Genomic DNA, 72,089 nt, shown 5'->3' with positions numbered 1-72,089 from the left:
AGTAGACTGGTAGGCATATGACAGAAGAAAGTTCATGCAAAGTTGTGAAGTGATACATATTGGTAGGAAGATTAAAGAGAGTGGATAAACACTAAATGCTGCTACCTAAGGAGGTGTAGGAACAGAGAGACCTATAGTTGGATGTATACAAATCTTTGAAAGTGAAAGGACCAGTTAAGGAGGCTATTTAAAACGCATAGGGGATCTTTGGCTTTATTAATCGGGGCAGAGAGTACAACAGCAAGGACGTTATGCAAAATCTTTATAAAGCACGAGGTCGGCCTCAGCAGGATTTTGTGTTCAGTTTTGGGCACTACACTTTAAGAAATAAGCAAGGCCTTGGAGAGGGTATAGATGTGATTTACTGGAATGTTAACATGGATGAAACACTTCAATTATATGGAGCAACTGGAGAACTGGAGCAACAACATCCAAAAGGTACAATATCCTTGCTACCTGTGATGACATGGTTTAAAACTGTCGGAAGGACAGGCAGAATAGTGGCCGTGTCAACTTGGAGCTGCAAGCTGTCCAAAGGCGGGAGGAGTAGGAGAAGGGGGGGGATAGTTTTTTTTTAGTTGGAGGGGATTCAATAATTAAGGGGACAGATAGCATCCTTTGCAAGCAGAACAGAGAGTCCCGCATGTTATGTCTCCGACCTGATGTCAGGGTGAAAGAAATCTCGAACCAGCTTGAAAGGATATTGGACAAGAAGGAGGATCTACCAGTTATTATGATCCATGTTGTGACCAAAAACAAAGGGAAGAGAAAGGAAGAGGTCATGTTTGGAGAATATGAGGAGCCAGGAGCTAAACTAAAGAGTTGAACCTCAAGGGTTATAGTCTCTGGATTATTACCAAGACAGGTGCAAATTGCATAGGGTTTAGCAGATTAGGGAGGGGAACACGTGGCTGAAGAAGTAGCGTGGGAGGAGGGATTCAATTCCATGGGACACTGGCACCAGTACTGGGACAGGAAGGTAATGTACAATTTGGATAGGCTCCATCTGAACAGATTTGGACCAGGAACCTAGTGGAAAGGATAAATAGGGCGGTCACAAATGCATCAAAATTATAAATGGGGGAAGGTCCAGGTTGAAAAGGCAGCATAAATAATAGTTTAAAAATAAAGTAACGGAAGAGAGTGAAGTAACAGTCACAAGTTGCGCTTTAGGCACAGAATCTTTGGGCCTCCTTATCTCCAGAGACAATGGAAACGTGCTGGGAGATGGTCAGTGGTTTGTGAAGCAGCACCTGGAGTGGCTATAAAGGCCAATTCTAGAGTGACAGGCTCTTCCACAGGTGCTGCAGAGAAATTTGTTTGTCGGGGCTGTTGCACAGTTGGCTCTCCCCTTGCGCCTCTGTCTTTTTTCCTGCCAACTACCAAGTCTCTTCGACTCGCCAAATTTTAGCCCCGTCTTTATGGCTGCCCGCCAGCTCTGGCGAACGCTGGCAACTGACTCCCACGACTTGTGATCAATGTCACAGGATTTCATGTCGCGTTTGCAGACGTCTTTAAAGCGGAGACATGGACGGCCGATGGGTCTGATAACAATGGTGAGCTCGCTGTACAATGTGTCTTTGGGGATCCTGCCATCTTCCATGCGGCTCACATGGCCAAGCCATCTCAAGCGCCGCTGACTCAGTAGTGTGTACAAGCTGGGGATGTTGGCCACCTCGAGGACTTCTGTGTTGGAGATACGGTCCTGCCACCTGATGCCAAGTATTCTCCAGAGGCAGCGAAGATGGAATGAATTGAGACGTCGCTCTTGGCTGACATACGTTGTTCAGGCCTCGCTGCCATAGAGCAAGGTACTGAGGACACAGGCTTGATACCCTTGGACTTTTGTGTTCCGTGTCAGTGCGCCATTTTCCCACACTCTCTTGGCCAGTCTGGACATAGTCAGGATGAATGCGTGGCTTGAGAGATGGTGCAGGAAGGAGGGGTTCAGATTTTTGGGACATTGGGACCGGTTCTGGGGGAGGTGGGACTATTACAAATTGGACGGTCTACACCTGGGCCGGACTGGAACCAATGTCCTTGGGGGTGCTTTTGCTAACGCTGTTGGGGAGGGTTTAAACTAATGTGGCAGGGGGATGGGAACCAATTGAGGAGGTCAGTTGCCAGTAAGGAGGTAGTACCAAAAGCCTGTAAGGAACTAGATAATGAAGTCAGTGTGACTAAGGGGAAGAGCAGGCAGGGAGCAGATGATGAATATAAAGGGACTGGTGGTCTGAGGTGCATTTGTTTTAATGCAAGAAGTGTAGTAGGTAAGGCAGATGAACTTATGGCTTGGATTAGTACCTGGGAGTATGATGTTATTGCTATTACTGAGACTTGGTTGAGGGAAGGGCATGATTGGCAATTAAATATCCCAGGATATCGATGCTTCAGGCGGGATAGAGAGGGAGGTAAAAGGGGTGGAGGAGTTGCATTACTGGTCAAAGAGGATATCACAGCTGTGCTGAAGGAGGGCACTATGGAGGACTCGAGCAGTGAGGCAATATGGACAGAACTCAGAAATAGGAAGGGTGCGGTAACAATGTTGGGGCTGCACTACAGGCCTCACAACAGCGAGCGTGAGATAGAGGTACAAATATGTAAACAGATTATGGAAAGATGTAGGAGCAACAGGGTGGTGGTGCTCGGAGATTTTAAGTTTCCCAACATTGACTGGGATTCACTTAGTGTTAGAGGTCTAGATGGAGCAGAATTTGTAAGGAGCATCCAGGAGGGTTTTCTAGAGCAGTATGTAAATAGTCCAACTCGGGAAGGGGTCATACTGGACCTGGTGTTGGGGAATGATCCCGGCCAGGTGGTTGAAGTTTCAGTAGGGGACTACTTTGGGAATAGTGATCACAATTCCGTAAGCTTTAAAATACTCATGGACAAAGACGAGAGTGGTCCGAAAGGAAGAGTGCTAAATTGGGGGAAGGCCAACTATACCAAAATTCGGCAGGAGCTGGGGAATGTAGATTGGGAGCAGCTGTTTGAAGGTAAATCCACATGTGATATGTGGGAGGCTTTTAAAAAGAGGTTGATTAGCGTGCAGGAGAGACATGTTCCTGTGAAAATGAGGGATAGAAATGGCAAGATTAGGGAACCATGGATGACAGGTGAAATTGTGAGACTAGCTAAGAGGAAAAAGGAAGCATACATAAGGTCTAGGCGACTGATGAAAGACGAAGCTTTGAAAGAATATCGGGAATGCAGGACCAATCTGAAACGAGGAATTAAGAGGGCTAAAAGGGGTCATGAAATATCTTTAGCAAACAGGGTTAAAGAAAATCCCAAAGCCTTTTATTCATATATAAGGAGAAAGAGGGTAACTAGAGAAAGGATTGGCCCACTAAAGGACAAAGGAGGAATGTTATGCTTGGACTCAGAGAAAATGGGTGAGATTCTAAATGAGAACTTTGCATCGGTATTCACCGAGGAGAGGGACATGACGGATGTTGAGGTTAGGAACAGATGTTTGATTACACTAGGTCAAGTCGGCATAAGGAGGGAGGAAGTGTTGGGTATTCTAAAGGGCATTAAGGTGGACAAGTCCCCAGGTCCGGATGGGATCTATCCCAGGTTACTGAGGGAAGCAAGAGAGGAAATAGTTGGGGCCTTAACAGATATCTTTGCAGCATCCTTAAACACAGGTGAGGTCCCGGAGGACTGGAGAAATACTAATGTTGTCCCCTTGTTTAAGAAGGGTAGCAGGGATAATCCAGGTAATTATAGACCGGTGAGCCTGACGTCAGTGGTAGGGAAGCTGCTGGAGAAGATACTGAGGGATAGGATCTATTCCCATTTGGAAGAAAATGGGCTTATCAGTGATAGGCAACATGGTTTTGTGCAGGGAAGGTCATGTCTTACCAACTTACTAGAATTCTTTGAGGAAGTGACAAAGTTGATTGATGAGGGAAGGGCTGTCGATGTCATATACATGGACTTCAGTAAGGCGTTTGATAAGGTTCCCCATGGCAGGCTGATGGAGAAAGTGAAGGCGCATGGGGTCCAAGGTGTACTTGCTAGATGGATAAAGAACTGGCTGGGCAACAGGAGACAGACAGTAGTAGTAGAAGGGAGTTTCTCAAAATGGAGACGTGTGACCAGTGGTGTTCCACAGGGATCCGTGCTGGGACCACTGTTGTTTGTGATATACATTAATGATTTGGAGGAAAGTATCGGTGGACTGATTAGCAAGTTTGCAGACGACACTAAGATTGGTGGAGTAGCAGATAGTGAAGGAGACTGTCAGATAATACAGCAGAATATAGATAGATTGGAGAGTTGGGCAGAGAAATGGCAGATGGAGTTCAATCAGGGCAAATGTGAGGTGATGCATTTTGGAAGATCCAATTCAAGAGTGAACTATACAGTAAATGGAAAAGTCCTGGGGAAAATTGATGTACAGAGAGATTTGGGTGTTCAGGTCCACTGTTCCCTGAAGGTGGCAACGCAGGTCAATAGAGTGGTCAAGAAGGCATACGGCATGCTTTCCTTCATCGGATGGGGTATCGAGTACAAGAGTTGGCAGGTCATGTTACAGTTGTATAGGACTTTGGTTCGGCCACATTTGGAATACTGCGTACAGTTCTGGTCGCCACATTACCAAAAGGATGTGGATGCTTTGGAGAGGGTGCAGAGGAGGTTCACCAGGATGTTGCCTGGTATGCAGGGCGCTAGCTATGAAGAGAGGTTGATTAGATTAGGATTATTTTCATTAGAAAGACGGAGGTTGAGGGTGGACCTGATTGAGGTGTACAAAATCATGAGAGGTATAGACAGGGTGGATAGCAAGAGGCTTTTTCCCAGAGTGGGGGATTCAATTACTAGAGGACACGAGTTCAAAGTGAAAGGGGAAAAGTTTAAGGGGGATATGCGTGGAAAGTTCTTTACGCAGAGGGTGGTGGGTGCCTGGAACACGTTGCCAGCGGAGGTGGTAGATGCGGGCACGATGGCGTCTTTTAAGATGTATCTAGACAGATACATGAATGGGTAGGAAGAAAAGAGATACAGAACCTTAGAAAATAGGCGACATGTTTAGAGAGAGGATCTGGATCGGAGCAGGCTTGGAGGGCCGAAGGGCCTGTTCCTGTGCTGTAATTATCTTTGTTCTTTTGTTCTTTATAGCAGTGGAAGCCTTTCCCATGCGCATGTTGATTTCTGCATCTAGAGGCAGGTTACTGGTGATAGTTGAGCCTAGGTAGGCGAACTCCTGAACCACTTCCAGAGCGTGGTCGCCAATATTGATGGATGGAGCATTTCTGACATCCTGCCCCATGATGTTCGTTTTCTTGAGGCTGATGGTTAGGCCAAATTCATTGCAGGCAGACGCAAACCTGTCGATGAGACTCTGCAGGCATTCTTCAGTGTGAGATGTTAAAGCAGCATCGTCAGCAAAGAGGAGTTCCCTGATGAGGAATTTCCGTACTTTGGACTTCGCTCTTAGACGGACAAGGTTGAACAACCTGCCCCCTGATCTTGTGTGGAGGAAAATTCCTTCTTCAGAGGAATTGAACGCATGTGAAAGCAGCAGGGAGAAGAAAATCCCAAAAGGTGTGGGTGCGAGAACACAGCCCTGTTTCACGCCACTCAGGATAGGAAAGGGCTCTGATGAGGAGCTACCATGTTGAATTGTGCCTTTCATATTGTCATGGAATGAGGTAATGATACTTCGTAGCTTTGGTGGGCATCCAATCTTTTCTAGTAGTCTGAAGAGACCACGTCTGCTGACGAGGTCAAAGGCTTTGGTGAGATCAATGAAAGCAATGTAGAGGGGCATCTGTTGTTCATGGCAGTTCTCCTGTATCTGACGAAGGGAAAACAGCATGTCAACGGTCGATCTCTCTGCACGAAAGCCACACTGTGCCTCAGGGTAGACGCGCTCGGCCAGCTTCTGGAGCCTGTTCAGAGCGATTCGAGCAAAGACTTTCCCCACTATGCTGAGCAGGGAGATTCCACGGTAGTTGTTGCAGTCACCGCAGTCACCTTTGTTTTTATGGAGGGTGATGATATTGGCATCGCGCATGTCCTGGGGTACTGCTCCCTCGTCCCAGCACAGGCATAGCAGTTCATGTAGTGCTTTAGGCACAACAGTTAAATGAAAAATCAAAAATGAAACGCAATTAAACCAGGAGAAATATAAACATGTAAGTAAAACATTAGAGCAGAACGATAGGTAGGTAAGGTCGCTGAAATAAACATTCTTTATACAAATGCACAGGGTTGAGGAACAAATTGAATGAATTACGTGCAAAAATTCAACTTGGAAGGTATGAGGTGGTAGCCATTACTGAGGCACGGCCGCAGGATGTTTAGGATTGAGAACTATCTTTCATAGAAGGATAGGGTAAATGGTACAGAGGAAAGAGTAGCCTTAGTGACTGAGGATGAAATCCCTTCAATCGTAAAAGTTAACATAATGAGAGGTAAGCAGTAAGTGGCGACTTCATGGGTGAAATTACGGAAAATATATAGTATTTAAGACTGTCGTTGGAGTTGCATATAGATCTCCTGAAAGCAGCTGTGAAGTGGTAGCTTGTATAAGTACAGAGACTAGAAAAGCATGTAGTAATGCTTTATTGGGGGATTTTAATTTTCATATAGATTGGAATAAGCAAATTAGCACATGTCACAAAGGTAGTGAGTTTCTTGAGTGTGTTCAGGATAGTTTTCTGCAACGATATAGCCTAAAACTAATAAGGCGACCTGTCATATTAGAGGTATTAACAAGTAATGAGGTGCATGAACATTTATCCAAAAGCAATCATATGATAAAGCTCAAAGTTGTGTCTGAAAGGGAGAAACACAAAACAACTTCCAAGATTCTAGCTTTAAGTAAGGGCGACTTCTATATGATGAGACAAATCCCCAGGATCAGAAGGTTTCCAGCTCAGGGTCTAACAGGAAGTAGGTGGTATCATTGCAGGTGCTCTAACTATAACCTTTAAAAGTTTCCACTATTGAGTAACAGATCCTTTAGATCGATAAATTGTGCTCGTCACTATGCTATTTAAGAAAGGTGAGGGGTGAATCAGAGAAGTATAGACCAATTAGTCTGACATCTTTTGTCGGGAAATTAATAGAATCTATAATTAAGAATACAGTGACTGAACACCTTGTAAACTTTCAGCTGATCAAAAAGATTTGCAAAGAGTGGGTCATGCCTGACACACGTGTTCGAATTTTTTGAAGAGATGACTAAAGTATTGACCAGCAGAGTGTCTATGGATGTTATTTATATGGACTTCCAGAAGGCATTTGATCAGGGCCGTCATAAGAACGTGTTAGCTAAAGTTGAAGCTTATGGAATTGAAAACAAATTGTTGTCCTGGTTAGGAAAGTGACTGAATGACAGAAGACAGAGAGTAGTGAAATGGCAGGTTCTCTAATTGGCAGGATGTAACTAGTTGTGTCCCGCAAGGATTTGTGTTGGAACCTCAACTATTCACCAAATGTATTAACAAACGTATATGATGTTATAGAAAGCCACATATCCAAGTTTTCCAATGGCATAAAGATATGCAGTTTTGTAAGCAGTGCAGATGGAAGTATAGAGTCGCAAAGAGGTACTAATAGATTAAGTGAATGGACAAAACTGTAAAATAGATTTCAATGTATGCAAATAAGAGGTCATTCAATTGAGACTAGTAAAGTGCTAGCAACAGTGAAGACCCAAATAAACATGGGGCTCCATGTGCACAGATCATTGAAATATCATGAACATGTTCAGAAAATAACCAAAAACGTCTAACAGAGGTCAGACATTATATTGTCATGCAGAGCGACACCTGCCAAGAATGAGGCATATGAATGTTGTCATATGAACATTGATTTTAATCTGTTGCTGGAGTGAAGAAAGGACTTGTTGAAAAAAAAGATCACCGGACACTTGGCTGGAAAAACATTTGCATACTAACAGACAGTGCTTGGAGAGACAAAGTACTATTCCCTGGTCCACTAAACCCAAAATGGGCTGTGATGGCCATGCATAAAAGGTGAGGAAGCTCACAATCCAGGATGACTGCTAAAATGGCAGAATCCACAAACAGAAGTGGTCAAACCAGCTAGTCACATGACTAACCTGATGGGAAACCTGTGTTTTATTTTAATTGTGCCACAGAGAAAGGCAGAATGGAGTTGAAACTGAACCTGGAGCAAAAAAGCCTCTCACTCGCTTTCTCCCAAGCCACTGGACCCATGGAATACACATAAACCTCGAGAGAGAAAAGACTCTGACCTCAAAACAAGTTGAAGCGTGTACTAGGCCCCAACGAATTATAAGTCTGACTGGCAACCAGAGACTTCACAGCAAACTCAAAGGACAGTAAATAGAAACCCATCTATTGCCTCAAACCTTTCCCCTTCATTCTTTTCGACTTTTCTGTCTCTGTCTGTGTGTGTGTGTGTGTGTGTTTATCGCGTATGCATGCTAGTGTGGTCATGTCGCATATTCATAATCGTTAACTGGGTAGAGTTTAAGATTAATAAACTTCCACCTTTCTTGTTTAAAATCTAATAAAACCTATCTGAATTAATTTCTTTGCCTTGCAATTGGAAAGCAGTGAACTAGGATTCACTAAGGGGGAGCAAAAAGCACGTTGTATCGTTTTTTTAATTAAACCGAGTTATGGTTAAACCAAGCAAAGGATGAGAGGGAACCCCTAGACCCTTCTCACCTGGTCATAACAATATCTAGAGGACTAGAATACAAGGGGATAGACGTCATGCTTCAGCTACACAAAGCCATGGTTAGACCACACCTGCAATACTGTGAACTATTCTGGGTGCCACACCTTAGGAAGAATACAGTGGCCATGGAGCGAATGCAGTATACATTTACCAGAATGATACCTGGACATCGAGCATTAAATTATGAGGAGAGAATACACAAACTACAATTGTATTCCATGGGATTTAGAAGGCTAAGTGGTGATTTGATTTAAGTTTCCAAGATATTAAGTGGAACAGACAGGTAAGATAGATATTATTTCTGCTGGTTGGGGATCTATGACTACAAAGCATAGTCTAAAAATTAGAGACAGACCTTTCAGGAGTGAAATTAGGAAACATTTCTACATGCAAAGTGTGGTAAAAGTTTGGAACTCTCTTTCACAATTGGCAATTGATGCTAGAGCAATTGTTAAATTAAATCTGAGATTGATAGATCTAGGTTAACCAAAGATATTAAGAGAAATGGGGCAAAGGCTAGCACATGGATTTAATTCGCACAGCAGCCATGATCTCAAAGAATAGCAGAACAGGATCAAGGGGTTAAATGGGCTATTCCTGCCCCTAGAATCCTACAGGCTCTTCTTTCTGAAGTAGAGAAGATGAAGAAGTCATTTGACAGCGATGTTCAAATTTATTACCTGCTTGTAGAGTAAATAAAGAGAAGCTGTCTCGGGTGATTGAAGGTTCAGTAACCAAAGGATAGAAATGAAAGTTGATCAGTAAAAGAATCAAAGATGCCACGAGGAAAGTTTTTTTATGCAGCGTTGTTGTGATCTGGAATATCTGAAGGAATGGTGGAGGCAGACTCCACAGTAACTTTCAAAAGGGAATTGGATAAATACTTCAATGGATCACAATTACAGGGATGTGGGAAAAGAGCAGTAAAGTGGGACGAATTGGAAAGCTCTACCAAGAGCCACTACAGGCGGGATGGACCCACTGGTCTCTTACCATGATTTATCCTTCAGTGATTCTATAATTGAGTGGTGAATCCATAGTTCTTCAATGTTTGAGAGAATATTTCACGAATCAGCAGGATGTGTTTCTGGATCTACGCTTCTACTGCACAATCATCCATAAAGATCATATAGCAGATGAGCGTTTCCTTTGCTTTGGCTTGTGTAATCATGTCAATTCGAATATTGTCTGAGAAGCTAACGTGATATCTCCAACCAGAAAAAGTCTACGCACCTCCCTTTGATAGTCAATTGGATTACTGTTGCTGAATCTCTTAACATCAACATCTGGGGAGGGGTGGGGGTTATCATTGACTGAAACCTAACTGCACCAGCCATATAAATACTGTCGCTTCAAGATCAGATCAACGGCTGGGCATTCTGCAGCTAGTAACTCACCTTCTTACTCCCCAAATCCTGTTTACCATCTACAAGGGAGAAGTGAGGAATGTAATGGAATACTCTCCATTTACCTGGGTAAGTGCAACTCCCACAACACTCAAGAAGCACGGGACTCGTTTCCTATTCCAGTAGAGATATGCCATTGAGGGTGTTAAAGGAACAGACCTCCCAAATAGGTTTATAAATAGATTAATGGACTCCGAGGTTGGCTGCAATTTTAGTGACCTACACGGAGTTTGAGAAGTTGCAGCCCCTCTGCCAATATTTGAAGAGACTGTTCTCAATGTCTGGCTGGACTTTAGTCACACGCTCCTGATCTTTGGCCACCTGGTGCGGTGTAAGCACAAACAGATCACATGACATTGTCGTGGGTCTGATCCTGATCCTGAGCAAGGTGACCATCCACAGGTTCAGCCAGCGCATGCTCGAGTGGATCATTTGGTTCGATTGCCTGCCTGTCTTAAGAGCAGATCTAGCAATTCAAAGCTGCGCACCCATAAGACATTTTAGGCCATCAGCAAAATTGCAAACCGTCATAAGCTGTCACCTCGTGGCCCGGTAGATTTCTCACTTCTACATTGCCATCAAGCCAGATTACTAAACTGGATCAATATGGACTGCACATAAGCACAACAGGAGCAGGAGCAAACTTCCTGGAAATTAGGTACTGACCTGATTAAACTGAAAAAGGACGATGTGTATGCTAAGCATCGATATAATTTAGCTCTAGAGCTAAGCAATTCCACAGCCAACAGATCAGATTAACCTTGCCACATCCAATCGTGAATAGTGGTGCACAATTAAGCAATTAAAACGATAAGGAGGATTTATAAGTATTTACCCTGGTCGTTATCACATGGTTGGCCGTGCGACCTTGTGTGCACAAATTGGTGTCAGTGTTTCCTCCATTAAAACTCACTACACTTCAAAAGTACTTCATTGGTGGTTGAGCATTTTGCGACGTCTTGGGGTAGTGAAAAGCGCTATATAAATGAAAGACTATTTTTTTCTCATTTCCATCCTCAACGTTGTCAACACAACACGTGAGGGCAAACGGCAAGACTGCTACATATCTAACCATCTTCAGCCAGTAGTGCATTCTCCCGAGAGACCCACTATCACCGATGTCAGTTTTCAGCAAATTTGATTCACTCTACATGACATCAAAGTTGTATTCGTGTCACACAAGGTCCAGGCATTGACCATCTACAACAAGACAGAGCCTAACCTCCTCTCCTTGATATTGAATGGAATTTCTATCGCCGGGTCCCCCATTACAAACATATTCAGATCATTGACCAGAAGTTCAACTGAAGCAGCCAGATTATTATTGCTGGCTATGGAAGTTCAGAGTGATTTATTTCCTGACTCTCCAAAGCCTATCTACCATCGGCCAATCAAACGTCATGTGAGATTGCATATGGCAGTCTGCAGTGTTCGTTGTTTTGGATTATTAGCTGAAGCCAAATTGCACTGATTAAATAAAATAAGTCTAATCATGAAGTGTTGTTCTGTTTGTTTACTTGCTATCTGAGAAATAAAACAGCTCTTCCATTCCGGCCTCTTCTTGTCAAAGTGTAAAGTTTCTGCCTGCTGAAAGATTTCAGAATCATACCAGAGGGCGCCTGAGAAAGGCACTCGAGGAAAAATCTAACTTCAGTTACAAAACAGTTGGTAAGTTAGTGGTGCAGCTATCAGTCACATTGTCTGCAAACGCTATGAACTGAAACTCCTTGGCGTGCAGATGTGAACTGTTATTTTGCAATGGTGGCTTAATAGGAACGCCAGTTCAGTTGCCATCCAAAATGGTTACAGTATCGGCCATGTTTATGTTTAATATGTACGATGTGGATTTTAACTGAAATCCATTGTTATTAGTTAAAATGAACTCAAAGCCAAATACCTGAACCATAAGCTTCGCGAGAGTGACGGTAGATAACATTTGAATTTAGTTGCTCAGTAGGGAGTCACTGACATAAGGATGCAAACTTGATGCGTTTGTCAGAGACAAACCTTTCTTGTTCACCTGCAAGTTCGAGGACGAATTTTAAAATCAAAAAGGAACCGCGAACTGGAGGGTTAGTGACTGAGACACGCACACACAAACACACACACACATATATATAAATATATATACACATATATATATGTGTGTGTGTGTCTCAGTCACTAACCCTCAAGTTCACGGTTCCTTTTTAATTTTAAAATTCGTCCTCGAACTTGCAGGTGAACAAGAAAGGTTCCTGAAGGATACTGGCGTCTAAGGGACTAAGGGTGCATTTTTACTGTTGCGCTTAGTTCTATAAATCGTCACTGTTAGTGAGAAGCTGCTGGTAACGTTAAAGCTGTAACTTAAGTGGGGAGCAAGAGACCAATTTAACTCCGAAGAGAGATGGCGTGCGATTTCCTGAAAGAAGCAGCTTCACACCTTTTGGATTTTGGCACGTCATGAAATGTTATTGAAATGCTATGTTAAAAGACTGCATGTGTAGTGCTCTTTCAGTCGACCTGCAGTACATGGACATTTTAATCTGAGAGAGGAGCACTGCTTGTAAGATGCCTCTAAGCATATGAATCTAGTTCCAGAAATGCTGGAACACAAACTGCCTGCATATAATTTTTTGAGACATCATATCCAATGGGCCTATTTATCTGATAGTCTCCCTGCTACATCGGGGGGAAACTGGAATCTGCAACAATGTACATTTTAGTCCTCACCAAACATTGTTCTTCTTTGAAATAGTACCCTGGGAAATATTTGATCCACCTGAGAGGGCAGACAGGAACTCAGTTTAACGTCGCATCCAAAAGAGGGCACCTCCATCAGTGCAACACTCCCTTCGCACTGCACTGTTGTATCAGTCTAGATTTTGTGCTCAGGTTTCTGAAGTGTTATTTGAAACTGCAACCTTCTGACTCAGAGGTGAGACCAAATCTCCCCCTAAGCTTTGAGAGTGCGCAGTTGTGAAGCAAATGGGAATACACTTCGTAGGCAACAAAAAGGTCGCACACAAGCAACGTCACTTTTATGAGGTGCACATGCGCGTACGCGCGTCAATCTTAAAGGAGCCATGCGTGCAACAGCTGGCCGTGCACACTAAACGGTAGTCAGAGGGCAGATTGGATGAGAGTGCTTCAAAATGAGCCAGAGTTGACATGTTAATCCACAAGACTTCAAAGAAAATTCTATAAATTATCATTGTTTGATAGAAGACTTTCAGGCCCTGAAATCAGGCCACCGATCCAGTAATAACATATTAATTGAATTTTCACTCAGCTCTTCTAGGAGAAATATAAGGCCGTTCCAAATAAATGGATTTAGGCTCTACTAAAATAGTGGAGAATGGGTTTTCAGGGGACGTAATATGGCTTGAGTTCAAGATCTCATTTAAGTATTTATAGGTACATTATTCCAAACAAAAACTTTAAAATGTATACTAACGTTAAAGCAAAGAATATTCTAATCAAGGCTGTATACTTATGGACAAGCATAGCTATTAGTGAACGAGTGGAAATATGACAACTGTTATGGGTAATTCGGCGAATTATACTTTCTACTCGCAATATGAAAATCTAATTCTGTGCTTTAAACGTGACCTCCAATTGAACATATAATAAATAATTCTTCACTAACATGCATTACCTGCCACTCAGAGAATGAAATTTGTTGCCTAAATTAGTTTATTGCGTCGTGTCCTGAACACTCACATCATTGAAAGGCAACGTAGGATGACAGGGCTTTAAAAACAAAAAATCACTCTTGGATGATTGTGGTGATAGACACACGGTGTAACGATAACCTTCAGTCTGAACAGACCCACTACAATTTAAAGGTTCGTTTGCTGCGTGTCTCCGATTAAAGCCACCATTAGAATTCTTCTGACTGTAACAACAAACTGTAGAGCTAGAGTCTTCAGTATTTCTGTCCTGTTTATACTTTAGGATGACAAGAAAAATTATGGTTATAAGAAACAAAATGGAAGTCGATCCTAAAATGATGATTAGATAACTATTTAGATCTGAAAAATATTCCAACCGTCTGGGTTTATCAGTTCGTTCAAAAGATTTCTCAGTAACATTGGGCGTGAATGAAAATGTGATTGTGGCCGTACTGGAGAGGCTTGGCTGACCATTGTCCTTCACACAGACGACCAGACTTTCTGCAATGATTGCTTTGTCACTAAAACTTCGAGTTGCTCTGATTTCCCCAGAGCGAAGTCCCACGGTAAACAGACTAGGATCAGTGGCTTCCAAAAGCTGGTAGGAAAGCCTTGCGTTCTGACCAGAATCTTCATCAATCGCAATTACCTTGGTGAGCAAGTATCCTGGATATGTTGACTGGGACACAATTTCCACTGATACTGAACTGTTCCACGTTAAAGGTGAAACAATAACTGGTGCATTGTCATTTTGATCCAAGACAATAACATTCACGGTAGCAATGCTGCTCAGTGGGGGAGATCCAAAATCATGAGCTTGCACTTCGATCCGGAAATGTTTTTGTTGTTCATAGTTGAAGCTGCGCAGCGCGTAAATGTTCCCATTTTTGGAGTTAATTGTGACGTAAGCTGATGTGGGCATTTCTTGCTTCTGATTGTCAAGGATAGAATAGGAGACTTCCCCATTTCGATTCAAATCAGCATCAAATGCACTAACAGCAAATATAGAAGCACCCGGTGTATTATTCTCCATCAGATACACGTTATATGAGGTTTGTGTAAAACTCGGTGCGTTGTCATTGATATCAGTTACCGAAACCAAGACAAGATTGCTTGTTGAAAGAGGGGGAGATCCTCCGTCCCAGGCAGAAACGGAGATATTGTACATTGGGGTCATTTCATGATCCAAAATACCATTGGTAACCAGCTTATAGTTGTTCCTCAAAGATTTTTCGATCTTAAATGGAATACTCCCTGGAATCTGACACTGAACTTGTCCATATTCACCAGAATCGGGATCCGTTACGCCGATCAGAGCTATCGTAGTCCCCGAAGGAGCATCTTCCCGCACTGCACTAGCCACCATGGTTACGTGCAACTCAGGGGGATTATCATTAATGTCAATTACATCAACCACAACGTTGGCATGGGCAGCCAATCCAGGTGGAGCATGGTCCACTGCTTGTACGTCAAGTTCATAAACACTGGATTCCTCAAAATCCAGTACTCCTTGAATTCTGATCTCTCCAGTTACAGGGTCCAATTTGAACAACTCGCGAATATTTTGGGAAACGTGATTGGTGAAAGAATATGTTAGTTCAGCGTTTGTACCTTCATCCATATCAGTAGCATTAATTTTTGTCACTAACGTACCATTGGCGACGTTTTCTACTATTTTCGACCGGTAGATTTCATGATCGAATATAGGCGCGTTATCATTCCCGTCCACCACGTTAATGATAATCTGAGCTGTGCCAGATCTGTGGGGAATCCCACTGTCGATGGCTGTCAGTAGAAGAGTAAACATTGACTGTTTTTCACGGTCCAAGGATTTCTTTAATAACAGCTCGGCACTTTTACTCCCACCCCTTCTTGTTTGCACTTTGATACCGAAGTGCTCGTTTGGACTGATCTGGTAAGTGCTAATTGTGTTTGTGCCCACATCCGGATCACGCGCGCTCTCGAGAGGAAAGCGCGCCCCTGGCGCAATTAATTCACTGATTTGCAAGTGGAATTCCCTCTTCGGAAAGCTGGGCGTATTATCATTTACATCTAGTATCTCCACTGCAACGGGATACATTTCTAAAGGACTATCGAGCGCAATCTGAAAATAAAGGGAACAAATAGAGCTTTGTCTACAAAGCTGCTCTCTGTCGATTCTTTCATTAACAAATAAGAACCCATTTTCCAGATTCACCTCCATGTATTGTTTCGAGTCATCAGAGATCAGCCGAAATTTGCGAGTCGGTAATTCCCAAACGTTTAATCGCACGTCTTCAGCAATATTCCCAACAAAGGCCCCATGTTCCAGTTCCTCTGGAATCGAGTAGTGAAGTTGTCCCGAAACCAGGTCCGACACACACAGCAGGAAAATGAAAGACGCCCGGCTCATCAGTACATTCGCCATTGTTCTGGGCTGGAATTTGCTGCAAAATATTGAAATATCCCAGAACTGATTATATTGACTTTTCTCTTTTGCAAGAGCAATTGGAAATACTAATATCAAATCGAAGAATACAAAGACCCAGCCTGGACAGCTTTTCTGAACATGGCTGCAAAGCATAAACGCAGGCACAGTCTGCCTCTTCGATTCTGATCTGCGTTTCCCTGACGGAGGAGGAGGTCGATCTCCCGCAGCGTACCGGCTTCTTATTGGTAGACAGCGACACGAAGAGTTTCCACCAATAACTGCAGCAAATATTCTTAAAGCTGGACTGTTTCGAAATCGTTTATAATGTACCAAATGTTATATTTACTGGTGTACAAGCAAAAATATCCAAACAAGCAAGCACAAAAATCGCATTTTACGTGTCAGTCTTATTTTTAAATGTCAGAATGCCGAAATTCTTGGTAATTACATCGTACACGTCACAATGGTCGTCAAAGTTTAATCGCCATATTGTCATCCTTCAATGTAATTTAAATAAGTATTACGTTTCCTATTTTATATCAGCGTCTACACTTTACATGTGCTTCATTAATTTTAAAGGGCTTTGAGATGTATTGACAATAAATGTAATTTCGTCCTTGTCTTTCTTAAAGTGCAGCTCACCTGATGAAAATTGGAAGCTGTTAGAGCATTTGTATAAAATAAACCTTTTGATACATATTTCGAGAATAATTTAAGCTTATATTTATTTTTTCGAATATCTTTACTATTTCGATTCAATGTTATGCAATAATTTCACTGCCCCCGCAATTACTATTGCACTATATTAATTATTAACAAAGTATGATTCTATTTGCATTCTGAACAAGTGCATTCAAGTATTTTTTCAACAAGCAACTCAGGCATGTTTTCATTCGCTGATAACCGAACATAACTAGATAGCATGTTTATTCCATTGGCAGTTTAGTATTATTTACGTCAGCTGAACAACTCAGAATCGCATTCTCGATAAACTTCAGACATCGTACGTCATTAGTAAATGAATTGTTTGGTTCATGTTCAGACTGACAAGTTCATAGTAGTCAGTTCGTACATCTTGCAGGAGACTCTGGGCCAGAGACCTACTGTCAATTGTATTGGCACCGAGTGCATTTTCGGTATTTCCAAGATCAAAGAACCCGTCGCTCAATTACCACAAATTGTTACTTACCTTTCAAAACAAATCTGTGCAACTGAGTGCCGTAGCGACCGTTAAACCTTGCCTTTCCTTCGCTAATTAGGGAGAGCTATTATTTTATAACTGGGAGTATGGATAAGAAATGAATACATGGTGGAGATAAACTTGATTATGAGCTATAGACAGGAGTTAGTGCGGAGATTCATTTAGATTTACAGTGCCATCGAGGAGGGAAATGCAGCGCAGAATGTTCCACTGGCTCCAGTTTTCCCCCCCAATGATATCAGAGGCTACGGAGGACGGTCTAAAAGGGACCCATGCATGTCGAGTCGAATAATGCTAGTAGCTTCTATTTAAGTTATATGGTAGTTTTCATGTCCACAGTTCGCGTGTTTGTTTGTGTGTGTGTGTGTGTGTGTGGTCATTTCTCGTCTAGGGAATTTGAACTATTTTGCTTCACCAAGAGTTGAAATTGAAATTCCCCATGTGCCCTTGGTGATAGCACCATTCTTTGTAAAGGTACTCACAAAATCCCTTCATTTCAGGCTTTGTACATACACGTCGCAAAATATACACGAACAAAAAGCACTGGCGATAGGATAAATATAACCAAACATAGTAAAATATACATGGAACAACATCGATAAAAATGAAAGCGAAGTCATGATGATTCGTATGCGCCCTGAAAATTGCTATCAGAGTCAATATCAAGCTACATTGTTCGATTTGCACTTTAGCCCCCAAAGAACATTGTTTGATTACAGTGGCTCGCAGTCATAGTAGGAACAACACGAGTAAGAATGATTGCCCTTGACATCAAGGCAGCATTCGAACAAGCGTAGCATCAAGGAGCCCTGACAAAAGTGAAGTCACTGAAAATAAGAGCAGGAGTAGGCCATTCGGCCCTTCGAGCCTGCTCCGCCATTCATTATGATCATGGCTGATCATCCAACTCAGTAGCCCGTTCCCGCTTTCACCCATACCCTTTGATCCCTTTAGATCCAAGAGCTATACTAACTCCTTTTTGAAAACATGCAATGTTTTGGCCTCAACTGCTTTCTACGGTAGTGAATTCCACAGGCTCACCACTCACTGGGTGAAGAAATTTCTCCTCATCTCAGTCCTGAAAGATTTAACCCGTATCCTTAGACTATGACCCCTGCCATCGGGAACATCCTTGCTGCATCTACCCTGTCAAGTCCTTTTAGAATTTTATAGGTTTCGATGAGATCCCCCCTCATTCTTCTGAACTCCAGCGAATATAATCCTAACCAACTCAATCTCTCCTCATACGTCAGTCCTGCCATCCCAGGAATCAGTCTGGTAAACCTCCGTTGCACTCCCTCTATAGCAAAAACTTCCTTCCTCAGATAAGGAGACCAAAACTGCACACAATATTCTAGGTGTGGCCAAGTCGATGGGAATCAGGGGGGGAACTTGCCACTGGTTGGAATTAAACCTTGCACAAAGTAAGATGGTTGTGGTTACCGGAAGCTAATCATCTCAGCCCCAGGACATCACTGCAGGATTCTCTCAGGGTACTGTCCTAGGCACAACTGTCTTCAACTACTTAATCGATGACTATCCATCCAACATAAGGTCAGAAATAGGATGTTTGTTCATGATTTCACAGTGTTCATTACCATTCATGACTCCTCAGATACTGAAGCAGTCCATGCCTGCATGAAGCAAGACCAGCCACATTCACGCTTGTGCTGATAAGTGGCAAGTGACATTCGTGCCACGCAAGTGTCAGGCAATGATCATCTCCAACAAGAGAATCTAATCATCTCCCCTTGACATTCAATGGCATTACCATCACTGAATGCCCCACCATCAACACCCTGGAAGTTACCATTGACCAGAAAATTAACTGGACAAGCCATTATAGATACTGTGGCTACAAGAGCCATTCAGACGCTGGGAATTCTGTGGCGAGTAACTCACCTCCTTACTCTTCAAAGCCTGTCCGCCATCTGCAGGGCACAAGTCAGGAGTGTGATGGAATACTTTCCACTTGCCTGGATGAGTCCAGCCCCAACAACACTCAAAACCCCTGACACACTTGTAGTGTACCATCTACACGATGCACTGCAGCAACTCTCCAAGGCTTCTTCGACAGCCCTTCCAAACCTACGACCTCTACCACCTAGAAGTACAAGGGCAGCAGTTGCACGGGAACACCAACACCTGCAAGTTCCCCTCCAAGCCACACACCATCCTGACTTGGTACTGTAGTTCCATGCCTTCACTGTCGCTGCGTCAATTTCCTGGAGCTCCCTCCCTAGCTGCATTGTGAGTGTACCTACACCACTTAAATTCCAACCGTTCAAGAAGATGGCTCACCACCACCATGGCAATGGCTAATTGGGATGGGCAATAAATCCTGGTCTTGTTAGCGACGCCCACAAACAAAGAAGGAATTTCAAAGAATTATCACTATTTGGTCACACGACCAACATGCAAAGAACAAAAACAACATCGAATATAATGATCCAATGTTTATTTAACTGAGGAACATTTATAGTAAGCATCATACAGTCTGAATCAATATTTTATTACAACAGACGCATTTCGTACGTCACGTGATGATTACATAAGAACTATTTGAAAAAAATAACTTCGTGTATGCCAAAGGATTTTCGGGCACATCCACAGAAAATGTAGCATTGATGCCGAGGCATGCCGAATGCCAATCGCAGAAGCAGTATAAATTTCGTTTGACATGCTCTGCCTATAACCAAACCAGTTTTCGTAGTTCACTTTGACTGCACGGTAAAAGTGGAGTGATATTTAGTACAACTGCGGGATTTTTTGTGAAGAGTCAGGAACCTAATTCCAAACAACAAAACCGTACTGCATTGCGACGATTTTCACCTTCAAGCGTTATCTTCATGCCAATATGCTTGCGGCATTTTGCTGCGATATTCTTCAATATGGAAATAATTGTTCACAAAAAAGTAAACATTGATTCTACATAAAGAATGCTTAAATAATTCTGACTGTCATATTTCGCAACTTCTTGCTTGATTTTGTTCAGCAATATCCTAGTGGCTTAACATTGAATTACACAGGAAGTATAAATCATTATATAATGTATGTCCATTCCGGAAATGCATGTGTACTTCGAACCTCAACTTATCTACAATAAGTATTACATATTATTACATAGTACGTACAGCACAGAAACAGACCACTCGGCCCAACAGGTCCATGTCAGCTTTTATGCCGCATAGGAGCCTTCTCCGACGCTTCTTCATCCAACTTCAACAATATGTACTTCGATTCATTTCTCCATGATGTGTTTATCTAGAATCCCCTTAAATGCATCTATGTTATTCGCTTCATCTACTCCTGTACCTGAGAGCTCTATGCTTCTTAACTACCTCTTGGATTTATTAGTGACTATCAAATTTATGGTCCCAAGTTCTGATGTTACCCCCAGGTGGAATCATTTGCTGTGCGTCTTCCTAACAAACACATTCATTTTTTTATAAATCTCTATCCGGTCAGCATCATCTCTTTTACAAATAAAACATCTCCGGCCTCTTGGTTTTCCTGATAGGTACAACATATCAGTTCTGGGATCAAAACAGAATCTGCAATTTAGTCACCAAATACGTTAACATGTCTGACCAGTTGAGGTTTTCAGGAATAGATTTCTTTTTCATCTATTCTATGATACTGTTTAAAAGATATATTACATTTCCATTCCAACAGAAGTGTTGCTCAAGACCAAGTATTTGCGTTTTAACACGGTTCAGTAGCTGCATTGGACAAAATAACTTTTAAGATTAATAATTCAATAATTGATTAAACGCTTTGATCTGCATTGAATTTTCCGCCTTATTATTATATAACAAATTAAATTCCTTCCATTCGTGATGGGTGAACCGGCGTTATGTTTTGAGGTGGATATAAACTTCTGCTGGTTGAATGTAAATCCACTAAAGGAGCCACAAGTTTTCTGGCAATGGTCAGAGAGTAGGGAGATCTGGTTTGTATTCGATAATTCCTGCAGCTCCTTTTGTGTTTTGCAGTGCTCTACGTTCCGATTAATTACAACAGACGATTAATCGTTAATCAAGAAACAGCAGCAAAGGTAGCGAAACAGCAATACGAGCCATGTATTACAATATCCACTCTGCCGGCATTAGACACATTGACATGCATTCAGATTGTTTGCAAGGGTTGCTGTCCACTGCTTCTACCTGCCATAAGCATGTTTACAATTTTATCCTCGGGCAAGGGGTTTGTCCAGTGTCTAAATGACGTTAAGCACATTACCAGTCGCTGTTATTTTATTGGTCAACGTCGCTTAGACGCATAGAATTAGACAAGCATAGATCATAGAAATTACATGAGGAAGTCATTCGAGCCATGTGCCTTTGTTCCACTCCGTTGCTCTCGCCCTACAGTCATGAAAACTTTTGCGCTTCAATTAGTTATTATTGAATCTGCTTCCACCGTCCTTTCAGCCAGTGCTTTCCAGACCGTAACAACTCGCTGCATACACCACATTTTCCTCATGTCGCTTTTTTTGCCAATTAGATAAATTCTGTGTCCTCTGGTTACCAAGCTTTCTGTCAGTGGAAACCGTCTCTCCTTAGTTGCTTTATCAAAACCCTAGATCTTGATCGCAAGGCCGACAATCTCAGCGGCACTCCCAAAATATCAAACCTGTCTTTTCATTTGTTGAGTGTCAATGCTAACCTTCACTGTGTTAATGATAGAGCTGTTCTCCCAATAGTTCTACGAGTCAATTTTTTGACTTACCTGGAAAACAGGAGAGATAGCGTACCTGGGAGGAATCGCACCGGAGAGCCACCGACAAATCAAGACCGGGGCTAGAGGCCCACATTTACCTGGAAGACCTGAAAGGCAGCAGACCTGGGAGGAATCCGCACCGTAGAGGCACCTATAAATCAAGACCGGGTCTAAAAAACCCACACTTATCTGGAAGAGCAGAAAGGCAATCTGCAGCTGTGGCTGGAAATCTGCCCTGCTGGGTTTGCAAAAAGTTAAAACAAATCAGCAGTGAACAAGCTAGATGATTTCAAGGCACAAATATAGTTAAATGGGTATGATTTAATTGCCATTATGGAGACGTGGTTACAGGGTGATCAGGACTGGGAACTGAATATTCAGGAATATACGTCATTTAAGCAGATAGACAGAGGGGAAAAGGAGGTAGGGTAGTTCTGTTAATAAGGGACAAGATCAGAACATTGGTGAGAGAGGATCTTAGATCGATGATCAAGATGTGGAATCAGTTTGGATGGAGCTACAAAAAACAGCAAGGGGCAGAAAACATTGGTATGAGTTGTTTATAGGCCACCAGACTTTGGTGGCAATGTTGGGCACGGTATAAATCAGGAAATTACAGATGCATGTAGCCTGGGCATTACTGTAATAACAGGTGACTTAAATTTACATATAGATTGGGTAAACCGAATTAGCGCTAATGCTGTGGAGGATGAATTCCTGGAGTGTGTACAACATGCGTTTCTGGAGCAGTATGTTGATGAACCAACTAGGGATCGGGCTATTTTAGATTTAGTATTATGCAATGAGAAAGGGCTAATTAAAAACTTGCTGTAAAGGAGCCATTAGGAAACAGTGACCACAATATGATAGAATTCTACACTACATTTAAAAAGATACAGTTCATTCTGAAATCTGAACAAAGTAAACTATGAAGGTATTAGGGGCAAGTTGACTATGGTGGATTGGGAAAGTACATTAAATGATTTGATGGTGGACAGGCAATGGCTGGTGTTTAAAGAAGTATTACACGGTTTACAACAAATATTCATTCCTCTAAGACACAAAAACACAACTGGGAAGGTGAATCAACCGTAGCTTAGAAAAAAAAATTGTATTAAGTCAAAGGAAGTGGATTATAATGTCGCCAGAAAAAGTGGTAAGCACGAATATGGGGAGCAATTTAGCGTCTAACAACTGAGGACTAAGAAACTGATAAAGAAATAGAAAAGGTATTACAAATACAAGCTAGCTAGAAACACAAGGCAGACTCTAAAAACTTCTTTATGTACGTGAAAATGAAATGATTAGCAAGGATGAATGTGGGTCCATTTCACACAGAGAGAGAAGAGTTTGTGAAGATTGAGGAAATGGAGGAGAGACTAAACAATAACGTTGTGTCTGTCTTCACAGAGGAAGACACAGAACATTTTCCAGAAATACTAGGGAACCAAGGGACTTGTAAAAATGAGCAATTGAAAGTAATTAGTATCAATAAAGAGGTAGTACACGAAACAAAAATTGGATTGAAAGTTGATAAATCCCCTGGACCTGATGAGCTACATCTCAGAACATTAAAGGAGGTGCCTATAGAGATATTTGATGCATTGATGGTTATCTCTCAAAGTTTTATAGATTCTGGAAGGGTTTCAGCAGACTGGAAAGTAGCAAATGTAACCCCACTATTTAAGAAGGGAGCGAGAGAGAAAACAGAGAACAACAGACCTGCTAGTTCAACGTCAGTAGTAGGAAAAAATGTTAGAATCTATTATAAAGGCTGAGATAACTGGACTCTTGGGAAATAATGATATGATTGGGCAGAATAAACATGGATTTGTGAAAGGGAAATCATGTTTGACAAACCTGCTGGAATTCTTTGAGGATGTTACCTATAGCAGAGATGAAGGAGAACCATTGATTAGATTAGAGATACAGCACTGAAACAGGCCCTTCGGCCCACCGAGTCTGTGCCGAACATCAACCACCCATTGATACTAATCCGACACTAATCCCATATTCCTACCAAACATCCCCACCTGTCCCTATATTTCCCTACCACCTACCTCTACTGGTGACAATTTATAATGGCCAATTTACCTATCAACCTGCAAGTCTTTTGGCTTGTGGGAGGAAACCGGAGCACCCGGAGAAAACCCACGCAGACACAGGGAGAACTTGCAAACTCCACACAGGCAGTACCCGGAATCGAACCCGGGTCCCTGGAACTGTGAGGCTGCGGTGCTAACCACTGCGCCACTGTGCCGCCCCATTGGATGTGGTACATTTGGATTTTCAGAAGGATTTTGATAAGATCCCACACAGGAGGTTAGTAAACAAAATTAGAGCACATGGGATTGGGGGTAATATACTGGTATGGATTGAGAACTGGTTAACAGACGGAAAACAGAGAGTAGGAATAAATGGGTCATTCGCAGGATGGCTGGCTGTTACTAGTGTGATCCGTGCTTAAGCCTCAGCTGTTCACAATCCATATAAATGATCTGGATGGGGGAACCAATTGTAATATTTCCAAATTTGCTGATGACACAAAACTAGGAGGGAATGTATGTTGTAACGAGGATGCAAGGAAGCTTCAAGGGGATATGGACAGGTAACGTGAATGGACAAGAACATGGCAGATGGCATATAATGCGAATAAGTGTGAAGTGATCCACTTTGCAGGAAAAATACAGAAAGGCAGAGGATTTCTCAAATGGTGAGATGTTGGGAAGTGTTGATGTCGAAAGAGACATGGATGTCATTGTTCATGAGTCACGAAAAGCTGGTGTGCAGGTGCAGCAAGCAATTAAGAAAGCAAAAGCTATGTTGGCCTTCATTGCAAGGGGATTTGAGTGCAGGCGTAAAGATGTATTGCTTCAATTATATAAAGCCTTGGTGAGACTGCACATTGAGTATTATGTACAGTTTTCGTCTGCTAATTTAAGGAAGGGTATATTTGTCATGGAGGGAGTGCAACGGAGGTTCACCAGACTAATCCCTGGGATGGTGGGGTTGTCTTATGAGGAAAGATTGCAGAAAATGAGTCTGCAATCTCTAGAGTTTCGAAGAATGAGAGGTGATCTCATTGAAATTTACAAAACTCTTAGAGGGCGTGACGGGGTTGGTGTGGATAGAATGTTTCCTCCGGCTGGTGAGTCTACAACCAGGGGACATAGACGCAGAATAAGGGGCCAGCCACTTAAGACTGAGATTAGAAGGATTTTTCTTTACTCAGAGGGTGGTGAATCTATGGAATTCTCTATCACAGAGGGCTTTGGAAGCTCAATCATTGAGCATGTTCAATACAGAAATCGATAGATTTATGGATACTAACGACACCATGGGATATGGGCATTTTGGGGGAAAAGTCCTGGAGCGGTAGATGAACAACCATGATCTGTTTGAATGGCAGAGCGGGCATAGATTTAAGGTAAGGTGCAGGAGGTTTAGAGGGGATTTGAGGAAAAGATTTTTCACCAAGCGGGTGGTTGGAATCGGGAATACGCTGCTGAAGGGGTGGTTGAGGCAGGAACCCTCACAACATTTAAGAAGTATTTAGATGAGCACTTGAAACGCCATAGCATACAAGGCTATGTGCCGAGTGTTGGAAAATGGGACTAGAATAGTTACCTGCTTGATGGCAGGTGCAGACACGATGGGCCGGAGGGCCTGTTTCTGTTCTGTATAACTCTATGACTCCTAGCCTGGGTATTGTGTAATGAGAGAGGAATAATTGACAATCTAGTGGTGCAAAACCCCTTGGGGATGAGCGACCATAATATGATAGAATTCTTCATCAACATAGAGAGTGACGTAGTTGATTCTGAGAATAGGTCCTGAATAGGTAAGGAAACTACGAAGGTACGAGGCATGAGTTGGCTATGACGGATTGGGAAACGTTATTTAAAGGGATGACCATGGATAGGCAATGGCAAATATTTAAAGAGCACATGGATGAACTGCAACAATTGTTTATCCCTGTCTGGCACAAAAGCTACACGGGAAAGGTAGCTAAACCATGGCTGACAAGGAAAATTAGAGATAGCATTAGATCCAAGGAAGAGGCATATAAATTTTCCAGAAAAAACAATAGACCTGAGAATTGGGAGCAGTTTAGAATTCAGCAAAGGAGGACCAAGGGATTGATTAAGAAGGGGAAAATAGAGTACGAGAGCAGGTTTGCAAAGGGGAACACAAAAACTGACTATACAAGTTTCTATAGGTACGTGAAGAGAAAAAGATTGGTGAAGACAAATGTAGATCTCTTACAGTCAGAAACGGGAGAATTTATTATGGGGAGCAAAGAAATGGCTGACCAACTAAATGCACACTTCGGTTCTGACATTACAAAGGAGGACACAAATATATCAGAAATGTTGGGGAACAGAGGGCTTAGTGAGAGAGAGGAACTGAAGGAAATCAGTATGAGGAGAGAAATGGTGTTGGGAAAATTGTTGGGATTGAAGGCCAATAAATCCCCAGGGCCGGATGGTATGCATCCTCGAGTGCAAACGGAAATTGCCCTAGAAATAGTGGATGCATTGGTGGTCATCTTCCAAGATTCTATAGACTTTGGAACAGTTCCTACAGATTGGAAGGTAGCTAATGTAACCCCACTATTTAAAAAGGGAGGTAGAGAGAAAGCAAGGAATTATAGACCAGTCAGCCTGACGTTGTTAGTGGGGAAAATTCAAGAGTCCATTATCAAAGATTTTACAGCAGAGGACTTAGAGAACAGTGGTAGAATCGGGCAGAGTCAGCATGGATTTGTCATACTTGACAAATCCACTAGAATTCTTCGAGGATGTAACTAGTAGAGTTGATGAGGTGGAGCCAGTGGATCTGGTTTATTTGGACTTTCAGAAGGCTTTCGAGAATGTCCCACATAAGAGATTAGCATGAAAAATTAAAACGCATGGGATTGGGGGTCGTGCATTGAGATGGATAGAAAATTGGTTGGCAGACAGGAAACAGGATAAATGGGTCTTTTTCCGAATGGTAGGCAGTGACCAATGGGGTACCGCAGGGATCAATGCTAGGACCCCACCTATTCACAAAATATATTAATGATTTAGATGAGCGAACTAAATGTAATATCTCCAAATTTGCAGATGACACAAAACTGGGTGGGAGGGTGAGTTGTGAGGAGGATGCAGAGAGGCTTCAGGGTTATGTGGACAAGTTGAGTGAATGGGCAAATGCATGGCAGAAGGAGTATAATGTGGATAAATGTGAGGTTACCACTTTGATAGCAAAAACAGGAAGGCTGATTATTATCTTCACGGCTATAAACTGAGAGAGGGGTATATGAAGCGAGACTTGGGTGTTCTCGTAAACCAGTCGCTGAAGGTAAGCTTGCAGGTCCAACAGGCAGTAAAAAAGGCAAATGGTATGTAGGCCTTCATAGCGAGAGGATTCGAATACAGGAGCAGGGATGTCTTGCTGCAATTATACAAGGCCTTGGTGAGGCCACACCTGGAATATTGTGTGCAGTTTTGGTCTCCTTATCTGAGGAAGGATGTTCTTGCTATTGAGGGAGTGCAGCGAAGGTTTACCAGACTGATTCCTGGGATGAGGAAAGATTGAGTCGGTTAGGATTATATTCGCTGGAGTTCAGAAGAGTGAGGGGGGGTCTCATAGAAACCTATAAAGTTCTAACAGGACTTGACAGGGTAGATGCAGGAAGGACGTTCCCGATGGTAGGGGAGTCACGAACCAGGGGTCATAGTCTAAGGATATGGGGTAAACCTTACAGGAGTGAGATGAGGGGGAATTTCTTCACCCAGGGAGTGGTGAGGCTATGGAATTCGCTACCACAGAAAGCAGTTGAGGCCAAAACATTGTATGTTTTTAAGGAGTTAAATATAGCTCTTGGGTCTAAAGGGATCAAAGGGTATGGGCGAAAGCGGGAACAGGCTATTGAGTTGGATGATCAGCCATGATCATAATGAATAGCGTAGCAGGCTCGAAGGGTCGAATGGCCTACTCCTGCTCCTATTTTCAGTGTTTATGAACACTAGCACAGAAACGAACACTAGCAAAATTGGAGTCAATGGGAATCAGGGTGAAAACTCTCCACTGGTTGGAGTCATAACCAGCACAAAGCAAAATGGTAGTGGTTGTTGGAGTTCAATAATCTCAGTCCCAGGGCATCACTGCAGGAGTTCCTCAGGGTAGCTCCCAAGCCATTTGTGACTCCTCAGATACTGGAGTAGCCTATCACCAAATGCAGCAAGACCTGGACAACATCCAGGCTTAGATTGATAAGTGGCAAGTAACATTCACACCACACAAGTGTCAGGCAATAGTCATCTCAAACAAGGGGGAATCTAACCATCCCTTCTTGATGTTCAATGGCATTACCATTGCTGAATCCGCCACTATCAACATCCTAGAATTTACCATTGACCAGAAACCGAACTGGACCAGCCACATTAATACTGCAGCTACAACAGCAGGCTGGAGGTTAGGAATTCTGCGGCAAACAACTCACCTCCTATCTCCCTAGTGCCCATTCACCATCTACAAGGCACAAGTCAAGAGTGTGATGGAATCCTCTCTACTCGCCTAGATGGTTCCAGCTCCAACCACGCTCAAGAAGCTCGACACCATCCAGAACAAAGCAGCCAACTTGATTGGCACCCGATCCACGTCCTTCAACATTCATTCCCTTCACCACCGATGCACAGTGGCAGCAATGTGTGCCATCTACAAGATGCACTGCAACAACTCAGCAAGGGTCCTCCGACAGTGCCTTACAAACATGCGACCTGTACCACTTAGAAGTACAAGGGCAGCAGCTGTATGGGAACAAGTTCCCCTCCAAGCCACACCGCATCCTGACTTGGAACTATATCGCTGTTTCCTTCACTGTTGCTGGGTCGAAATCCTAAAACTCCCTTCTCAACAGCACTATTGGCAGATCTACACTCCAAGGGCTGCAGCGTTTCAAGAAGGCAGCTCATCACCAACTTCTGAAGAGTATGTGGGATGGGCAATAATTGCTGGCCCAGCCAGCGACGCCCACATCCCATGAACGAATAAATAAAAACAAGTCTGGAACACAGCTAAAAACGTATTTGTCTTTACATATTCTGTTTAATTGCTATATAATTTTCTTGGGGAAATATGTAACATTTTCAGGCGGACGTATTTAATGAAATCCGTCAATATTTTCAGTGCTCGCACTGATAACGCCAAAGAATTTAATTCCGCGTGGTATCGGGAAGAAAGCGTTTAAGTTTTACGAAAACATTATAGTCACGGTCCAATACATTCCAAGCCCTATAATTATTCTGATCACATTAACCAGTTCAATATACATGCAATACAACATCAGTAGAGCAGCGGAGAGAGGATTGACAGAGAACACATTGCTATGTGCTTCGACAATATAAAAATTGTAACAATCACACATCAGGTTTCATACTAACGTTAACTGTGCATTGCTCAGGGCTGTCTGGCAAGCGGCAGGTATATTCAGCATCATTGAACATTGAAACATAAGAACGTTCGAACAGCAGTAAACAATTTGCCTTATCAGGTCTATTACTATCAACATGAGGATATAGGCGTACACAAAAAAACTTACCCACTAATTCAAAGCATAGCACATAGCTCTTCACCAAAATGAATTATCTGCTACCCCCAGCATTGAAATTACTTCTAACTCATTTGTTTGCGTTGGTGTTCCGGGCACCCAAGTCATTGAAAGGCAAGGTAGGATTACAGGGCTTTAGAAACAGAAAATCACTTTTCGACGATTCTGGTGATAAGCAGACGGTGTAACGATAACCTTCAGTCTGAGCAGACTCACTATATTTAAATGGTTCGTTTGGTGGGGACCTCCGATTGAAGGTATCATCCAAATGCCGCCGTCTGGAACAACAAACTGTCGAGCTGTAGTCCTCAGCAATATTCCTGTCTTGTTTAAACTTTAGCTTGACCAGAAAAATGATGGTTACAAGAAACAAAAAAGAAGTTGATCCTAATACGACGATTAAATAACGATTCAGATGCGAAAAATACTCTGACTGTCGAGGTTCATCAGTTCGTTCAGAAGACTTTTCAGTCACATTGGACAAGATTGAAAATGAGATTGTGACCGAACTAGAGAGACTTGGCTGTCCATTATCCTTCACGAAGACGACCAGTCTTGCTGTACTGATGTTTCGCTTCCCTAAACGTTGTGTTGCTCTGATTTCTCCAGACAGAAGCCCCACAGTAAACAGACTGGGATCATTGGCCTCCAACAAATGATAGGAAAGCCGTGAGTTCTGACCGGAATCGGCATCAGTCGCAATTAATTTGGTAACTAAGTATCCTGGATATATTGACTGCGGCACAATCTCCACTGATACTGAACTGTTCCACGTTAAAGGTGAAACAATAATCGGAGCATTGTCATTTTGATCCAAGATAATAACACTGACAGTAACAGCACTGCTCAGTAGTGGGGAACCAGCATCCTCCGCTTGAACGTTGATCTGGAAATGTTTCAATTGTTCATAGTCAAATGAGCGTACTGCGTAAATGTTCCCATTTTTTGAGTTAATCGAAACGTAAGCAGACCCACGTTCCTCTTCATTCTGAGTCTCCAGAATAGAATAGAAAATCTCTCCATTCTGGTCCAAATCTGAATCCAAAGCGGTAACAGAAAATATAGAAGCACCTGGAGTGTTGTTCTCCATCAGATATACATTATATGAGGATTGTGTGAACCGGGGCGCGTTGTCATTCATATCAGAAACCGAAACTAAGAGGGTTTTATTTGTAGAAAGAGGAGGAGACCCGCCGTCCCAGGCTGAAATGGAGATGTTGTAAATCTGGACGGTTTCACGATCCAAAATATCATTTGTAACTAACTTGTAACTGTCTGTCAAGGTTTTTTGAAGTTTAAATGGAAGTTGCACTGAAATGTGACATTGTACGTGTCCAAACTCGCCAGAATCTGGATCCATAACACTGATCAGAGCTATTACCGTCCCTGGAGGAGCATCTTCCCGCACCACGCTGGACACCAAAGTCACGTCCAGTTCGGGGACATTATCATTCGTATCTATTAATCCAACCATAACTTTGGTATGCCCCGCCATACCTGCTGGTGCGTTGTCCACAGCTTCGACATCAAGTTCATAAACACTTGATTCTTCAAAATCCAGTCCTCCTTCAACTTTAATCTCTCCAGTTTCTGGATCTAAGTTGAACAATTCGCGAATACTTTGGGAAACGTGACTGGTAAAAGAATACGTCAGCTCAGCATTCAAACCTTCATCTATATCAGAAGCGTGGACTGTTATCACCAAGGTCCCTTTGGGGGAGTTTTCTGCTACGCTGGTTTTATATATTTCATGATCGAATACAGGTGCGTTATCATTGACGTCCACTACAGTGATCAAGATCTGACTTGTACCAGATCTCAGCGGTACGCCACCGTCAATGGCCGTCAGTACAAGGTTAAAGGTTGACTGTTCTTCACGATCCACGGGTTTCTCTAATAACAACTCGGCACTTTTACTCCCATCATTTCGTGTCTGAACTCTGAGGCCAAAGTGTTCATTTGGACTGATCTGGTAAGTGCTGATTGTATTTGTGCCCACGTCCAGGTCATGCGCGCTCTCGACAGGAAAGCGCGCCCCTGCCGCAATTGACTCACTGATCTGCAGGCCGAATTCACTGTTCGGAAATCTGGGTGAATTATCATTGACGTCTAATATTTCCACTCTAATGGGATGTATTTCCAAAGGATTATCGAGTACTATTTGCAAAGAAAGGGAACAGGTAGAGCTCTGTCTACAAATCCGTTCTCTGTCAATTCTTTCATTAACAAATAAAATACCATTTTCCAGATTTACCTCCATGTATTTCTTCCTTTCATCAGAGACCAGCCGAAATTTGCGAGCCAATAATTCCCAAATATTTAGTCTCAAATCCTCAGCGACGTTCCCTACAAAGGCCCCATGATCCTGCTCCTCGGGAATAGAGTAGCGAATTTGTCCCGAAACCAGGTCCGACAGCCAAAGCAGGAAAATGAAAGACGCCCGGCTGCTGATTGTCGCCATTGTTCTCGGGTAGATGTTGTTGTAAAATGTCAATATATCTTCCAATAGATTGTGCTAACTTGTCTCTTACACGACAATAGTATTTGAATATACATCCATATACTAATATGACTTGGAGGAAGGCAAAGACTCGACCTGAACAGCTTTACTAAACATGACCGCACAGCAGAAACGCAGGCGCCGTCTGTTCTCTTCGCTTCTGTTCTGTTTCCCTGGCTGGGCAGCGGGGTAGATCCCTGGCAGCGTATCAGCTTCTTATTGGTAGACAGCGACACGAAGAGCCTCAACCAATAATTGCAGCAACTGTTCATAAAGCTGGACTGTTTCGCATTCGCAGTAGAAGGAAAAGGAATGTTTAGGAGTGCGCAATTTAAAATCCCCCCAAAATGCATGCAAAATAGTAGCTTATTTTGCATCAACATTTGTAAACTCGGTATAACAGCAGAAATCCTGAGGTACCTCGCAATATCAGCACGGCAGCCTCACAGCTCCAGCGACCCGGGTTCAGTTCTGGGTACTGCCTGTGCGGGGTTTGCAAGTTCTCCCGGTGACCGCGTGGGTTTCTGCCGGGTGCTCCGGTTTCCTCCCACAGCCAAAGACCTGCAGGTTGATAGGTAAATTGGCCATTATAAATTGCCCCCAGTGTAGGTGGGTGGTAGGAGACTGGTGGGGATGTGGTAGGGGATATGGGGTTAATGTAGGATTAGTATACATGGGTGGTTGTTGGTCGGCACAAACTCGGTGGGCCAAAGGGCTTGTTTCAGTGCTGTATCAATAAATAAATAAACATTTTCCACTTCGTCGAGTGTCGCCCATGACTCAAATCCTTACTATGATCGAGACAGCCATACGCGTAGTGTCCGGTTTATTGTTGCTCCGTATCGCTTGTGTCTTACTGATGCAGTCTGTATATCTCCGTGAGGATGATCCTGACACAGGTGACCAAACATTTTGCTGTTGGGTAGCGCCGTGCAAAGTCTGAATAAATTTGGCGAGATTTTTAAGGAGTTAGCGCATGTCTAAAAAAAACATTTTTAATGTATACGCTGAGAGGATAATTTTAGCTACTATTGAAGTTTTCGATTGTTGTTATTTTAACTGTGATCATGCACATGTTTGTTTTTCTTCAAAATTGTTCTTGCATCGAATTAAATATTAGCAAATGATGATTGTATTTAATATTCCGAACAAATGCAGTAGCCATAAAATAAAAAGGCATATTGTCAGTCAATGGCGCAACGTCATATATCTCGGTAACATGCTAGTTCCATTGGCAGCGTAGTATTTTCGGTCAGCAAAGATCAACGCACTGTCCATTATTTTTTTTTACATATGCGACTTTATAATAACAACAACAGCTTTCCTTTAAAGTTAAAACGTCCCAAGGTGCTTCATAGGAGCGATTGTCAAACGAAACCTGACTGCAAGATATATCAAACCATAATACGGCAGATGTTCAAAAGCTTGCAAACGAGGTGGAGTACCCCAGAAGTCGGTGTTATGTGGGTGCACCGACGCCACATGGACTGCAGTGGTTCAACATGGTGGCTCACCACTACCTTCTCAAGGGCAAGTAGGAATAGGCAATAAATTCTGGCATAGCCAGCGTTGCTCACATCCCAGGAATGAATACAAAAGTGTCATAAATCATTGAAAGTGGCAGAATAGATTGAGAGTGTGGCTAACAATGCACACAGCATCCTAAGCTTTATTAAGAGTACAAAAGCAACGCGGTTATCTTAAACTTGTATAAAACACTGGCTCTGCCTCAACTGGAGTATTGTGTCCAATTCTGGGCGCCACACTTCAGGAAAGATGTGAAGGTTTTAGAGGGAGTGCAGAAAATATTCACAAAAATGGCTCCAGGGATGGGGAGCTTCAGTTATGTGGATATATTGAAGAAATTGGGACTTTTTTCCTTGGAGAAAGGAAGGTTGCAAGGAGAATTGATAGAAGTATTCAAAATCATGAGGATCTGCGCAGAGTAGATAGGGAAAAAGTGTTCCCACTGGTGGAAGGTTGGAGAACAAGAGAGCACTGATTTATGGTAATTGGCAAGAGAAGCAATGGAGACATTAGGAAAACCTTTTTCACGCAGTCAGTGGTTAGGATCTGGAATGCACTGTCTGAGAGTATGGTGGAAGCCATCGAGGCATCCCAGAGGGAATTGTATTATTATATGGAAAGGAAGACTGTGCAGGGTTATGAAGACAATTTAGGGGCATGGCACTAGGTAAATTGCACCTTCAGCAGACATGATGGGCCAACTTGTCTTCTTCAGTTCTGTGACAATTCAGTGATGCTGTGATTCTGTGATTCTGAGGTAGGTTTTCAGGAGAGTCTTAAAGGAGGAAAGAAAGGTAGGGAGGTAGACAGGTTTAGGATAGAAGGGCCTAGTCATCTAAGGTACTGGTACTCATTGATGAAGTGATTAAAATTGGGCTGCAAAAAAGGCCAGAATTGGAGGAGTGCTGATATCTCAGTAGGTTGGAGGGATGGAAGAGATTACAGAGATATGGAGGGGTGAGACCATAGCAGGATTTGTAAAAACATAAATCTATTTTTTTTAATTCGAGGGGCTGTTTTTTTAATTCGAGCAACCATGGTAGGTCAGTGAGCGCAAGGGTGGTGGATGAATCAGGCATGGTGCAAGTTAGAAGAGTTTTTGTGACGTGTGGAAGATGGGAGTTAACCAGGAGTTCGTTGAAAGAGTCAGGTATAGAGGCAACAAGGCTAAGTTGACTTCACTGTTTTACTTTCTGGCTCAAAGTTCACAATAGTCAGTTCCTTTATCTAATAAGAGACTAATTCCATCATTTTTAGACTAGCTTACTTACAATAAGGAAAATCATTCTCTCCGAACATTATCTACTTTCTGAATTTTAGAGACCATAATACAAAGTCTGCAATCAGCTTGTAATCAGTATCAGGCTTGTTTTCTCATAGGTGTTAACACATATACAGTCTTTCTTAAATAGTCCAATTACCTTTTACCTGATAAAATTGAAATGTATTCCCTAACGTTTCCCCCAAAAATGAAAACTGTTGGGCAGAAATTGCTGGGATAATTTCATCAGTGCAAATTACTGAACGGTACTGGTGCATTCTTGGAGGTGAATCACACTGAACATGCAAAGAATGGATAATCTAAATTCAGCTCAGAGAGTCACAGCTATGTGTAGAATTCCACGCACGAGGTGTGGTCTTCAAGAGGAAAGCTGAATTAGGCCAGAAAAACAATTCACTTGAAAAAATTAATCATGTTGTTTTGAACTGCGTAGTATTTTCATCTTATTTATTTTGTTTGACTCCTTACTTTGAACATATAAATATTAGTTACTGAGAAAAATAAATCACAGGAATAAAGTTTACAAAGCATATGGATTAAATATTAGAGCTGGTGGCCGAATTGATGTGTGTGTCACAAACTGACAGGAAACGTGGCACCTTCAGTGTTGAAAGTATCTATCGCGTCATCACCTACAAAGTAACCGATACTGCAGGTATTAAAGTGAGCTGTTTGTGAGTCGCGCGATTACCCAATTTAATCCAGAATAGATTACTTCACCAAAAACCCAATGCACTGTGTAAAGACAGAAGCAAATCTGACTTCCACAAATTCAATTCAGTTGCTACACATTATTTGTGAATATTATGTAATATTTCTAGAGCGGGTAAATTACTCAAAAACGTCAACATTGTCACTACAATCAAGAGTAAATCCAAAGCTTTTAATTCAGTCCGGTTTCTAATACATCGGTCCTAGTGCGATGAAGCCTTACAGTTTTTTGGCTGAAGTACCCTGGCCCTGAAGTCATAGAATCATTGAATCAAAGAACGATTACTCCACAGAAGGAAATCATTCATCCCATCGTGTCCTTGCCGGCTTTCTGCGAGAGAAATTCAGCTAGTCTCACTCCCACGCATTTCCCCAGTCGACCAGCAAATCTTTTCCCTTTAGATAATTACCCAATTACTTTCTGAAAGCCCGATTGAATGTCCCTCCACCACATTCTCAGGCATTGCATTCCAGATCCTAACCACTCTCTGCGTAAAATAGTTTTCCTCATGTCCCCTCTGGTTCTTTTGCCAATCATCTGTTCTCGACCGTTCCGCCAATGGGAATAATTATGTCTTGTGATACTAACCAGTGCATGCGATAAAACACCAATAGAGCAGCGGGGAGATAGCTGACAGAGGGCCACGTCGATATGTACTTTATCAAAGCAAAAACTGAAACAAAGTAAAAGCCAAGGTTAATAAAGTCTGTACCATTTAGAGCTGTAAAAAAGCGGCATATATTCAGGTATATTCAGTAGCAACATAGGAAAAGCAGTAAGCAATTAGCCTATCGTTCTTTCTACTAGTAATGCGAGCATTTAGACAAATATACAAAACTGATCCGCTAATTGAACACATAATATATAACTCTTCATCAAAGGAATTACCTGTCAGCATCAAAGTTGCTGTCTGAAGTAATTCATCGGGTTAGTGTCCCGGGCATTCACTTCACTGAAAGGCAAAGTAGGATGACAGGACTTTAGAAACAGAAAATCACTTTTCCATGATTCTGGTGATAAACAGACAGTATAACCAAAATCTTCGGTTTGCGCAGGCCCGCTATAATTTAAACGTTGCTTTGTTGCAGGTCTCCGATTCAAAATATTATTCGAATTGCTCCGTCTGTAAGAATACACAGGAGATCTGTATTCTTCAGCAACATTTCTGCCTTGTTTAAACTTCAGAATGCCGAGAAAAATGATGGTTACAAAAAACAGAAATGAAGTAGATCCAAAAATGATGATCAAGTAATGATTTAAATTCGAATAATATTCCGACTGGCTGGGTCCGTTACGTCGTTCAGAATATCTATCAGTAAAATTGGAGACAATTGAAAATGAGAGAGTGACGGTACTGGAGAGGCTGGGCTGTCCATTGTCCTTCACACAGACGATTAATCGTTCTGTGATGATATCTTGGTCTCTAAAACGTCTAGTTGCTCTGATTTCTCCAGAAAGATACCCCACAGTAAACAGACTGGGATCAGAGGCTTCCAACAGTTGGTAGGAAAGCCGTGCGTTCTGACCAGAGTCGGAATCAGTCGCGATTACCTTGGTAACCAAGTAACCTGGATATACTGACTGGGGCACAATCTCAACTGATGCTGAACTGTTCCACGTTAAAGGCGAAACAATAACCGGAGCATTGTCGTTTTGGTCCAGGATAATAACGTTCACGATGGTAGTGCTGCTCAATGGGGGCGATCCAGCATCATGAGCTTGAAATTTGATCTGGAAATACTTCTGGTTTTCATAGTCAAATGAACGAATCGCGTAAATGTTCCCATTTTTGGCGTTAATTGTGACGTAATTGTGACGTATCTGATCGTCCAGAATGGAATATGTAACTTCCCCGTTCTGGTATAAATCTGAATCCGAAGCGGTAACAGCAAAAATGGAAGCGCCAGGCGTATTGTTCTCCATCAGATACACATTATATGAGGATTCTATAAACTGTGGTGCGTTGTCATTTATATCAGAAACCGAAACCAAGATGTTTTTACTTGTATAAAGAGGAGGAGACCCTCCATCCCAGGCTGAAATTGATATGTTGTAGAGAGGGGCCGTTTCCCGATCCAGAATATCGCGCGTTACCAGTTTATAGTTATTTCTCAAAAACCTTTGAAGTCTAAATGGAACATCTCCCTGAACCTGACACTGTACGTGACCATTTCCTCCAGAATCTAAATCCGTGACACTGATTGCAGCTATTAGCGACCCTGGCGCAGCATCTTCTGGGACTGTGCTGGATACCGAGCTCACCTCTATCTCCGGGAAGTTATCATTCACATCAATTAGTCCGACCATAACTTTAGCATGTCCTGCCATAAGAGGTGGAGCGTTGTCCACAGCTCGTACATCGAGTTCATAAGCGTTTGATTCTTCATAATCCAGTACAGCTTGAACTCTGATTTCTCCAGTTATCGGATCCAATTTGAACAGCTCGCGAAATCTTTGGGACACGTGGTTTGTGAAAGAATATGTTAACTCAGCGTTGGCACCTTCATCTAAATCAACAGCGTTGATTTTTGTAACTAAGGTACCATGCGGGGCATTTTCTGCCACAGTCGCCGTATAGATTTCATGATCGAATACAGGTGCGTTGTCATTGACGTCCACCACATTAATGATAATCTGTGCTGTGCCAGATCTATGCGGAACCCCACCATCAATGGCCGTCAGTACAATATGAAAGATAGACTGTTGTTCACGGTCCAGGGACTTCTCTAATAACAACTCAGCACTTTTACTCCCATCGGTTCTTGTCTGCACTTTTATGCCGAAGTGCTCGTTTGGACTGATTTGGTAAGCGCTGATTGTATTTGTACCGACGTCCGGATCGAGCGCGCTCTCGACAGGAAAGCGCGCCCCTGGTGCAATTAACTCACCGATCTGCAGGACGAATTCATCCTTTGAAAAACTAGGTGAATTATCATTTACATCCAGTATCTCCACTGCGACATGATGCATTTCCAACGGATTATCAAGGGCTATTTGAAAAGAAAGGGAACACGGGGAGCTTTGTCTACAGATCTGTTCTCTGTCGATTATTTCATTAACAAATAAAATCCCATTGTCCTGATTTAACTCCATGTATTGTTTCCTGTCATCAAAGACCAGCCGAAATTTGCGAGCCGATAATTCCCAGACATTGAGTGCCAAATCTTCAGCGATATTCCCCACAAAGGCCCCATGCTCCAGTTCCTCGGGAATCGAGTAGCGAATTTGTCCAGAAACCAGAACCGACACACACAGGAGGAAAATGAAAGACGTCCCGCAGCTGAGTGCATTCGCCATTTCTCTGGACTGCAATTTGTCGTAAAATAGCAAAATATCAGCCAACTGTTTATATTAAGTTTTCCCTTCTGACACATAAATTGATCCAATTTATTTCTAAATGCTAACATGGAGCTAAGAAATGAAAAAGACCAAAGCTAGGCAGCTTTTCTGAGCATGGCCGCACAGCATAAAAGCAAATACTGTCTGTCTGTTCGCTTCTGCTCTGTGTTTCCCTGGCGGAGGAGGCGGGTAGATCTCTGGCAGCGTCTCAGCTCCTTATTGGTTGACAGCAACACAAAGAGACTCAGCCAATAACTGCAGCAACCGTTCTTAAAGCTAAACTGTTCCGAAATTGTTAACATTAATTATGAGTGTGCAATTAAAAATCTCCGAAGAAGCAACTTTTTAAAATAACATTTTATTTCAGCATCGTATGTTTTACATTTAGATAGCATACTATAAGCAGCCAAAATACTGTGGTTACTCGCGTCATCTTCCAAGTCACCAATAGTCACCAATGACTCAACATGTTGTGTTGAGATGTAACCTCCAACTTCTTATTAATGAGTCGCACCAACAGCTTATCTAAAGTATTCTGTAGATTGCCGTAGCATTATCCTGTCATAGAGGAATAAGTTTCCATTATGCAGCGCCATGCAAGATCTGTATACATTTGGTAATATTTATAAGAAATTAGTGCATTTGTGTAAGAAGCCCCTCAAAACATACCCTGCGACGATAAGTCTGACTAATATTGTAGTTTTCGAAGAGGCTATTTAATTTTACTTAAGTTCATGACTAACAGATATAATTTCCTGCCTGCAGCAGCTGAAGTGGTTTGAATGCCTTTCTACTCAAAGACTATTTCATCAAATCCACGTGGAGACTTGGAGTGGCATTTGATTATTTTCACGTGAGAATACCTCACCCGTCAGGAACGTAACCCACAAAGACTTATATGTCAGTTATTTATTTATTCTTAAGAAACAGATAATTTTTTAAACATCATTTTGTGAAAGAAACCTGTTAACCATGATTTTTGTGTGTATGTGTATGAACGGGAGAGTTAGGTTAAATTAAGAAGTTATAAAGTCTTTAGACATAGGTTTATCTTAATAGTGTTTAAGTTTTTTTTAATAAATAGTTAATGTGTTGTTGTCTGAAGATACGTGGTTCCGTCTGTTTCATTCTGGGGGTTACGAGAGGGTTAAATTTGGCTGTTTTCTGTTGGTGGGAAAACTTTAATAATATGCTGTGAACTGTGGAGTGGCGGAACTGAATTGACAGTGCATTGCTCCCGCCTCAGTCGTAAAAGTATGCAGGCAGAGATGTGACTGCCAGGCAGTTGGGGAATTCCAGGCAGGTCGTGCAGAAATTTCCAGAGGGTATCTCGCTATCCAAGCAGTATTCCATTCTGAATACTGATAAGAGTGATAGTTCTTCTGGGGAGTGCAGCCAGATCGAAGTCCAAAGCACCACATCCTACACAGCTGCACAGGGGAGCAGGAGGAAGATTGGGAAGGCAATAGTGATTGGGAATTCTCTAGTTCAGGAAACAGACAGATATTTTTGTGGCCACAGATGTGAATCCAGGATGCGATGTTGCCGTCGTGGTGTCAGAGCCAAGGATGTCACTGCAGAGCACTCTGAGGAAGGATTGTGAACAGCGGTCCATATTGGTAACAATGACATAGATGGGAAGAGGAATGAGGCTGTGCAGACAGATTTTAGGTAGCTAGGAAAGAAACTAGCAAGCAGGACATCAAAGGTAGTAATTTATCAATTACTCCCAGTACCACGCATTAGTGGGTAAAGAATTAGGAGGATAGAGAAGATGAATGCATGGTTGGGATATTGCTACTGGTTCAAGGGAGATGGGGCCTGCACAATCTGGACGGGTTGCACCTCAACAGATCCGGGCATAATCTCATAGTGGGACAGTTTATTAGTGCTATTGAGGAGTGTCATGGTCCTGCATTTTTTTTCCTCCGGGGAATATACGGTTTGCCTTTAAGGCTGGCAAAGGATCAGTACTGCTTTAAGAACCAGCAAGCCTCAGGAGTTAGAGAAAATGCATTTTCGGTTGCAATTCAAAGGGTGCATTCTTGATACCATGGATACAGCCATTTGGACTGAGCCACACGCGATGAATTTGCTACAATTCAATTTTCAAATGGCTTTTTGGTTGAAGACAGTTTGTTCTAATGGAGAGCACAGAGAGACAGCTAGTGTTAGCACCTGGAAAAAAAAGCTCTCAACCATTTAAACTGAAGAAAGAGAATTTTAGTCTGTTTAATTAGTATCATCTCTCAAAATTCTAAAAAAAACAAGTCAAGCTAAAACGGGGATCTCTGATAATTTGAACTGAAGGAAGGGAAGTTAGACTGTGACAATCTTTTATCCCTCAAAAACTCTAAAGTCAGATTGATTCAACTGAAAGTGTTCGCAAGTTGTTAATTGTTGAAATCCATCGCTGAAGAAGGGAACATTACTTACTGCTGAAGTTAGACTATGGACTTTTCTACTGTGGAAGAACCTTTTTTCTCCATTGGACGTCTGTGAGGACTTCAAGCAACATTGGACTGTAAATTTGCAAGGATTCTATTTTTTCTATTTTAAATGTTGTTTATATCTTCACAGTGATTAAGAATTCAGGTTTTGTTTCTAATTAAAGTGTTAATTTGTTGATTTAAAGACACCTGGTTTGGTTACCACTTTCGGGGGTTAATAAATGGTACAGTTTGGCTAGGTCTTTCTTTAATTTGGAAAGATTAAAATGATATGTTCGGCGATCTGTAGAGTGACATGATTGAATTAACAGTGCGTTGGTCCCACCTCAATCAGAATCGTATATTTTGACTGGGGGCTTTGACTGAAGCAGTCGGTCGTGACAGGAGCTAAACTAACTTGGCTGGGGTGAGGGAACAAGGGGGTAACAAAAGAGAGGAAAAACAAGGTGCCAAAGATTTGCAAGATTAATATAGCACTAGAGTGGGGACAGAGGAAGATGGAATGTAATAAGTTCTAAATTAGATTTACAGTGCATGTATGAGAAGACATGGACTGTGGTAAATAAAATTGATGAGCTGCAGAAGCAGATAGCCATTTGGTATATGATGTTGTGTCACTCAAGCAGTCATACCTCACAAAAGGGTCTAAACATTCCTGGTGTTCAGGAATACAAGGTGTTCAGGAAAGATAGGGAAGCAAACAAAGGAGGAAGGGCGGTAGTATTGGCTAAGAAGAATATTACACTGCTGGAGAGATTCAGGGACAAAATCTATTTTGTTAACACCAAGAAGCAATAGAGGTAGCTTTACACTACTGGGTGTATTCTATTGGCCATCGACCAGTAAGAAAGATATAGTGGAACACGTTTGCAAGGAAGTTACAGAGAGATGCAAATACTATAAAATAGTTTTAATGGGGGACTTTAATTATCCTAATGTAGACTGGGATAGTAAGAGGGTAAAGGGCAGAGAGGGTAAGAGTTTCTGGTGTATTCAGGAGAATTTTGTAGATCAGTACGCTTCCAGTCCAAGGAGGCAAAGCCTGGTGTCTGGTTCCGAGGAATGATTGGGACAAGCGGATCAAGTGTTAGTTGGGGGACATTTAGGGCACAGAGGTCATAGTATCATAAGATTTAAATTAGCTGTGGAAAAGAAAATGGAGCAATCCAGAGTAAAAAAAAATATTTTATTGGGGTATGGCCAATTTCAGTGGGATGAGAACAGATCTGGACCAGGTAAATATAATCAACGATCAGCAGGTAAAACTGTAATTGAACAATGGGCTGCCATTAAACACGAGATAGTTCGGGTACAGTTCAGATAAATTCCCATGAAATAGGGAACGTAAGTCAAACAAAGCCAGAGCTCCTGGTATGACGAAAGAGAGTATGATGAAGCAGAAAAATTGTGTGTTTGACAGATTTCAGGTTGATAATACAAATCAGAAACAGGTTAAATATAGAATGTTCAGAGTGGAAGTGAGAAAAGAAATAAGAACAGCCAAGAAAGGGTATGAGAAGAGGTTGGCAGCTAATACGAAAAGGAATCCCAAAGTCTTCTACAGGCGTATAAATAGTAAAAGCATTGTAAAAGGAGAGTACGGCCAATTAAGAACCAGAAAGGTGATTCACGCATGGTGGTAGGGGGCAGAGTTATTCAATGAATACATTGCATCTGTCTTTACCAAGGAAGAAGATGCTGCCAAATTTGTCGTGAAAGAAGAGGTAGTTGAGATAACAAAAGGGCTAAAAATTGATAAAGAGAATGTATTAGAGAAGCTCAGCATTTGGCAGACTCATTCACAGGCTTTGGAGAGACTATAGATTCTGTCTCTAAACAAAGATCAAAAACTACCAGGCAGTAGTTCTCACATCACTTCTCTTTGGCTGTGAGGTATGGACAACCTACCAGCGCCACATTAAACAATTAGACGCATTCCACCTTTGCTGCTTAAAATCTAGCTGCAACATCAAGTGGTAGCACTAAATTGCTGACACCAAAGTTTGTGCAAGGTGTCGCATATCTGGTGTGGACTGTATGCTCATCAGAACTCAGCTTTGCTGTGTCAGCCATGTGCTTCGCATGAGGATTCCTGCATACCAAAAGTGGTATTCTACAGCCAGCTGAACATGAGAACTTGCACCATTACACATCCCAAACTTAGATACAAAGATTTTCTGAAAGTCAATCTCAGCCTGTAAGTTGGACCCCCCTAAAGGGAAAAAAGAACTACAGAGCAGTGTCTGTCATCAAGCAATCTCAAAATTTGAGAAGCGTCCTCAAAGGACAAGTTACAGGACTAGCAAGCACGTAACAAAGCCAGCAAATTTACACCCCACCAACAGTGATTTCATATGTAATCAACTGCAATCAGTTCTGCAAATCAAGATTTGGTTTAATTTCACATATAAGACAACACCGACCTAGACGGTGAACAATCAGTCACCTTTCTGAACAATTAGAAAGGCTCGCTGTACTTAAAGTTGATAAGTCACCAGGAACAGATCAAATGCATCCGAGGATATAGAGGGAAGTAAGCATGGATATTGCTGACACACTGGCCATAATCTTCCAATCCTCCTTAGATGTAAGTGTGGTGCCTGGGGACTGGAGAATTGTAAATGTTACATGATTGGAACCATCCTGGATACTGACGTCATCTCTATCTCAGGGGTATTAGCATTCACATCAGTTAAAATGACCATAACCTTCGTATGTCCTGTCAAACCAGGTACACCATTGTCTACTGCTTCGACAACAAGTTCATAAATACTTCATTCCTCAAAATTACTCCATGAACTTTGATCTCTCCAATTTTCGGATCCAATTTGAGCAACTCGCGAATTCTTTGGGAAACGTGATTTGTGAAAGAATATGTTAGATCAACATCGGTACCTTGGTCCAAGTCAGCAGAGTTGATTTTCTTGAGAGACATTTGCTGCTACAGCCGCGGAGGTGCGTTATCATTCCCATCCACTACAGTAATGATATTGCGAGCTGTGCCAGATCTGTTGGGAACTCGACCATCAATAGCGGTCAAAACAAGATAAATGTTGACTACTGTTCACGGTCCAAAGGCTTTTCTAACAATAGCTCGGTACTTTTACTCCTCTCCTGACTGCACTTTAATGCCAAAATACTCATTTGGACTGATCCGGCAAGTGCTGATTGTGTTTGTACCTACATCCGCATCATGCGCGCTCTCGAGAGGGAAGCTGATCTGCAAAGGCGAATTGTCTCTTTGCAAAGCTGAGCGAATTGTCATTTACATCTAGTATCTCCACTGCGGTACGATGCATTTCCATCGGATCAACGAGCGCTATTTGAAAATAAAAGGAACACGTCGAGCTTTGACTACAAAGCTGTACTCTGTCGATTCTTTCATTAACAAATAAATTCCCATTTTCCATATTTACCTCGGAAACCAGCCAAAATGTGCGAGCCGATAATTCCCAACGGTTTAATTTTAAATCCTCAGCGGCATTACCAACAAAGGCCCCGTGATCTTGCTCCTCGGGAATCGAGTAACGAAGTTGTCCCGAAACCAGATCCGACAAACAAAGCAGTAAAATGAAAGACGCCCGGTTCATCAGTGCATTCGCCATTGTTCTGGGCAGGAATTTGTTGAAAAATATCGAAATCTTCCGCAATCGGTTATATTGACTAGACTGTTATGTCGCAACAGTTAGTCGACTATATATCGATACACTAATGTTGAGCCGAGGAATACAAAGTCCCAACCTGGACAACTTTTCTGAACACGGCTGCACAGCATAAACGCAGGTGCCGCCTGCCTCTGCGATTCTGTTCTGTGTTTCCCTGGCGGAGGAGGGGGTCGATCTCTCGCAGCGTCTTGACTCCTTATTGGTAGACGAAGTGTCTCAACCTGCAGCAACTATTCTTAAAGCCAGACTGTTTCGCAATAATTTATAATGTATCGCACGTTATATTTACGGATGTACAATTAAAATATGCAGACAAGCATGCAAAATTGAATTTTATTTTAGTCTTATTTTAAATTCAATCTATGCGGCCGATATTACGATATTCTTAGTACTTGCATCGTTCACGTCCCCAATGGTCGCCAATGATTGATCGCCATATTGTCATAACTTGCACTAAATATTACGTTGCCTCCTTTATAAAGTCGTTCTTGTCTTTCTTGGCTTACGGTTTATCTGATGAAATCTGTTGGAACATTTATGTAAAAATAAGACTATTCGTTCGTTCATACTGCCTGTACAGGAGACTGTATCAGAGAATTAAAACCAATAAGCTACATTTTCATTCTTTCCAAGACCCAAGGATCCTGTCGCTAATTTACCACAAATTCGTTGCGATGTTCTAATGTGTTACTTAGGCTTCAACGCGTATTATTGCAACTTGTTGTTAGAGATGGTCTCAGAGCTTACCCTTTCTGATACTAAGAGTGAAGGGTTTTGTGACTGAAAGAATGCACAGACTGTGCAATGTTGAGAGAAAAGTCCAAATCTGAGGTTATATAGACGCATTGACGAGGAGACATCAGCGTAGAATTTTTCACTTTCTCTGCTGTTTGCTCCGATTATACGAGACGCTGCCGAGGACGGTCGAAAGGAGATCCGTGCATAAACGAGCGGAACAATGTTAGTAATGTCCGATTAATTTGGTTGATCATTTTCATGTTACTTGTTCGTGATTTTGTTTTGATATCTGCTTTCTAGGACTGCACATGCAGTTTTCACAACATGTGAACCTTTAACTTCTGGCGAAAGTTTAAATGGCACGTTTTCTCCCGAGAAAATTAACCTCCGTTCACGGTTGCGTCAATATTGTATCTATGATTGTCCTTTGCAAATCATACATGTTCCAGTTGTATGTTTCTTGGTTGTTAAATAAGTATTGGCAAAGTTGTGAATGGACATTTGAAGCGTCCTTGTGAACGTGAGCAAAGGGGAAAAGGTAACGTGCGATCTTACTGGTAAAGCTATTCTTTATAAACGTATTCACAAATCATCTCATCTCAAGCTTAATGAACGTTAAGTTATGCCATAAGTAACATTCGCAATACAATTGTTTTGTACTACTGAGATGGGCTGGAGATCGACAGTGCATTTGGAGAGGCCTTTGTAATATTTATTGTTAGCAACTTGAATGATACATGCATGAAATCCTCCCGGTCCTTGGAAAAGAGCGAGATTTAATTTTAATACTAAATTACATCTTAATTCTTATAAATGATGGCCTTGCTGGAATCGCTGGGATCCTTCAGCTCATTTCCTCCTATCGAATCCTGTTCCCCCTCCAATGACCCCCACCCTAACGCTCCATCGCCCCCACCCCTCCCCCGCCGCAATCCAGATGAGTTGCAAGAACGAATTTAATAGATAGTGAAGTGCGGTACTACTACAGCTGTAGATATCTTGTGGTATTCCATCATAACTGGAGCCATAGAGCATTGTTATCTTTTTTATAATGGTAATGATCCCATTCCCATCAGCAAACAGCTTGGGAACCACAGCCAGAGTACTTAAATAGCCTGTGCTTTGGCAAAGATGCAATTTGATGCACATTTAGTACTCTTTTGTGTAATTCCATGGCCCACTGAATGTCACAGAGAAGCTCCATGATATCCATCAATAACGAAAGCTTTCAACAGCTTTCGTTGTGCTATTTCTGCATTGAAATGTCACGTACAGAGTTAAACAGTTATTGAAAGGTGACATAATAACACAGGCATTTAGGTTGTAATCAAAATAATTATTATCAAAATGCTGTTAACGAATAATTGAAGCCGTATGTGTTGCACGTCTATTGGAACAATTTAGTTATTTGACATAAGCAAGAAAACGCAAAGTATAATAAAGAAGGCATTAGCACAGGTAATTAACCCGTACAGTTAAATGGCGCCACAGATACAATGATTAAAAATCAGTTCTAAGTTCTTCTTCTCTTTGGCCTTCCTGTCTCGAGAGACAATGGGGAAGCGCCTGGAGGTGGTCAGTGGTTTGTGAAGCAACGCCAATTCTAGAGTGACAGACTCTTCCACAGGTGCTGCAGATAAAGTTGGTTGTCGGAGCTATTACACAGTTGGCTCTCCTTTTGCACTTCTGTCTTTTTTCCTGCCAACTGCTAAGTCTCTTCGACTCGCCACACTTTAGCCCCCCTTTATGGCTTTTTGCCAGCTGTGGCGATCACTGGCAACTGACTCCCATGACTTGTGATCAATGTCACAGGACTTCATGTCGAGTTTGCAGATGTCTTTAAAGCAGAGTCATGGACGGCCGGTGGGTCTGATACCAGTGGCGAGCTCGCTGTACAATGTGTCCTTGGGGATCCTGCCATCTTCCATGCAGCTCACATGGCCAAGCCATCTCAAGCGCCGCTGGCTCAGTAGGGTGTATATGCTGGGGATGCTGGCCACCTTGAGGTCTTCTGTGTTGGAGATACAGTTCTGCCACCTGCTGCCAAGGATTCTCCGGAGGCAGCGAAGATGGAATGAATTGAAACGTCGCTCATGGCTGACATATGTTGTCCAGGCCTCGCTGCCATAGAGCAAGGTACTGAGGACACAGGCTTGATACACTCGGACTTTTGTGTTCTGTATCAGTGCGCCATTGTCCCACACTCTCTTGGCCAGTCTGGGCATAGCAGTATAAGAATTTCCATGTGCTTGTTGATTTCTGCATCGAGAGACAGGTTACTGGTGATAGTTGAGCCTAGGTAGGTGAACTCTTGAACTACTTCCAGAGCTTGGTCGCCGTTATTGATGGATGGAGCATTTCTGACGTCCTGTCCCATGATGTTCGTTTTCTTGAGGCTGATGGTTAGGCCAAATTCGTTGCAGGCAGCCGCAATCCTGTCAATAAATCTCTGCAGACATTCTTCAGTTAATGCAGCATCATCAGCAGAGAGGAGATCATTGATGAGGATTTTCCGTACTTTGGTCTTCGCTCTTAGACGGGCAAGGTTGAACAACCTGCCTCCTGATTTGTGTGGAGGAAATTTCCTTCTTCTGATGACTTGAATGCATGTGAGAACAGCAGGGAGCAGAAGATCACAAACAGTGTAGGTGTGAGAACACAGCCCTGTTTCACGCCACTTAGGGCAGGAGAGGGGTCTTATGAGGCACCACTATGCTGAATTGTGCCTTTCATATTGTCATGGAATGAGGTGAATCTACTTAGTAGCTTTGGTGGACATCTGATCTTTTCTAGTAGTCTGAAGAGACCACGTCTGCTGACGAGGTCAAAGGCTTTGGTGAGATCAATGAAAGCAGCTTAGAGGGGCATCTCTTGTTCGCAGCATTTCTCCTGCAGCTGGCGAAGGGAGAACAGCATGTCAATGGTGGATCTCTCTTCTCGAAAGCCACACTGTGCCTCAGGGTAGACACGCTCAGCCAGCTTCTGGAGCCTGTTTAAAGTGACTCAAGCGAAGACCTTCCCTCCCCACTATGCTAAGCATAGTGGGGAAAGTATTCGCTCGAGTCTGTTTTAAGTAATACTATTTATATTCGTAAACAATTCTGATGAGTATGAGGGGTGAGAAAAATACGAATAAAACGAGACATTGTCTGAAAATTTGATCTCTGTATTAAAGAAGATGCTACTATAAAGTGTGACCAAAGTTTTGTTCAAGTCGTTAGGTTTTAACGACAATCTTAGAGGAGAAGAGATGGAGCCAGATCGTGAAGGAACTCTGCAATGTTCGACCTAGGCGGCGGAAGGTACGGCCGCCAATGGTTGGGGGTGGAGGAGTGTCGGAGCAATGGAAGGAGGTGTCTGCAATAAAGGCCTGAGTCGGGGGACATCAGTCTGGGATGCGAGTTTGTAGAGCTGCACTGGGATGCAGAAATAGGAAAGAGGGTGATCATGGCTACATTTTAAGATGAGATTGTCAACATTAAATTTGAAGCGTCGTGGGGCCAAGAATCACCGACGGAGACGTGAAGTGTAACTTTAACTTCTTATTGGATGAGCAGAAATTTATTGAGCGTGGAGGTAGGAAAATGGGCCATGAGTGATTTGAATGATTTGAGTATAGCGCTGATAAAAGCATAGACGAGACTTTTAGCAACATATGGAATGAGATAGAGACAATAACAAATGACTTTCTGGAGGTGGATGCAGCCAGTCTCTGTGATGTAGAGAACAAGGGATTGGAAGTTCAGCTTGGGACAGAGTTGGATGCTGCGGGATGAAGAAGTCTGGTACAACCTGATAGTGTGGCCAAGGAAGGGCATGTGGTCAATTGCAAGGGGACAGAATTTGTTATGGGGGCCTAGGCTCTTCTCATTGCTGTACTGGAATAAATTGAAACTCGTTCATAATGGAATGCCTGTCAAGAAATGCAGCAATATAGAGGCAGTGGAGTGTTGGACAGTAGTGGGGCAGAGGGAGAGCTGGGTATCAGTAGCCTAATATGTGAAGGCTGACCTCAATTCTGTGGATAATGTCAGCAAAGTGCAACTTGTAGACGAGGAAGAGAATTGCAAAAGGGTAGATACTTCGGGTTGAAGAAATGTCGCAATGCGGGAAGAGAGAAGTTAACCCGTGTTGCAGATGTTTGAACTGTCACGCAAGAAAAGAATGTAGCCAAGCTGGGGAAGCCGCATTGGCTATGACAACAGAAGAGAGGTGTTGGTGGAGCATATTTTGGTATACTATGTCAAAGTCTTCAGAGAGGTCATGGAGGACGAGAAGGGGTAAGACACCACGGTCATAGTCACAACGTATGTTATTTGTGACATGGGTAGAGTGGTGTTGTATGTGTGGCGTGTAGAAAGTTGATTGGAGGGATTCAAACGATTAAAAGTCAGAACTGTGTGTTGACAATGATATCTCTGTGGAATCGTTCACTAATAGCTGTGTTTATATTATGCAGGCAATAACATCAGTGCCGCTGAATTGTATTAACTAATATAAGTCAAGTTGCATTTTTAAAATTGCAGTCTGAGATTTTTACAGATATTTTAGGATTGAATTTTACAGCTCAGCCAATTCTTGAATGAAAACGGTAGTGAGCCATAATATATAGTCACATATGTACTTTTTTTATCTCTTACCATTTTAAAGCTGATAATACATAACTAAGTGGTATGCAATATATACCAATTCAAGGTCGATATCTTCAGTACAGCTTCTCTGGAGTATTGTGTCCAATACTCGGCCCCACACTTTAGGAACGTTGCCTTTGGAGAGTGTCCAGAGCAGATTTGCTGGAAATGCACCAGGGATGAGGGACTTAAGTTATATAGAGAGACCAGAAAAGATGGATTGTTTTCCCCTTAGAGCAGAGAAGGTTAGGGCAGATTTAATAGATTTGTTCAAAATTGTGAATGGTTTTGATATGACAGTTTGTAACGAGGAGAGATAGATTTAAGGTAATTGCCAAAATATCTAGAGAGATGAGGAGCCTTTTTTTAAAACAGTATGTTGTTATAATCGAACTGAAAGAGTGCTGGAAGCAGATTCAATGAAAACGTTCACAAAGGAATTGGATATAGATTTGTAGTGAGATTTGCGGGCAACCAACTGAAGAGAAAATACCTAGATTACTTAGCCAACCAATCAGAGTTTTATATCAAGTTTGGAGCACAGCAGAGACAGACTTTGCATTTACAATATTCAGTTTAATTGCTGCACAATTTGTTTTTGGAAAAATATGCAGCATTTTCAGACCGACGTATTTATTGAAAAAAGCGTCAATGTTCTCATTGCATGCATTGATACAATCGATTATTTTAATTGAACCTGGCATCAGAAATAAAGGCTTCAGTTTTGTGAAACGTTACTGTTGAATGCACTCAGGTGCTGCAATTGTACGTCTGATACCAGCCAGTTTAATGTGCATGCTTTTCAACACCAATCCAGTAGCAGAGAGAATGACGGGAACACAATGATATGTATTTCATCAAAACAGAATGTGAAACAAATAAAGTCAGGTTTCATACTAACCTTAATAGAGTACGTACTAAAAGCGGCGTGTATATTCAGCACCAAAGACAAGCAGGGTCATAGGGACAAGAGCCTATTCGGCATTCTGTTACTAGTGTGAGGAGTTTGCCATATACAAAAATCTTACGCACTGCCTCAACGCATGATGGTAGCTTTTCATCAAATCTGACATTCCCAGCGTTGAAATTGCTTCTAAATTATCTTCTTGCGATGGTCTCCCGAGCACCCAAGTCATCGAATGGCAAAGTCGGATTACAGGGCTTTAGAAACAAAAAATCACTTTTCGATGATTCTGGTGATAAACACAGGTTATACTGATAACTTTCAATTTGGCCAGATCCTCTATAATTTAGTGACTGGTTTGCTGCGGGTCTCCGATTAAAGGCATCATTCGAACTTCCACGTTTGCAACAACAAACTGTAGAGCTGTAGCCTTCAGCAATATTTCTGTCTTGTTTAAACTTTATGACGACCAGAAAAATTATGGTTACAAGAAACAGAAAGGAAGTTGATCCTAAAATGATGATCAAATAGCGATTCAGATGCGAAAAATAACCCGACTGTGTCGGTTCGTCAGTTCGTTCGGAAGATTTTTCTGTAATGTTAGACAAGATTGAAAAAAAGATTGTGGCCGAACTGGAGAGGATCGGCTGTCCATTGTCCTTCACACAGAGGATTAAGCGTTCTGTGGTGATATCTTGCTCTCTAAATCGTCGGGTTGCTCTTATTTCTCCAGAGAGAAACCCCACAGTAAACAAACTGTGATCAGAGGCCTCCAACAGTTGGTAGGAAAGCCGTGCGTTTTGACCGGAATCGGCATCAGTCGCGATTACCTTGGTGACTAAGTAACCTGGGTATACTGACTGAGGCACAATCTCCACTGTGGCTGAACTGTTCCAGGTTAAAGGTGAAACAATAACCGGAGCATTGTCATTTTGGTCCAATATAATGACACTCACGGTAGCAGTGCTGCTCAGTGGGGGAGATCCAGCATCCTGCGCTTGAACTTTGATCTGCAAATTTTTCAGCTGCTCATAGTCAAAGGAGCGCAGCGCGTAAATGTTCCCAGTTTTGGAATTAATCGTGACGTAATCATTTGCAGACAGTTCTTGCATCTGATTCTCCGGAATAGAATAGGAGACTTCTCCATTCTGATCCAAATCAACTTCCAAAGCGGTAACGGCATATATAGAAGCTCCTGGAGTGTTGTTCTCCATCAGATACACATTATATGATGATTGGGTAAACCTTGGTGCGTTGTCATTTATGTCAGTTACCGAAACTGTAATCGTTTCACTTGTTGAAAGAGGAGGAGACCCTCCGTCCCAGGCTGAAATAGAGATGTTGTGCACTGAGGCCGTTTCACGATCGAGAATATCACGTGTAACCAACTTATAGTTATTTCTGAAAGGTTTTTCAAGCGTAAATGGAATATTCCCTGGAACCTGACACTGAACTTGTCCATATTCACCCGAATCTCGATCCGTTACGCTGATCAGCGCTATCACAGTCCCCGCAGGAGCGTCTTCCCGCACGTTGCCGGACACCAAGGTTACGCCCAACTCAGGGACATTATCATTAACGTCAATTATGTCGACAACAACTTTGCAACGCCCTGACAACCCAGGTGGAGCATTGTCCACAGCTTGTACATCAAGGTCACAAACACGTGATTCTTCAAAATCCACTCTACCTTGAACACTGATCACTCCAGTTTCCGGGTCCAATTTGAACAATTCGCGAATCCTTTTTGAAACGTGATTGGTGAAAGAATATGTTAGGTCAGCGTTGGTGCCTTCGTCCAAATCAGCAGCGTTAACTTTTACCACTAACGTACCTTTGGCGACGTTTTCTACTACTTCGGCCCTGTAGATTTCTTGATCGAAAATCGGCGCGTTATCATTTGCGTCCACGACGTTAATGATAATCCGAATTGTGCCAGATCTGTGAGGAATCCCGCCGTCAATGGCAGTCAGTATAAGGTGAAATGTTGACCGTTGTTCATGGTCTAATGGCTTCTCTAATAACAGCTCGGCACTTTTACTCCCATCTCTCATTTCTTGCAATTTAATCCCGAAGTGCTCGTTTGGACTAATCTGGTAAATGCTGATTATGTTTGTGCCCACGTCTGCATCATGTGCGCTCTCGAGAGGGAAGCGCGCCCCTGGCGCAATTAATTCACTGATCTCCAAAGAGAATTCGCTTTTCTCAAAGCTGGGCGAATTATCATTTACATCTAGTATCTCCACTGCGATACGATGCATTTCCATAGGATCATCCAGCGCTATTTGAAAAGAAAGGGAACAGACAGAGCTTTGTCTACAGAGCTGTTCTCTGTCGATTCTTTCATTAACAAATAAATTCCCATTTTCCACATTTACCTCCATATATTGCCTTATGTCATCGACGACCAGCCGAAAATTACGAGCCGATAATTCCCAAACGTTTAGTCTTAAATCCTCAGCGATATTCCCAACAAAGGCCCCATGCTCCAGCTCCTCGGGAATCGAGTAGCGAATTTGTCCCAAAACCAGGTGCAAAACATAATGCAGGAAAATAAAAGACGCGCCGCTCCTCTGTGAATTCACCATTGTTCTAAGCTAGAATTTGTTCCAAAATATCGAAATATCTGTCAATTGATCGTATTAATTTGCCTCTGAAGCCACAACAATTATTTGAATATATTTCTAAAGACTAAGCTCGAACCGTGAAATGCAGAGACAGACTCGGAGCAACTGTTCTGAACACGGCTGCACAGCAGAAACGCAGGCACCGTCTGTCTCTTCGATTCTGTTCTGTGTTTTCCTGGCGAAGGAGGGGGTCGATCTCTCGCAGCCTCGCGGCTCCTTATTGGTAGACAGCGACACGAAGAGTCACAACCAATAACTGCAGCAACTCTTCTTAAAGCTATACTGTTTCGAAATTATTTGTAACGTACAGTGTTATATTTACGAGTGTACAATCAAAATATTCAGACGAGCATGCATAAAAATAGTAGTTATATTTTTCAGACTTTTAAATGCAGCATGTGCGGTCGCATTTCTGAGGTTCCTTTCAATTGCTCCTTCTACGTCAGCAATGACCGACAATGTTTCAGCTCCATACTATCATTCTCCATTAAATTTTCTATGTGTTCTTTACATGGACATGCAATGGGCGTTTTATAAAATACCAACTAAAAATCAGTATTAAAGCTCATACAATTAAAAGGGCAGCGGCCTGCTTGATTATGTAATTTGGTAAGGGACAAAAAGCGGAAAGTAGTGGTGAATGGTTATTTTTTGACTAGAGGAAAGTGTGCCGTGGCATCTCCTAGAGATCGGTATGGGGCCCATTAATATTTTTGACATATTAAAGCTAGACTTTGGTGCACAGAGCCTAATTTGAAAGTTTTGAAACTCGGAAATGTGTCGAAGAATAAGGAGGATAGTAACAGGAGAACCTAGACACATTGGTAAAATGGACAGACACATGGCAGTGAAATATAACGCAGGTGTGAAACGATTCATTTTAGTAGGATGAGTGAGACGAGACATTATAAACTAAATGGTATAATTTTGAAGGAATTGCTGGAACAGAGATGCCTGAGGTGTAAGTACTTAAGTCTTTGAAGGTGGCGGGACAAACTGAGAAGGCTGATAACAGGGCACATGGGATCATTTGCTTTATCAATAGAAGCATAAAGTGTAAAAGCAACAAAACTATGCTCAGAAATTTGAAAGGGCCGGTTGGGCCCTGACTGGAGTATTGTAGCCAATTTTGTTACCAGACTTTAGGAAAGAGTTCAAGGCATGAGCGAGGGTGCACTTGCTTGTTCCATTGGCAGTTCAGATAATAACGGGTTAACATCACATTTTCGGTAAACTTGAGACATCGCGCGTCCTTAACAAGTGGATTGATTTGTTCATGTGCGGACTGGGCCGGGCATAATATTTCGTTCCTACATCTTGTAGAAGAGATTGAGTTCAAAGCTGAGAGAAAAAAAGCTATTTTGCCTCCAACTGCATTATTGGTATTACCAAAACCCAAAGTCTACGACTGCCTCCTCCTTCACAACATGGTTACCCTTTAGCTTCGCCGAGAATTGAAATGGAAAGTTTGGAGACCAGAAAATTAACTTTTTATTCACGGTTACAAAATTACATCAAAATTGCCTCCAAAATGATGGCCCTTTGTATTCAAACTGTATGTTTTTTTATTTTAAATGAATGTTTGAAACATCGTGCAGGGGCGTTTGAAGATACCCGGGTCACATTTCGTGTAAGCATGAATAAGGGACAAAATTTTCCCTGTGATCTTAGTGGTACACGCATTCTTCATGAAGTCGCTTGGAAAAATATCCCTCTTCTCATGCATCCAACACAATCACGTGCGTTGCAAAATGTACGCCATGAGAGAACACTGCGGTATAATAAAGAGAATCAAAATATGTGATTAGAACAGAGCACACTGTCTATAAAAATGAGATTGAATTGATGAAGTTTTGTATGCACCCTGAAAAGAGTGGCCTGTAAATTCAGGTCAATATCAGGCTATATTGCTAGGTCTGAACACTACACCTAAAAATATCCGTGCCAGAGCATTGCTTGATGGCTACAGATCTCACTCATTGTAACAACTGCACAGCTTTACAGCAATATTATTCATCTTAGTACGGGTTCTCCACCAGAACGCAAAGAGCAAAAATATCCCCGTATTAAGATGTTCTTCAGTTTATATAACTGGGAAACCTCCAATGTCATATCGCCTTTGGATTCGTATGTGTCTCCTCTTGAGGTTCCCATCATCACAGATGTCAATCTTCAGGAGACGATGCACTCCACTTGATATCAAGAAATGGCTGAGCGTACTGGATATAGCAAAGGCTATGGTCCTAGGAAGCATCCCAGTTGTGCTGGAGACTTGTCCTCCAGAACTAGACACACCCCTAGCCAAGTTGTTTCAGTACAGCTACAACAAAGTAAAAAATTGCCCAGGTATGTCCCGTCCACACAATGCAGGAGAAATCCACCCAGCTAATTGGCGCCCCATCAGTCTACTCTCAATCATCAGCAAAGCAATGGAAGATGGTGGGGGTTGTTGGAGACCAATCATTCCAACCCCAGAACATTGCGACAGGAGTTTCTCGGGCCATTGATAGGCCCAATCATCTTCAGTTACTTCATCACAATGTCAGAAATGGGATGTGTACTAATAATTGCACAATGTTCAGTTCCATTCATAACTCCTCAGATAATGAAGCAGTTTATAGCTGGATGCAGCAAAACAACGATAGCATTTAGGCTTGCACTGATAATTGGAAAGTAACATTTGTGCTACACAAGTTCCAGGCAATGATCATTTCCAATAAGAGAGAATCTAATCATCTCCCCTTGACATTTAACGGCATTACCATCACTGAATTCCCCACTATCAGCATACTGAAAGTATTCACTGAACCAGCCATGTAAGTACTGTAGCTACAAGAGCAGATCAGAAGTTCAGTATTTTGTGCTGAGTAACTACCCTCCTGACTCACCAAAGCCTGTTTAGCTTTTACAAGGCACAATCAGAAGCGTGATACAATGTTCCCCACTTGACTAAATGTGTGCAGCTGCAACAACACTCAAGAAGCTCGACACTATCCAGGACAAAACAACCTGCTTGATTGGCACCCCATCCACCACCTTGAAGATTTACTGCGTGCACCACCGATGCATTGTAGGTGCAATGGTTAGCATTTACATGATGCACTGCAGCAACTTGCCACTGTTTCTTCAACAGCATCTTTCAAACCCACAAACTCTACCACCTGGAAGAACAAGGGAAGTCGGAGCATGGGAACACCACCAACAGCAAGTTGCCCTCCAAGTCACAAGCCATACTGACTTTGAAATATATTGGCCTTTCCTTCGGCCTCACTTGCAGTGGTTCAAGAAGCTAGCTCACCAACACCAACATTTTAAGTTTTTTTGAACTCTTTTGAGGGCAGCTCCATCTTGAGGTTTCCTTGTACTCCCCCACGTACAGTGGAAGTGCCCACCTTTCCCAGTGACGCTGCCTGCTGCTCAAAGACTCGGGTACTCTCGTTAGACCTCGTGCCTACTTAGCCCATTCACTGTCCTTAAATGGCCACCTCCAGCAAGATCATACAGGTGGGGAAACTTCATAAAGCCTTGGGTGGGGACCCAGAAATTGCCCTAACCCTGATTTAAACACTAAGTTCGTAAGATCCCGCCCAATGAAAGCATCACCAAATTACGACCAACTTGATGCAATTTGTCAATGCATTTCAACTCTTATCATTGAAATTCACTTCTAGAGATGTCCTCTCACATTGCCCTGTCTTTCTAATAATTGCCATGCGAGGAATGGTTTTGTGATGTTTAGCAATGGATGATCAGCCATGATCATAATGAATGGAGGAGCAGGCTCGAAGGACCGAATGGCCTACTTCTGCTCCTATTTTCTATGTTTCTATGTGACTAAGAGTGTGAACTAAAATTTTGTGCATCTTGACAAATATATGAATAGGAAGGGAATAGAGGCATATGGGCGCCGGTAGTGCAGAAGGTACTAGTTTCGGCAGGCATCAAGATCGGCGCAGGCTTGGAGGGCCGATTGGCCTGTTCCTGTGCTGTACTGTTCTTTGTTCTTTGTTTGTTCTTTGAGCCAAAAGCCTGATTCTGAGCTATGTAAACGAGGAAGAATGTTGCTTCTGTCTGAAGTACAGAGTCATCGAGGAGGAATTGCAGTGCAGATGTTCCATTCTCTTTTCTGTGTCCTTCAATAATAAGCGAGGCTGTAGAGGGTGATCTGCAAGGGATAGGCGCACGTCAAGCAGAACTATGAAAAAATGTATATGTTATTTGCAGTGTATACCAGGGGACAAGGTCACACCTATGGCTGTAGCTTTCTGGGCCCTCCCGTTCGATGCCTTCCGGCATTAACAACAATAACATTGAGAGCTACTGGCTAAGGGAGTAAACCCGACAAAATCTGGAGCAGAGTCACATTATGTAGTTGGTGTTTACTAAAGTTAGCACTTTCTGGCAACTCCTGACTAGGCCCCAGATGTATAGGTTTCCCTCTTTTCTCTGCATACCAGCCAAGAATTCGAGAGGGGGACTTCAAATGCTAGGCAAGTCTGCACCTCCAAAAACCATGCCTAGGCTATGCAACAAGCAAAGAAAGGTAATCTTTCGGCTTGGAAGCTGGGATGTAAGGACCATTTGCCCGGCATGAGCAACGACCCACATTCTACAGGAAATGTATTTAAGACAGCTCTGATTGGCGTAGGTGTCAGCATTGGTGCTCAACAAGAAACCACATTCGCTGACACAGGCTCTATTCGTGAGGCCAATTACACATTCTACTGGCATGGAAAGAGCTCTGAAAACGCTGTCAGCATGGTGTAGGTTTTGCAGTGAGCAACTGGCTATCACAAGCAATTGAGCTGCCAGTAGCAACCTCAGAGTACCTCTTATCCCCACGGCTAGCAACTTCAAGGATGCTTGCAAACGTGACATGAAGGCTTTAAACATCGACTATCACACCTGGGAGTTACTAGCTGACGAAAGAGGGAAATGGTGACTTGCTTTGTGGGCTTGTGTGCACCACCACAAAGACCAGTGTTTACAACAGCTTGGAAACAGGTACCAAGGCTCAACGCAACAACCCAAAATGACACCTGGCTTCATGTGCGGCACTTGTGGTAGAACCTGCTCTCAAGGATTGGTCTCCACAGCCATCAGCAAAGATGCACCATATGAAGACACCCCATCTAAATGTATTGTTTGCTGCGTGTCCATCATCTCTAGTAGATAGAATGATGCCAATCATTAGTAGTGCATCTATTCGATTGCCTGTTCAAACTTCTGTCTTCTGCTTAGGACTGCAGCCTTCACCGTTCACATGTCAGTACTTCAGCTTTCTTAAGAGTACACATATTAAAAAGTTTGGAAAAAAAATCCTTCTCTTCACGGTTGTATCACCAGATCAAAATTGTCAGCGAAATTGGATATCCTTTGTCAATCTTCATATGTTCAATGTATATATATATATTTGTGAAATCAATGCTGGAAATATCATATGTGGGCTTTTGAAGATACCTCTTTGGAACTTTTAGCGTAAGCATGAATTTCGGTGGATATATTCCCTATTCGTCTGGTGGTAAACACAATCTTCACATTCACAATTTCGCAACACTTCATGCTCAAATGAAATCCTCTCGTCTGACACATGCAGCACATGCCCTTACAATATGGTACACTTTTGATATGTCCTTAATGATAGCCCGTGGCCAATTGAGGACCCCACAAACCACAACCACCTTTAATAAAAACAAGCAATGCTGAAAATACTCAGCAGGTCTGGCAGCATCTGTGGAAAGAGAAGCAGAGTTAACGTTTCGGGTCAGTGACCTTTCTTCAGAACTGACAAATATTAGAAATGTCGAAGGTTATAAGCAAGTGAGGCGGGGGTGGGGCAAGAGATAACAAAGGAGAAGGTGCAGATTGGACAAGGCCACATAGCTGACCAAAAGGTCATGGAGCAAAGGCAAACAATTTGTTAATGGTGTGTTGAAAGACAAAGCATTAGTACAGATAGGGTGTAACGGACTGAAGATTGAACAGCAGCAAGTACAAACATGAAAAAAAAACAGTGGGCAAGCAAACTGAACAAACTAAGATGAAATGAAATAAACATACAAAAACATTGTAAAAAATGTAAAAAAGAAAAAATAACTAAAAATTAAAGTAAAATGGGGGGCCCGTTATGCTCTGAAATTATTGAACTCAATGTTCCGTCCGGCAGGCTGGAGTGTGCCTAATCAGTAAATGAGATGGTGTTCCTCAGGCTTGCGTTGATGTTCACTGGAACACTGCAGCAAGTCCAGGAAAGAGATGTGAGAATGAGAGCAGGGCGGAGTGTGGAAATGGCAAGCAACCGAAAGCTCAGGGTCCTGCTTGCGGACTGAGCAGGGGTGTTCCGCAAAGCGGTCACCCAGTCTGCGTTTGGTCTACCCAATATAGAGGAAACCACATTGTGAGTAGCGAATACAGTATACTACATTGAAAGAAGTACAAGTAAATCGCTGCTTCACCTGAAAGGAATGTTTGGGGCCTGGGATAGTGAGGAGAGAGGAGGTAAATGGGCAGGTATTACACCTCCTGCGATTGCAGGGGAAGGTGCCATGGGAAGGCACCACGTTTAATACCAGTAAATCTGGCTTTCAAAATTAGCTGTGTTATCCCAATTAAAATGGCGTTTGCGACGGTGTGCTGTTATTTGAAAATACTGACGTAATAAACAAAGCATCTGGTTAATCATCAAATGATTCTTATAAATGCAATGTTGATGTTCAATAATTGAACTTGAACTGGGATCTGTAAATCTTTGAATTTGTCGTCCATCCGCAAAGGACAAAATTGCTTACCTAAGCGCCGTTCGTTACACCTATGTTTAGAACGATATTATTCATACTAATAATCTTTTCTAGCAAATACGAAAGGCGAACAATAGCATATTGCACGTATTAATCGTTTTTAACTCAAAGATGTTGGAGGGCGTAATTAAAAGAATGATCACTCAGTCAAAGAGGCTATTGGAAGGTGTGACCAAATGATTCGTCAAAAAGTGGGTTTTAACAAGAAACTTGGGTGAGATGCAAATGAACATGGAGTTGCAATTTACGGATTTTGGGCCTAGGTGGCTGAGCACACTGCCGCTAATTCTGGCGTGGGGTACCTGTAAAATAGGCCAGAATCAGAGGAATGCAGGTTTATGGGACGGGAATTTGTCGGACTGGGAGAGGTTGAAGAAATAAGGAGAGGGTATCCATGAAGAAATTTGAACGTAAGGAAGAGGATTTTATATCTGAGGCGCTGTTGGACCAGGAGTCAATGCAAATCACCAAGAATGTCATTGTCGGTCAGCTGAACATGGGGCAGGACATGAGCAGAAAGGTTTAAATGAGCTGAAATTCACGAAGGGTAGTGGAAGGGAAACCGGCCAAAACCGTGTTGAAGTAAATGAACTCGGAAATGACAAAGGTGTGGATGAGGGTTTCAGCAACAGATTGGACGAGGTAGGGCAGCAATGGGTAAAGTTATGGAGGTGGAAGGTGGGGTCTTTATGATGTGAAGACATAGAATTTGAAACTCAACTCGGGATAGAATAGATTGCTGAAGATGTGAACCGTCAAGTTCAGACTGAGAGACTGGCGAAGGCGGGGTCGGGGGTAGGATTGCGGAGTATTGGAATGGCTGCAAGGGATCAGAGCTTGTAGCAGGGGTCTTAACTCGATGTCTTTAATCTTCAAAATGTTTAGCTGGAGGAAATTACAGCTCCTCTAAGACTGAATACCCGTCAAGCACGCTAGCAACATAGACGCAATGAAGTAATCGAGAACTGTGGTGGAAATGTAAATCTGGTTGTCAAACACACAATAAAAGCTGACCCCAGGTCTGTGGATTATTTCACCTAGTAGTAACATGTAGATGGGGAAGAGAAGGAGGGAAGTGTCGGCGAGGACTGGTACAGATAGTCTAACATAAGATGTTCGAGATATTGTGAGATACGTAAGAGCGCAGTCGAGTGAGGGAAGTCACATTGTATGACAACAGAGCAGAGATGCTGGGAGAGCACATTCTGTCCTCGCATGTCAAAGACTTCAGAGAGGAGGTGGAGAAGGAGAAGGGAGAATCACAAAGAATATCAACTATGATTTCGGTTAGGGCCGATTTAGTTCTTTTGTACTGGAAACTTGATCTAAGAGACTCTAACGCATAAAATTTAAATTTATTTCCACGTTTTTGTAATGAACTTATACTTTTCAAGCAGTTTCTAAAAGATGTTTGCAAATAATGGTGCAGTTTCACTATTATTTTGGCTTTCTTGCCTAACGATCTGCAAAGCTACAGTAAGAGTAGGGATTAGAGTCTAATGTGAGTCTGTAGAACAGATGCTTTCAGTAATGTTTGTTTGATCAATTGTGATAATTTGATCGTGAAGATCTTGTTTTATTACCCAGGAAAATCAGAACCAAGCGAACTTCCCTCACAGTGCATTATTGAGTTTGTGGGCATAGGTTGCGGATCCAAAACTTCTGGAGTTTATGTAACTCTATCCAGGCGCACCGTTCTCTAACTGAATATTTAATTGTGTGTGGCAGAAGGAGTGTGTGGGCTATGTGTATACAATTATGGGTTCAACCTGCGGTATGTTCAGTGATGGTTTTCTGGTGTTTGCCGGCAATGAAGGAGGGAAGGTCCTGGTATGCAGGGGTGTTGAGCTAATTTCCAAGACAAGTAGCAGTGCTTTATAATATTCTAAGGGACCTCTGTGCATCCTGTTTTTGAGTGTTTGTGATTGTTTCCTGGATATGTATCTCTGTGTCCATTTTCCTCTGACACTCACATAACTTCTGCCATTTTTTTAAATATACAACCTATATATTGGAAAGCATTTTGGAAAGAAACTGCGAGGGTACTGATGAATCATCGGAGGTTAGTGACCCTACGCTTCTCCAGATATCACAGTCCAAACTCAGCACTCAGAGTGACATCTACGTACAAGCAACTAGAATTATATACCCAGCGATTCCGGTGACCTATGGCCTTCAATTAAAAAAAAATTAATTAGGTTATAAAAAGATAATTCAATTGCCAACTCCAATCGTATAGTTGTAATATATGTATTTTTGTGTTTTCATTCTAAACCGTTATTTCGACCATTATAACTTAAAGTTATTAGCAGATCAAAAATATTTCGAACACATTTGGGCAATTTGTAGGAAGCATGGCGCTATCGCATTCACTATAAAATAGCAGCTATAGTATGTGGCACAGCCTGTAGCAGTAAAGCGTTATGTTTTCCCTATGGGGAATACTATCACAATACAACTACTTCATAAGGATCCTGGAGCAAAGGTCAAAAATTATTAACATATTCCGTTGAATTGCCATAGATTTTATTCTTGGAACATCTGCAACATTTTCACATCGAGGTATTGATTGAAAAACGTCAATGTTCTCACTGCATGCACTGATAAAACTATTTAAAAAATCAGCGTTGCATCTGAAAGAAAAGCTATAGTTCTATGAAAGGTCCCTTTTGCAATCACAAGTGAATGCGCCTCAGACCCTGGTTTTGTGCCTTATGCATTCGTTAAAACACCATCACAGAAGCGGAGAGAAAAATGACAGAGGAACATATTGATATGTACTTCTTTAAAAGAAAAATGAAACAAGCAAAAACCAGGTTTCATTCTTACGTTAATACAGTGTGTACTACGCAGGGCTGTCACAGGACGACAGGTATATCATCACTGACACGTGGGATCATAGGAACAGTAATAAACAATTTGACATGTCGGGCGTTTAACTGCCAATGTGAGGACTTATCTATATGAAAAATAGTCTCAATTCTTTGAATTAATAAATAGCTGTTACATATGGGAGAGGTCCTAGAGATCTGGACGGTTGCAAATGTTACACGCCCATTCAAAATAGAAGAGAGGGATAAGCATGGTAACTACAGGAGAGTCAGTCTACTCTTAGTGTTGAGAAAACGACTAAGGACCAATATCAAGGACAATAACAATTCCCATTTGGGGAAGTATGGGTTAATAGGAACTGCCAGCGACCGATTTGTTAAAGGCAACTCGTGCCTGAATAAATTGGTTGAGTTCTTTGATGAAGTAACAGAGTGCTGATGAAATATATCAGGCAAATATGTAGATGAACATTCAAAAGAAATCTGATAAATTAATATAGAGCAGATTTATTCGGAAAGCAGGAGAATATGGGATTGAAGAATCGGTGGTAATTTGGGTATAGAATTGGCTAAGGAATAGGAAGCAGTGAATAGTAGTGAAAGGCGTTTTTTTTGGTTCGGGCACAAATATGTAATGAGGTCCCCCTGGGATTGATATTAGGACCCTGGCTTTTACTGTTTTATAGAGAAATAACGGGACTGGGGTGTATCAATTATAATTTCTAATGTTGTGGATTACAAAACATAGCAACGTAGTAAATGGTGAGGAGGGAAATAACGGACCTCAAGAGAGCAAAGCAGACTAGCGAAACGGACAAATGTGTGAAGCGATGCACTTTGGAAGAAACAGGGAGAGCCAGTGTAATATATATGGTACTATTTTGAGGCGGTACAAGAGAAGAGGGAACTGGGTATACATATTCACAAATCGCAGGGCTGGTTGTAAGGCGGATGAGAAAGCGTGTGGTATACTTTGCTTCGTAAATAAAATACAAGAAATAGGAAGCCATGGTAAACTTTTAGCCATCACTAGTTCGGCCTCAAATGGAGCATTGTGTACAGTTCTGAGCACGACACTTTGGGAAAGATGGTTACTACTTGAACAGGGTACAAAGGTGATTTACAAAGGTGATATCAGGGATGAAGGGAGTGTGGAGACATTGGAGAAGCTGGGTTTGTTCTCCTTAGAGCAAAGAAATTTAAGGAGACACCTGATAGAGATCATCAAAATTATAGGGAATTTTGATAAGACAAATATGGAGAAACGGTTTCTTCTCACAACTGAGTTGGTAATCGGAGGTCATAGATTTTGGCAAAATAACTAAAGAGGAAAAGGGAAGAAATGTGTTCACACAGAAGACTGGTAAGATCTGGAATGCACGATCTGAAAGAGTGGTGCAAGCAGTTTCCATAGGAAATTTCAAAAGGCGATTGGACATGTACTAGAAGTTAACTAATTTGCAGCGTTACTAGGAAAATCTGGAATGTAAGACTAATTCGACAGCACTTTAAAAAAGGCCACTCAAGCACGACGGGCCAAATGATCCTTCTGTGCTAGAAGATTCTGTAGTTATATATGCCATTTCCAGCATAGAAATTGCTCTAATATTATATTCTTGCATTAGTGTCCCGAATGCCTGAGTCGCTGAAAGGCAAGGTAGGATGACAAGGCTTCAGAAACAGAAAATCACTTTTGGATGATTCTGGAGATAAACACACAGCATAATGACAACTTCTGTTCTGACCAGGTCCGGTATAATTTAATTGTTCGTTTGCTGCAGGGCTCCGAGTAAAGGTATTATTCGAATTCCTCCGACTGTAACAACAAATTGTAGAGCTGTAGTCTTCAGCAATATTTCTGTCTTGTTTACACTTGAGGGAGACCAGAAAAATTATGATTATAAGAAACAAGACGGATGTTGATCCTAAAAGGATGATTAAATAACGATTTAAATCCGAAAAATATGCCGAGGTCCTAGGTCGGTGATTTCGTTCAGAAGATTTAGTAACATTGGACAGAACGACAAAGGAAATTGTGGCCGTACTGGAGAGGCTCGGTTGTCCGTTATCCTTGACACCGAAGACCAGTCTTTCTGTGATGATGTCTTGGTCACCAAAACTGCGAGTTGCTCTGATTTCTCCAGTTAGAAGCCCCATAGTAAACAGACTGGGATCAGTTGACTCCAACAGATAATAAGAAAGCCGTGCATTCTGACCAGAATCCTCATCAGTGGCGATGACCTTAGTGACAAGGTATCCTGGATAGACTGATTGGGGAGCAATCTCCACTGATGCTGAACCGTTCCACGTTAAGGGTGAAACAATAACCGGAACATTATCATTTTGGTCCAATATAATAACATTCACTGTGGCTGTGCTGCTCAGTGGAGGAGATCCGTTATCCTGAGCATGAACTTTGATCTGGAAATGTTTCAGTTGCTCGTAATCAAAGGAACGCAGTGCGTAAATGTTGCCATTTCTTGAGTTAATGCTGACGTAAGCAGGCGCAGACATTTCCTCCATCTGATTCGCTAAAACAGAATATGACACTTCCCCATTGTAATCTAAATCAGGATCTAACGCGGTAACAGTAAATATAGAAGCACCAGGAGTATTGTTCTCCATCAGATACACATTATATGAAGATTGTGTAAACCTTGGCGCGTTGTCATTTATATCACTTACTGAAACTAAGATAGTTTTATTTGTTGAAAGAGGAGGAGACCCTCCGTCCCAGGCTGAAATAGAGATGGTGTATAGCGGGACAGTTTCGCGATTCAAAATATCTTTTGTAACCAATTTGTAGTTGTTCCTCAAAGTTTTTAAAAGTTTGAAAGGAAGTTGCACTGGAACCTGACACTGAACGTGCCCATATTCGCCAGAATCTAAATCTGATACACTGATCAGAGCTATCACAGTCTCCGGGGGAGCATCTTCCCGCACGGCGCTGGACACCAAGGTCACGTCAAGTTCGGGGGCGTTATCATTCCTGTCTATTAGTTCGACTATAACTTTGGCATGTCCTGCCATACCGGCGAAACCATTGTCCACAGCTTCTACATCAAGTTCATAAACACTTGATTCTTCAAAATCCAGTACACCTTGAACTCTGATCTCTCCAGTTGTCGGGTCCAATGTGAACAGCTCGCGAATCCTTTGGGACACGTGGCTTGTGAAAGCATATGTCAGCTCAGCATTTATACCTTCATCTAAATCAACAGCATTAACTTTTGTGACCAAGGTACCTTTGGCGACGTTTTCGTCTACACTCGCCCTGTATACTTCATGGCTGAATACAGGCGCGTTATCATTGACGTCCACGACAGTAATCATAATCCGCGTTGTACCAGATCTCTGAGGAATCGCGCCATCAATAGCCGTCAGTATCAACTGAAAGGTCGACTGTTGCTCACGGTCCAAATATTTTTCTAATACAAGCTCTGCACTGTTACTCCCGTCACTTCTTGTCTGCACTTTGAGACCGAAGTGTTCGTTTGGACTAATGTTGTAAGTACTGACAGCGTTTGTGCCGACGTCCTGATCGTGCGCGCTCTCGAGAGGGAAGCGCGCTCCTGGCGCAATTAATTCACTAATCTGCAGGGAAAATTCAGACTTCGGGAATCTGGGTGAATTATCATTTACATCTAGTATCTCCACTGCAATTGGATGTATTTCCAAAGGATTATCGAGCGCTATTTGAAAAGTAAGGGAACATGTCGAGCTTTGTCTGCATATCTGTTCTCTATCGATTCTATCATTAACAAATAAAATCCCGTTCTCCAGATTTACCTCCATGTATTGCTTCCTTTCATCAGAGACCAGCCGAAACTTGCGAGCCGATAATTCCCAAACGTTTAGTGCTAAATCCTCAGCGACATTCCCAACAAATGCCCCATGCTCCAATTCCTCAATCATCGAGTAGTGAATTTGTCCCAAAACCAGGTCCGACACACAAAGCAGGAAAATGAAAGACGCCCCGCTGCTAAGCGTATTCACCATTGTTCTGGGCTGGATTTTGTCCTAAAATTGAGAAGTATCTTCCAATTATTTACATCAACCTGCCTCTTACGTCATACAATTAGTCGAATATACATCTATATGCAAATATGGAAGCTAGAAATGCAAAGACTGGACCTTTGCAGCTTTGCTGAACATGGCCGCACAACAGAAACGCAGGCACAGTCTGTCTTTTCGCTTCTGTTCTGTGTTTTATGCCGGGGGAGGGGGTAGATCCCTAGCAGCGCCTCAGCTGCTTATTGGTAGACAGCGACACGAAGAGCCTCAACCAATAATTGCAGCAACTGTTCTTAAAGCTAGACTGTTCCGAATGATTTGCAATATAAAAACTGCAAAATTTAGCAGTGCGCAATTTAAAATACTCTGGCAAGCGCATGTAAAATAATAGCATATTTTGCAGTCTTATTTGTAAAATATACTGTCGCAACAAAATCCTGAGGCTTCATGGAATAGAATCTTCGTGTCATCAATAGTCTCTGGTGATGTAAACCCACATTGTGATCCTGATAGTCCTGCATGCATCGCCCGATCTATTATGACTCGGTATTACTTATGATTTATCTATTGCAAACTGCAGATTACCATTGGAAGCATGCTGACAGAGGTGATCAAGCATCCTATTGTTGGATGGCATCGTCCAAGGTCTGATTAAATTGGGCAAGGCATGTAAAGAGTTAATGCATTTGTAAAACAAAGATTACCTTCGAGTATATATTTTGAGAGAATGATTTTCGCTCATATTAATGTTCTCGAATTGTTCTGTTATTTTAGCTATATTCATGGATAACGTGTTCGCTTTCTTCAAAAATATTTTGCATCGAATTAAATGCGATCGTATTTTTTGAAAAAAACGAGTTAACTTAAAATAAACAGCCATATTTTCAGTCAATGGCCAACGTCACTAAGCACCTATGCTTGTTCCATTGACAGGCTAGTATTACGCCAGTCAGATAAAACATCGCATTCCCATTAGCTTTCGACATTCTGGCTTAGAAATTTATTGCCTGAGCCCTCCTCTCATCCCCTTTTCTCGATTCCCCCAATTCCCGGCCCCGCATTCCCTGGCCGACGATCTGCCGCCCTGCGACTCCCGTCCCCACTTCGGCTAGCAGCAGCCAGATTTTCAAACATTCTGCGCGGTCAGCCTCTTGGCCCAACTCGTGCCCTTATAATGAAACCCAATATCAGGGAAGCTTCCGACTAGACCTTTCAGATGGAAAGAAAGCAGCCTGCGGCCCATCTCCGCCCACCCAAAACTGGACTTCTTTGGATATTTAAGCCATGTGCATTCAGGATTTGGCGTGTCGAGATTCAGACTGAGAATTCATAATAGACGGTTGCTACATCTTGTTGGAGAGACTGAGTCCGAAATATAAAGCCAATGAGTTATTTTGGCTCCTATTTACTTGAGCTAGAGAATGAGTCGTTAAATGACCAGCACATCCATAAAGTCGTGTTACTGTTACGACAATTCAATCCATTTCAGCGCAATCAACTGCTGTGGATGCCCTTGCACTTTTGCCATTTCTTTCCAACAATTAGCATGAATGATACGGTTTTACGAATGCATTTTGTGTCTCTCTTGAGATATTAATCTGATTCTGAGCTGTGGATGTCAGTATGTGCAAATTCATTCAAAGATAGTGAGTGATCATCGCATCACATGTACGAAGTACTTGGATATGCACTGGAAGTGTTTTAACCTACATGGCTATTACCCAAGAGTTTAATAGTGGGATGAGGCTGGATAGCCTTTTTTTCGGCCAGCACAAACATGTTGGACGAAATCGCCTCCTTCTTTGTAACTTTCTGTAATTCTATGATACTATCGAGGTTGAAACTACAGCGCAGATTGTTCCACTGTCAGTGTTGTGTCCTCCAGTGATAACGAAGGACTACCAAGGTGGATGTAAAAAGGTTAAATGCATGCCCAGCGGTGCTATGATACATTTTAGTGAGTTTCAAAATGTTATTGCTTTAGCTATGTAATTTAGCCTTCTATTCACCGTCGAATAACTATTTCGACGTTGGGCCTAACAAAATTGGAATTTCCAAGGATATAGCGCAAGTGAAAATCACTGGGGTGGATGCTGTCTTTTTAGAGATGGTGTAAAACTGGTGATAGCAAGTCGGTAGCCCGTTTACAGTTCTGTCGATAGTTATTTGACCTCAATAGAAATAAAAATAGGGATTGAGGTAAAATGGGTTGTCCACTCGTTACTAACCGTTATACACTTACGCATAAAGCAAAGTTCTAAACACAGTCCGTCGTCAATCATACGTGCTCAAGTTGCATGCTTTCTTACTGTAGAAGCACGTTAGAGATATCATGTGCAGGTTTTTCAAGATACCTCTTTTATTTAAAAAAAATGCTGTGAACAGCGGTGTGGGAGGGGGGATTTTCTCCTGCGTTTTCAGTGCAGTAACATTGAACAAAAAATAAATGCTTCTGCGAGCCACATGCATGTTTGCTATTTTTATTTCGCAACATAACTCCATCACAATTATAGAAAGAATCATAGAAAGTTTAAGACACAGAAAGAGGCCACCTGGCCCATCGTGTCTGTGCCGGCCGAAAAACGATCCGCCCATTCTAATTCCACCTTTTAACATTTGGTCCGTAGCCCTGCAGATTAGGGCACTTGAGGTGCATATCCAGACTCCTTTTGAATGAGCTGAGGGTCCCTGCCTCAACGACCCTTTCAGGCAGTGAATTCCAGACCCCCACCACCCTCTGGGTGAGACATTATTTCCTCATCTACCTTCTAATTATTCTACCAATCACTTTAAATCTACGCTCCCCCAGTCACTGACCTCTCTGCTAAGGTGAATAGGCCCTTCACCTGCACCCTATCCAGGACCCGCAAAATTTTGTGCATTTCAAACAGATCTCCCCTCAGCCTTTTCTGTTCCAAGGAGAACAACATTAGCCTATCCAATCTTTACTCAGAGCGGCATTTTTCCAGTCCTGGCAAAATCCTCTTAAATTTCCTCTCTACCTTCTCTCGTGCAATTCCATTCTTTCTGTAATGAAGTGACCAGAACTGCACACAATACTCAAGGTGCAGCCTAAACAATGAGTTATATAGTTCCAGCATAACCTCCCTGCTCTTATATTATTTACCTCAGCTAATAAAGGGAAGGATTCCATATGCCTCCTTAACCAGCTTATCGACGTGTACTGCGACCTTTAGGAATCTGTGGACATTCACTCCAAGGTCCCTTACTTTCTCTACACTTCTCAGTATTGGCCCATTAATTGTGCATGCCTTTGCCTTGTTTGTCCTCCCCAAATGCATCACCTCACACTTCTACGGATTGAAATCCATTTGCCACTTCTCGGCCCATCTGACCAGACCATCAATATCGTCCTGCAGCCTACAGCTATCCTCCTCGCTATCTACCACACAGCTAATCCTTGTGTAATTTGCAAACTTCTTGGTCGTGCCCTCTACATTTACGTCCTAATCGTTAATATAAACCACAAGAAGCAGGGGACCCAATACTGAGCCCTGTGGAATGTCATTAAAAACAGTTCTCCAGTCGCAATAACACCCATCAACAATTATGCTTTGTTTCCTGCCACTCAGCCAATTTTGTATCCACCTTGCTGCATTGCCCTGGATCCCATGGGATTTTATTTTTAACCAGTCTGCCATGTGGAAACTTGTCAAATGCCTTGCTAAAATCCATGGAGACCACATCAACTGCACTACCCTCATCTGTCTTTCTTGTTACTTCTTCAAAAAAAATCGATCAAGTTGATCAAACAAGATCTCCGCTTAACAAATCCATGCTCACTGTCCTTGATTAACCTGTGCCTTTCTGAGTGAAAGTTTATCCTGTCTCTCAGAATATATTCCGATAATTTGCCCACTACTGAGGTTAGATTGACTGGCCTGTATTATTCGGTCTACGCTTTACTCCCTTTTTAAACAGAGGTACAACGTTAGCAGTTCTCCACTAGTCTGGCACCAGCCCTGTATCCACTGAGGACTGGAAAGTGATGGTCAGCCCTTCCACTATTTCCTCTCTTACTTATTTTAACAGCCTGGGATACTTTTCATCAGGCTCTGATGATTTATCCACTTTCAAGGATGCTACTCCCATTAACACGTCCTCTCTCCCTATGTTTATCAATACTTCACACCCCTCTTCCTTAACTACAATTTCTGCACCATCCACTCTTTTGTGAAGATAGTTGCAAAGTATTCATTAAGCACAACAACAACGCCCCTACACAAAGGTTACCTTTTTGGTCTTCTTTGGGCCCTAATCTGTCCTTAGTTATCCTCTTACACTTAATGTATTGATAAAACATCTTTGGGTTCACCTTTATTTTGCTTGCCCATATTATTTCATGCCCTCTCTTTGCTTTCCTAACTTCCTTTT

The 72,089-nt window shown here is 42.2% G+C and overlaps 4 protein-coding genes across 4 annotated transcripts; all 4 read right to left on the bottom strand.

Moving 5' to 3' along the window:
* Nucleotides 1-13,727: 13,727 nt before the first annotated feature.
* LOC137375734 (protocadherin-10-like) lies at nt 13,728-16,154 on the bottom strand. Its single transcript, XM_068043121.1, is given in 1 exon segment — nt 13,728-16,154. A coding segment is annotated over 1 exon segment (2,427 nt).
* Nucleotides 16,155-29,734: 13,580 nt separating this feature from the next.
* Nucleotides 29,735-32,138, bottom strand: LOC137375670 (protocadherin-10-like). The gene has a single exon (XM_068043060.1). It carries the CDS (start codon nt 32,136-32,138, stop codon nt 29,748-29,750), a length of 2,391 nt encoding a protein of 796 aa, XP_067899161.1. The 3' UTR covers nt 29,735-29,747.
* A 4,200-nt stretch (nt 32,139-36,338) lies between these two features.
* On the bottom strand, nt 36,339-54,013 carry LOC137375733 (uncharacterized). Its single transcript, XM_068043120.1, has 4 exons — nt 51,632-54,013; nt 44,904-45,155; nt 36,587-39,004; nt 36,339-36,371 (listed from the first exon to the last, which is right to left on the bottom strand). The coding sequence occupies exons 1-3, from the start codon at nt 54,011-54,013 to the stop codon at nt 36,596-36,598; spliced, it is 5,043 nt and encodes a 1,680-aa protein (XP_067899221.1). The 3' UTR covers nt 36,339-36,371; nt 36,587-36,595.
* Nucleotides 54,014-65,288: 11,275 nt separating this feature from the next.
* On the bottom strand, nt 65,289-67,679 carry LOC137375732 (protocadherin-10-like). Its single transcript, XM_068043118.1, has one exon. The coding sequence runs from the start codon at nt 67,677-67,679 to the stop codon at nt 65,289-65,291; it is 2,391 nt and encodes a 796-aa protein (XP_067899219.1).
* Nucleotides 67,680-72,089: the final 4,410 nt, after the last annotated feature.

The sequence above is a fragment of the Heterodontus francisci genome, chromosome 12, assembly GCF_036365525.1.
Source record: "Heterodontus francisci isolate sHetFra1 chromosome 12, sHetFra1.hap1, whole genome shotgun sequence".
Lineage (NCBI taxonomy): Eukaryota > Metazoa > Chordata > Chondrichthyes > Heterodontiformes > Heterodontidae > Heterodontus > Heterodontus francisci.
The sequence above is the reverse complement of the archived record's forward strand: the minus strand, read 5'-3'. Positions and strand labels throughout refer to the sequence as shown.

Bases quoted from the DNA above. Each gene is read 5' to 3' on its own strand.
- LOC137375733 (XM_068043120.1), bottom strand. From the start codon at position 54,013: ATGGTGAATTCACAGAGGAGCGGCGCGTCTTTTATTTTCCTGCATTAT. The intron at 45,156-51,631 runs GCAAGAAGATAA...GCGACATAACAG, and splicing joins TGGGTGCTCGGGAGACCATC to TCTAGTCAATATAACCGATT. The intron at 39,005-44,903 runs GTAAATATGGAA...GACAAATTGCAG, and splicing joins CATTTTGGCTGGTTTCCGAG to TCCAGAGAAATGGCGAATGC.
- LOC137375670 (XM_068043060.1), bottom strand. From the start codon at position 32,138: ATGGCGACAATCAGCAGCCGGGCGTCTTTCATTTTCCTGCTTTGGCTG.
- LOC137375732 (XM_068043118.1), bottom strand. From the start codon at position 67,679: ATGGTGAATACGCTTAGCAGCGGGGCGTCTTTCATTTTCCTGCTTTGT.